Source organism: Tiliqua scincoides, chromosome 4 (assembly GCF_035046505.1).
Source record: "Tiliqua scincoides isolate rTilSci1 chromosome 4, rTilSci1.hap2, whole genome shotgun sequence".
In the NCBI taxonomy this organism is placed as follows: domain Eukaryota; kingdom Metazoa; phylum Chordata; class Lepidosauria; order Squamata; family Scincidae; genus Tiliqua; species Tiliqua scincoides.
The window spans coordinates 121,337,132-121,409,220 of NC_089824.1; the positions used below are offsets into that span (position 1 = coordinate 121,337,132).

The 72,089-nt window shown below is 44.4% G+C and overlaps 1 protein-coding gene across 1 annotated transcript; it reads left to right on the forward strand.

Annotated features, from left to right (window-relative positions):
* Positions 1 to 18,285: 18,285 nt before the first annotated feature.
* On the forward strand, positions 18,286 to 31,598 carry RGS18 (regulator of G protein signaling 18). The gene is made up of 5 exons (XM_066624360.1): positions 18,286 to 18,534; positions 21,734 to 21,832; positions 25,697 to 25,758; positions 27,541 to 27,707; positions 30,358 to 31,598. The coding sequence occupies exons 1-5, from the start codon at positions 18,419 to 18,421 to the stop codon at positions 30,613 to 30,615; spliced, it is 702 nt and encodes a 233-aa protein (XP_066480457.1). The 5' UTR covers positions 18,286 to 18,418; the 3' UTR covers positions 30,616 to 31,598.
* Positions 31,599 to 72,089: the final 40,491 nt, after the last annotated feature.

Genomic DNA, 72,089 nt, shown 5'->3' on the forward strand with positions numbered 1-72,089 from the left:
AGAATGGGTTATGGCATGAAGCCCACAGCAGGATGTTGAGTCAATAGTGGGATGGAGCCCAGCAATTTGGGTGGGTCCAGAGGTGGAGCCCATTGCTAAAGTTTTACAGCCAGAAGACATGGACAAGGGAGAGGGGAATCCAGCATCACCTTCAATGGTAACTGCCCCTCTTAAAAACAAACAAAAAAAAAACCTTGCCAGGCTTTCTGGTCTGTTGGTCAACCTCCACCAAATGGAGTAACTCACCTTTAGGCATACAATAAAATTATTTAGTTTTGCACAGGCATTGCTCTGTGCAAAGAAAAAATGGGTTTCCTCCAAAGTTTGAATAAAACAGCCATATGTTGGTAGTCCATTGCTTATCATATCATTACAAAAATGGCTGCTCCAATTACAGCTCCTTCCAAGAGTAAGCAAACTCATCATACATATTCATCTGCGTTTGATAAATTGTCGAAATGTTTCTTGCAAGCTGCCAAATTAATTTTCACATGCAAATGCATTCAAAATATGCAGTTTTAATTTTCCAACTCTTCAACTCCCACTGCAATAAGATGAGAAAAAGAAATCTCGAAGCCTTCTCCTTCATAGCCTCCCTAAATGAAGCTGCTTGATGAGTTGATGAGAGGTCTGTGTCCTCGCTTAGGCAACTCGACATTTAATGAAATGCATTTGGAACATGCTTCCTTGGGGGCGTCTCCAATATTACACTGCGTTTTGTTAAGTGAGCACGGCAGATTCCTTTTAAGAATAAAGTAGCTGCAGAAAAGGAGGGAGGGAGAGAGAAAGAAAAGAAAATAGTCCTTAAACTATCATTGACAATCTTAACGACTTGCAATTGATATATCTAAGCAGACCTTATTGAAGGGGTCAAAGGTGCCAGCATAATCACATCTGTTCCTAGACTAGGTAAACTCTCTCTCTCTCTCTCTCTCTCTCTCTCTCTCTCTCTCCAGAGCTCATGTGTCAGAAATCAAGCCTACAGCTGAGAACTGAAGTCAGATGGGGCCAGAGCCTTTGTCTGTGCAGATGACAAAGGAGGAGATTCCAAGCAGACCAACCTCAACAACCACAGATGCTTCCTTTCATCACGATACCTCCTAATCTTCTATAAAGAACTGTGTCATGTTTCATTCATTCATTCATTCATTCATTCATTCATTCAACAAATTGTTATGCTGCTTGTCAATAGTTCAGGGGAAATAGTGTATAGTGTGTCGTTATAGAAGAGCATAGTATATAGCATAGAGCAGTATTTCTCAAAGTGTGCTCCTAGGAGCCCTGGGGCTCCCTGAGACCCCTTCAGGCGCTCCATGAGCACACCATAAGTGGCCACCATGTGTCCTATGCCATGCCACTCTGTGCATGCACAGGCACTCTGGGGCTTCCCAAGACTACACATGCACCAGTAGGGTTCTGGCCATTAGTCACTGGATCACATTACTGGCCTGAGTTGTGCATTCCTGAAAAGCACCCAGCACCATATACACAGGTGCACACATCTGTCCCTGTACGCATAAAAAAAAAAACTGGTCACATAACAGCTCATTTGCTCAATTTTTACAGAGGAGCCTGATCTGGAGAAAGGATGGGAGAAAGGAAATTTAACACTTTGCTCCTGCCACAGTTCTAATCCACCTAGCCCTCCATCCGCAGTGCCAATGTTTGGTGCTAACCAGAGCTATCCTCCCAGGGAAAATAGCAACTGCGGGGTAGGGGAACTAATCAGACCCATAGTAGTGAGAAAGAATTAAAGCCCCTTCCATGCTGCCACAAAGCTCCTATTTAGCTCTAACAACATGTAATGAAACATGCAGTTTGGCCTTTGGTTTCCACAGCCTAATCAATTAGCTTAGCTCTGACCTTCTCCAACTTAACTGACCAGCTGGGAAATTCCTGATTTCCCTGTGGGCTCATCCATGCCTAAGTGAGATGAAACTGGAAGACAGAGTCATCCTGCTCTATGTTTAATAGACCCCATTGGTTCCAGGTTTTCTCCGTTGCAATGGACTTTCATGTTCAGGCTAGAGGCAAAGAGTCAAGAGAATTGAAGGTGGTTTCGGAGAGGCATCATTTCCCAGGACGTGCATGCATCCTATCTGTCCCTCGTCAAAAAAGGTTTGCATATTTTTGAAACAATCCCAAAACCTCCAAGACCCATTTGCCAGAAGGGAATGAGGGATGAGTACAAACATCATGACCAGTGATTTCTCTCTCCCCAACTTCCTTCTTTCTCTCTCTCTCCCCAATTTCCTCCAGCTTTCCAGTGCTGATGCAGCCATTCCAATGGGGCATGCACTGCCTACTGAGCTGGGGTGGTGGTGGGGGGGTAGTCATGGAGGCCTCCTCAAGGTAAGGAAACATTTGGTCCCTTACCTTGGGGCTGAATTGCATCTGCATTGGCACTGGAAGGTTGGATAGAATTGGCCCTCAATTATATAAAAAAAATTATGTAACTCCAACCTACATCCAGTGGGCCCTAATGAGGAAATTACATGGCACTCGTAGGCTGAGTTGTCACTTCTGTTTTTTATCACATTTCTCAATAAAAAGAAAAAATTCTTTGCAAAGAATTTGACAATGCAATGACCGTGTGCATAATTGGTATTCCCTTATATCATCTTTCTGCAGCGATGGCAGACTTCAGCAGCAAGAGCAACTTAGTCATCACCGCACAATCGCTGGAACAGGAGTGAAAGATAACACTTGAAAGTAACCCATGGAACACTTGAGAAAGGCAGCCTGAATATGAAGAAAGAGAAAATTCCTTTGCCTGGGCACAGTCCAATGAACACTCGAGACAATACATGTGGGAGAAAGGGCCACTTTATTAGCATTTTAATACAGAAAAGGAGGCTGAGACCTGCAGTTGCAGGGGCAGCAAAACCCCTGCGTGGTGCGGAGGCGGGACCACTGGGCGGCCCCAGAACCAGCTTTGTCCCCCAGGCAGGATGTGCACCCGACTCCAAGCCGCGCCCTGTTCTTGGGCGACGCAGCTCATCCAGGTCTGTCCCATAAGGGGAAGGCAGCCAGACCATGGTCTGTGCCGCCTTGAGCTGTTGAGCCTCTGAGGAGGACCCCCGCGGTCCCGGCCAGGGCCTCAGTCAATGTCCTCGTGCCACTGAGCCCTGAGGACTGCTATTGTGTTCGGCCCTGCCTATGCTGTCTGAAGGTGCACTCCACAGTCCCAAGCACGCCTCAACCACACCACCTGCCAGCATAAAGTGACCGATTATATCATAGGGGCGCAGCCCCATACCCACAGCAGTCTGGGGTAGGTGAAAAAACTGCCCGTCACCGTCCAATCTTGACAGGCAGCAAAAAATTCCTACCCGGCCTCAAATGGCGACCAGTACAACTCAGACTGCGTAATGGGTGGGTGGGTGTCTGCTCGGTGCCCACGAGCAAAGGCCTAGGGACATTATGCCCACTAAGTGGGTCGGCACTGGAACACCCCCCCTTCTCTGAACGGAATAGGGCAGTACTCCTGATATGCACGTTGTTGACAGAACCCCACCTCCCCCGCAGGAGTTGGGTAAGCGCACCCGTTAGGCAGGCTGGCGACATATCACCATTCCCTCCTAAGGAGAAGGTGTAGCATGCCTGTTAATCAGGTTGATAATGGAATGCCCTTCTTCCCTTAAAGGAGTAAGGGGGCGGTGCCCCTGTTAAGCGGGGTGGTACGGAACATATCTCCTCTCTCAAGGGGCAGGGGGAGCATGCCCACTAAGTGAATTGCTAAAATGCCCTGCTGATGCCCAGGGAAAACATAGTATTAAATGCGCCAGAGCATCCCCATCCACTCCTCTCAATGCCATGGGTGCTGTAGGCTGGCCAGGCAGCTTTCGAAGCAGCTCCCATATAGATACAGGCTGTAAGCAATCCGAGATGGCCAGGGGCTCCCTACATGCCTCTAAATATCATCTGAAACTGATGATGTCTTCACAAGGAGGAGGTCAAGTGCCTGCATAACGGGGGGGGAAGGAACCTCCATGGGAGGAGATTGCTGCGGGTGGTTGGACTGGTGTAAGCTGGGCAGATGCGACAGCTAGGGGAGCCACCACCGCACCATCGTCCATGCCCCTTCTGGTCAGTCTTGGCCATCTGCAGGAGTAAGTATGCTGTGTTAGGACTCAACCTGCAACCATCGTGCCACAATGCTTGGTAGGGGGGAAGCAAACCTGGATTTGGCAAGCAAATGGGGGGAATGCGCTCCTGTAAAGATACTGAGATACTAGCCTGCACTGTGAAGCCTCACAAGCCAAAGAGCAACATAAGCAAATTCCATGCTAATCCCCGCATATGATGCTGGGGGTAGTTGGCTTGAGCCCTTCAGCAACTATAAAGGCGGCTCTACTAAAACCCGTCAGTATCTTTTATGTTTTGTAAGTCCTTAGTGTAATCCAGCCATCCGCTCCCAGGCCTGACTGAAAGGCCTCTTTATCTAGCACCAGTAGTGAAGGCATGAGTGACAAAAAGGACCTTCCTTTGGGAAAAGAGCTGAGCTGCCAAATCTGCTGAACCTGCATGTCTTCCTCCGGCAGCTGGATCTGCAAGGTTATGCCCCCCATGCCCAGGTGGCATACTGGTCCATGTTGCGCCAAGGTCTCAGAAGACTGCACTCTTGAGTCCTGGCGTGCCCTTGAGGTGGCTGCCAGGATGCTCTTCCTAAAGGTGGGGAAGAACCTCAGCTCTGACCTTATTTATTCAAGAGACCTGCTGGGCAAAAGTGTCTGCATGCTCATTTCAAAATGCATAGAGCCTGACAAGGCCACCTACCAGGGAGGGGGATGCAAGCCCCCTTGTCCAACCCCGTGGGGGGGTATGGGTGCCCTGTTGCACGCTCCCCCCAGGAGCCCCTTTCCAGCACTCCTCGCCTTCCCTGGGAATGCTCTCAGGCCCTCCTGTACCATCCAGCCCGTCTAACCACCCTGAGGAGGATCCCTCCCTGTTGAGCCTCCGGTGATGGCTGGGTGCAGCCCATGAGCAAAGAAGGACGGGGGGGGGGGGGCTGTTGCTGTGTCCTTAAATGACCTCTGCTGCCCCCAGCCGCAGCCCTCCGCCAATCCCCTCAGGGGAAGGGGCTCGTGTGTTCTGACCAGGTCATACAAACTCCGATCTCCCTGCTGTAATTTGGCCATTGGGATTCTGCCAAGATACAGAGTCCCCTGTGCACACAGCAGTGTCTAGGCTGGCTGGCAACAAAGCATGTAGAACGAAGCTCTCTTGAGAAGAATGGTTTCTCTTGCATTTTGCTCTTCACCTCCTACATTCCACTCCACCTTTTAAATTTGGATGCAATTATCAGGCAGATAATCAAACGGCAATTACCAACTTTAAGGTTTCATTTCTAAATAACACTAATATCTGGCTGATAATTGCGTGCCAATCTAAAGAGTGGAGTGGAATGTAGGAGATGAAGAGCACAAGACAAGGAGAATCGAGAGAGCCTCATTCCACGCTAGTTAACAACAGCCTACACACTGCTGGGTGCACTGGAGATTCTGTAGCTTGACATAAATGTTGCTTTCTTTTACTGAAGGGGGGGAGGAGAAGGGAAAGCAGCTGGTACACTCCGTCTGAATAAAAGCATCTGCAGTTTTCTGCTGTGCATAAATACGTTGTCGGCACAGACAAGGGAATAAAGGAAAAAAGCAGATTATTGACTTGTTGGATATGTGCTCAATAGAAAAAGAAAGCATCCCTGCCAATTATTTCTCCAAAAAGCAAGATTACCCACAATTGGGCTAATGTCCAATGCAATTATATCACCATGTACATATTCGGGAAAAAATGAAAATTTCTCTAGTGGACAAACAGGACCATGAGGCTGGACAAACAGGCATAAGGCTGATAGAAGCAGCCATTTTGAGTGGTGGGTTGCCAGGGGAGAGTTGTACTGACAAGTGTATCCCATGCCCCATGTCTGCTCACTGCCATCCTGCTGCCATTAAACACTTCCCACTTGTCCCCCTTCATCCCATCGGTAAACAAAAGCTCTGATTTTCTTTGAGTAAAAGCAGCAGTGCAGAAAGCGCAGGTCAGTTTCTGATAAACCCCAGCCATGCACCAACTTCCATTCACATCATGATTCCCAATTCCACTCTCAGATGGGACGCTGAGCATGGACGGACATACAGGGAGGGAAGGAGGAGGCGTTCCAGCTCAGCAAGGCGGGAGGGGATGGGTTGGAGTGTATGAGAGTGGGGACAGAAACAGCAGGCCAGATGAGGGCTGGGTGCAGCAGCTAGGAGGCTTATCAGTATAATGCAATCCTTTGCAGCTCTCCTCAGAAGAATCCCATTGAGGCCGGTCAGCCAATGAGCCCACAGGAGCCATGAGTTTCTCTTTGATTGCTAGGAACTACCTCCCACTCCCAGCTTCCCCATCTCCTTGGGTTTCTCCAACCACCCCTAAGGCAAAAACCCCACCCCAACCTTTGGGCTCTTCCTTCCATCCATCCTTCATCCAATGATCAATGGTTCCTTCAGAGATAGACAAGAGAACCTACTCCCGCCTCCCTCCCCTCTGCCTCCTGCTCTTTGCAAAACCAAATATTAAACCTTCCCTTCCTGGCTGGAACTTCCCTGCTGCTTGAATTATGGCCCCACATCAAAAAAAGAAAGCACCAAAAAAAGTGCTTTTTTTTTTTCAACTTGAAGACTTGAGTTGTTCATGTTCATGCCTCAGTTCAAAGTCATTGACCTCAGGCTCAAATCAGTACCGTTGTCATCGACATGGGTGACTCGACTGCACATGAGTCAGCTAAAATATATTTTTCCGCAACTTGGACTCAAGTTACCTGACTCTAGTTCTCATCCCTGCCTAAAGGTAAGATGAGGTAGAGGGGGGAGCTCCCCTCTCCATGCTTGCCCAATTGCTTCTCTAACAGCCCAATTTGGGTTTGAATGCAGATGGAACTAGCATTCCACCAACCTTACAGCAGACTCAAAAGGACTTCTGACAGCACACAGAGTTGCAGAATGCCAGAGCACCAGCGAGGAGGATGCAGCAGCACTTCATGAGGGAACAGCTCCATCAGGACCTGTCAACCCAGATAAGTTGGTGGGGGAGGAAGGACAGGGTGTGGGGAGGGCAGGGCAGAGACGGGGTGGAAGAAGGGTGGATTGGCTCTGGGAAGGGGTGGGTTCAGTAGCGGCAGTGCCCATTGAATCCTAACTCCCTTCCTAGACCCAATCCTGTGGCCTGGGTCCACGTAAACCTGCACCACTGATTTTGGTAGTAAAACTCCGAGGATACCCCTCTGTATCATTCCCTTACACAAGAAACGTTCCCTTACCCAGAGGAAGCAAATGAGATAAGGAAATAAATGTTCTCTTACTCAGAGAAGACCACTGGGACTCCTTCCCCCACAGGATGCAGCGCAAGCTGTCTTGAAGCAGCTGCATCCATGGAGGGAAAAGCATAGGAGCGGGCTGTAAGGCAGGGAGAAGGCAATGGTGGTGGCAGCAATAGTGGTGGTGGGGTTCCTGCTTTAATGCATGGCTAAAATGTAGAGAAATGGGGTGAGTGCAGGGGCAGCAGATCCACTGAGGGCACCCCTGTGGACAACGGCCCAGGAATGGCAACCAAAAGCAGTATTTCAAGAGAGTAGGATTCCCCTCTACACCCCATGTGATTATTCCTGAGAAGCAACTGTATCAATGGACCATGCCTCCATTGCCACCTCCCAGTGCTACAAGGGTGGGAAGGGCAGGACAGGAAGTCCACACCCATCACTATACAGCAGGTATCAGCAGTTTATTCGAGGGCAGTTGTTCTCAAATGTTTAGCACCGGGACCTACTTTTCAGAATGAAAAGTTGTCAGGACCCACCGGAAGTGATGTCATGACCGGAAGTGACGTCATCAAGCAGGAAAAAAAATTTTCGCTCCTAGGCCACAATCCTACCCACACTTACCCAGGAATAAGTCCCATTTACTATCACTGTTAAAAGCATATACAGTTATACACAATAGCCCAGTGTTTCTCAAACTGTGGGTCGGGACCCATGCAAGCCAATTTCAGGTGGGTCCCCATTCATTTCAATATTTTATTTTTAAAATATTAGACTTGATGCTCCCATGGTATGTGACTGCATTTGGAGAAATGTTACAGACGTGTACTTTTAACAAGCCACTATGTATATTCTTTTAACAATGATAGTCAATGGGACTTACTCCTTGGTAAGTGTGGGTGGGATTGTAGCCTAGAATTGTTAAAAATTGTCCTGCTTGATGTCATTTCCAGTCATGACATCACTTCCAGTGGGCCCTGACAGAATCTCATTCTAAAAAGTGGGTCCCAGTGGCTATATATGTGAGAACCACTGCAATAAACTGTTGAAAGTATAGATCTGTAACATTTCCCCAAATGCAGTCACATACTATGGTAGCAACAAGTCTATTATATTAAAAACAAAATATTGAAATGATTGGGGACCCACCTGAAATTGGCTCGTAACCCACTGAATGGGTCCCGACTCACAGTTTGAGAAACACTGCTCTAGGGAACCATCCAAGAGCTGTCACAGATGCTGAAACTCCTAAATGATACAACATCCCAATCACTTTTACATGATTTTTTGAGCATTCCTGAAATAACAGGAGTAGACCACAGCTTGGCTCATTTCTCATAAACCTAAGCCCTAGTAGGAATCTATATCACTCCCCAGTTTTGATGTTCTTTTCCATAGGTACCTTGTTTTATTACATGAGTTTTCAGTGGCAATTTTTTGACCCTATTTGCTGCTGAAAATATGAGAGCAATTATCTGACGCCTCACAAATGAATAAATTCTAGGAACTGTGTACACTTCAGGTCTCCATGGACTAGTATGTAAATTCACCATGTCAACAGATTAACTCAAATCTAAGCATATTTTTGCTGTCTAGTTAGATTGAGGTTTCTTCTAACGGGAAAAGCCCAGGGAAACTTCAGAGGAAGTGACATTTTTAAAAACCCATCAAGCAACTTGCATATGAAAGAAGAATTGCTGGGACAGTGTGTGTGCGTGAGTGTGTGTGTGTGGATTTTCACCATGTGCAGATGTCTAGTCAAGGCACATGAAAAGTAGGATGGGAACAAAAGCAGAATCCACTGGCCTGGCACCAGAGGCAGTGACGTAATTGTATCACATGATGGTGTGATGCCACTTCCAGGTTCACCCCGGAGGAGGGAGTGCTCACTGCAGTGGCTTTGTGCCCCCTGTTCCCTCTCCTGTGGTGGCTCCCCTTTGAAGGAGAAGGGGGTGCAAATCTGACAGCACCTCCTCCATAACTAGTGCAGAGCCTGAAGGGCAGTCATGCACCCCCCTTGGCATAGCACCTGAGGCTCCGCACTAGTTATACCTCTTGACGGGAAGGTTCGAGGGGAACTCACATTTCCCTTACTAACTTCTTAGACCCAGAACAGATGGTCAGTACATTGGTGCCAGACATGCTAAAATCATCATTCCTTTGTGAAAATGGGCCTAAACAATTTATAAGACCTATAGATACAAGATGTCTAGCCCAGTGGTTCCCAACCTTTAGGAACCTGCAGACCACTGAGGCAAACATTGGAATTGTTGGGGACCACATGCAACCCTCTCCATCCCCACCACGCACATACACAGAAATTCAATTTGGTAACCCATGGGGGAGTGCTCAGAGAGACAGTGGAAATGCCAGCTGCAAGGGGTCTATTCTCTGCTCACTCAGGCAGTCCACGGGGAAACATCTCACCAAGTGACTACTCCTCCACAGACTACCAGAAAGCGTGGAGAATTGACCTGCCTGCAGGTGGCACTTCAGCAAGTGCTGGACCACCAGAGAGTGTGGAGAACGGACTACCTACAGCCACAGCCAACACTTCAGTGGTCCATGGGGGAGCATTCACTTGGTGAGACACTGGAAGGGATCAGAGGTTGTCATCTTTTTTCCCAAGACTTTGCGGACCACTTCTCAGGGTCTCATGGACCACCTGTGGTCCCCAGACCACAGGTTGGAAACTACTGGTCTAACCAAATTCATAAGATATGAGGCAGCCATGTTGTTCCCAGGCATTATCCTCAATTGAATGCAGCTCATGAGGCTGCTGTCAGGAATAAAGAAGAATGCCAGAGAGGGCTATGGTTGGAGCTTTTCTCTCCATCACCATATGATTGTTTGGAATAAAATTTGAGAATTTTTGAGGGTCTGAGATGAGGATTCCAAGCACTGGCATACCAGGGGGTCAGGGGACAAATGCCCTTGGCATCACCCTGTGGGGGATGGCAAAGTGACCCTTCCCCCACTGCCATTTTTTTTTATTTTGGGAGGGGCCATTTTGGGACCTGTTTTTGAATACCTTTTATGGTCCGGGAAGGCTGTGGGCAGCCCTGTGAAGGACTTCTGAGGCCTTCAAAATACTGAAAAATGGCACTTCCAATTTTCTGCAAAAACCAAAAGTGACTTTTTTTCAAGTGGGGGGCCCTGGGCGACACCAGGGCCAGGTTCACAATTGATTCCAAATGGCTAATTTGGCAATACTGACTCAGTCAGCATGATTAACTACATCAGTTATGGACAGACTAGGACCAGGAAGGCACAGATTCAAATCTCCACTTAGCCATGAAACTCATTGGATGACTGGGAGTGGGGGAAGAACACTATAAACCACCCTTCTTCTGTCATGTAAATGTTTTAAATTAAATACTTTAGACTGTAGGTGATGGTTACATAATTTATCATGTTAAAAAAAAAATCATTCCACACTCAGAATCCTTCTTAATGTTCAAGTAGGGTTGCTAGATCAAAAGCATATAGGATCTGAATTTGGGGGGAGGGGTGGAAGTGGTGGTCTGGTGATATCACAAGACTGTCAATCTTTAGAAAATGGCAGAAAACCTAGTGCCTGGGCAGAACCAGTAGTATGGGGTGAGGCTCACAAATTAAGGATTGGGACTCAGAACTGGCCTGAGATGAATTCACATCTTTGCTAGTTGCCTGCCTGAGAAAATGATATAATATTTTTGCCAAACTGGCAAACCTACATACAAATTTGTAAAAAGGAGTGTCTAGGTACATATGAACTTTCATATATACTTTTACTTCCTCACCTGTAATAGCAGTAACATATGCTCGCACTTGCTTCCCCAGGTGGTGAGAGATGCTTCAGAGGTGCAGCTCTATTTGGGTTCTTCCTTCCATTGGATCACTACAGAGTTATAGTGTCCGTTTGATATTGGCTTTATTTACACATTTACAGACTGAGTATTTGGAATGGAGTCAGGTCACAGCATTCCTTGCAAGCAATGACACCTGGCAGCTTTGGGGCCTGAGGTGCCCTGGTTCTTGCGCTGCTCTCATCTTCTAGTTTGCCCCTCTCACCGAGACCAAAGAGTGAGTGTCTCATGCAAGGCATACATCCCTAGCCAAAATGCTGCTTTTGTCTTTCAGTGGACACACAAAGCTGGGTCACCTGACACACTCGGCCGCTCCCCTCTGGTGTGATGGTCTTGCAAGCCAAGATGAACTTGCCCATCCCAAAGCACATTGTGGACCATTAGGGATAAGATGGCGCCTCCTGGGTGATTGGCTGAGCAAAAGCAATGGCCAGCCAGAATTCCTGACAGCTGTCCTGTTAACAGGCTAGTCCAGAATCCTTATTTGTGTACTTGACCCTTCAGCAGATGAGGCTGGTTCTAAGATAAGACACGACTTCACAATCCACTCTCCCCGTGCACCGGCTTTAAAAGGCACGCTTTACTTCTCTCTTACCCTCCAAACACTGACAAGAAATCAATGTTAAATCTTATAATTGATGTTGCATATATGAGAAAACAGAGAATTCTTTTTTTTATTTTTTTTAAGTTTTGGTCTGTTTCTCAGTAAAATTGCTCCTCAATTGAGACAAATGAGAATGTGAAATTCTATCACCACCTGGACAAGTGTTTTTTAAAAAAAATTCTCTCTAACCCGAGCTTTAGCTCATTCAAGACCACAAATGGAGAGGGAGCAAAATGAACAGGCAGGCTGCCTGATTCTATCAAGTATTATTAAAGTTGCATGTTCGGGAATGAATTGATTAACATATTCTTCATTTTTTACCCAGTCAGCTCTGGTATTGCTTCTATTAAGCGAAATGATGTGAAGGCATCTTAGTCTACAAATGATCTAAGAGGATACAAGCAGAGGGCAGTTGATAGAATGATTCAAGGATCATAGTTACTCAGAAAAGGTTATTGAAATTAGACTTGCTCCATGCAAGGAAATGAGAGACGGCGACAAGGGAATGCACTGCTGCATACAAATTTATGACACTAATGGGGAAGACAGACAGTATAAGACCATCTTTTGGGAGGGGGAAGAGTAACAGAAGGCTGGAAGGGGTACTTTACTTAAATTGGGGTAAAGGGGGCTGATTGTTCAAGAGAAATTTGCTCACAGTCATCCCTTTTTATCACTCAATTCTAGCTGCTGTTTTGTAATCCTTGTCCCTTCCTTCCCTTTCTGTGCTGTCTTCTTTTTCACTTATTGTATTGGCAACCTTCAGTCTCGAAAGACTATGGTATCGTGCTCTGAAAGGTGGTTCTGGCACAGCGTCTAGTGTGACTGAAAAGGCCAATCCGGGAGTGACAATCCCTTCCACACCGGGAGCAAGTGCAGTCTGTCCCTGGTCTGTCTCCCTGGCTATGGGCCTTCCTTCTTTGCCTCTTAGCCTCAGACTGTTGGCAAAGTGTCTCTTCAAACTGGGAAAGGCCATGCTGCACAGCCTGCCTCCAAGCGGGCCGCTCAGAGGCCAGGGTTTCCCACTTGTTGAGGTCCATCCCTAAGGCCTTCAGATCCCTCTGAAGGGCATGAAGGGCACTGTTGTCTTCGATGGCTCCACATCAGACCCTTTTGACATCCGAAGCGGAGTGAAGCAGGGCTGTGTTCTTGCACCAACCTTGTTTGGGACTTTCTTCGCTGTCCTGCTGAAGCAGGCCTTTGGAACTGCAACAGAAGGCATCTATCTCTGGACCAGATCAGACGGAAAGCTCTTCAACCTCTCCAGACTGAGAGCAAAATCCAAAGTCCAGCTGAAATGTCTGCGTGACTTCCTCTTTGCCGACGATGCAGCTGTCACTACCCACTCTGCCAAAGATCTCCAGCAGCTCATGGATCGTTTTAGCAAGGCCTGCCAAGATTTTGGACTGACAATCAGCCTGAAGAAAACACAGGTCCTTTTCACTATATGCCCTGCATCTATCATCATGGTCTCTATACTTAAACTGTAAGTTCCCCAGGGCAAGGGCCTTATAGTGTGTGTGTGTGTGTGTGTGTGTGTGTGTGTGTGTGGTGCCTGTAACTGAAGAAATAATATAATAATAATAATATACAGTATTTATATACCGCCTTTCTTGGTCTTTATTCGAGACTTTATTCAAGGCGGTTTACATAGGCAGGCTTATTAAATCCACGCAGGGATTTTTACAAATTGAAAGAAGGTTCTTTCTTTCAAGAACCACTACATATTCAAGGTGTTACACTCCGATCTGGTTTAACATTCTGGCCTCCATCCTCCCACGCTCCGAGCAGATGGAACAGCTCAGCTGCAGCTTGCCAGCTGCTTCAAGGTCGCACAGTGCCGGTGGCCTCGAACTGGCGACCTTGTGGATGTTAATCTTCAGGCAAATGGAGGCTCTACCCTCTAGACCAGACCTCCTGCCCATGTGAAGAGCATGGTAAGTAGCTGCTTTTTTTTTTTTTTTTTTAATAACTGTACTGACTTGGTGGACTCAAGGTGGGATTGGTCAGCATTGCCACTGAACATAAATGTGAGTTTGGAGTCAGACTAGGACCATGGTTTCCAAACTGTGTGCTGTGGTACCACAGCGAATTTAAAGGGGCGTTGCAGCACTGTGGGATAGCCAAGATCCAGAAGGTCTGGTCTACAGCATAGAGCCATCCTTAAGCCCAAAGATAACATCTGAAGGTCGCCAGTTCAAGAACACCGGAAGCTTCCGTGTGCAGCTAGACTTCAAAGCTGATGAGTTGAACTAAGCTCTTGAGTGGGAGACAAGAAGCTGGCTGCAGCTGTTTTGCAGTGTGAGAGGTGACATGGCCAGAATGAAGACCAGACAGAAAAAGATCCACGTAGAAAGTAGTGTGTTCTTGAAAGCCAGAACTTTGTTTATTGTAAAAACCCTCTTGGGGGTTTAGAGAAAGCCTGCCCATGTAAATCTTCTTGAATAAAGTCAAAGGAGCAATCCAATGGTCAAAAAGACTAATAATAATAATAATAATAATAATAATAATAATAATAATAATAATAATAATAATAGTTGGCAACCTTCAGTCTCGAAAGACTATTGTATCGCGCTCTGAAAGGTGGTTCTGGAACAGCGTCTAGTGTGGCTGAAAAGGCCAATCCGGGAGTGACAATCCCTTCCACAACGGGAACAAGTGCAGTCTGTCCCTGGTCTGTCTCCCTGGCTATGGGCCTTCCTTCTTTGCCTCTTAGCCTCAGACTGTTGGCCAAGTGTTTCTTCAAACTGGGAAAGGCCATGCTGCACAGCCTGCCTCCAAGCGGGCCGCTCAGAGGCCAGGGTTTCCCACCTGTTGAGGTCCACTCCTAAGGCCTTCAGATCCCTCTTGCAGATGTCCTTGTATCGCAGCTGTGGTCTACCTGTAGGGCGCTTTCCTTGCACGAGTTCTCCATAGAGGAGATCCTTTGGGATCCGGCCATCATCCATTCTCACGACATGACCAAGCCAACGCAGGCGTCTCTGTTTCAGCAGTGCATACATGCTAGGGATTCCAGCTCATTCCAGGACTGTGTTGTTTGGAACTTTGTCCTGCCAGGTGATGCCGAGGATGCATCGGAGGTAGCGCATGTGGAAAGCGTTCAGTTTCCTCTCCTGTTGTGAGTGAAGAGTCCATGACTCGCTGCAGTACAGAAGTGTACTCAGGACGCAAAGCTGTGTAGACCTGGATCTTGGTATGTTCCGTCAGCTTCTTGTTGGACCAGACTCTTTTTGTGAGTCTGGAAAACGTGGTAGCTGCTTTACCGATGCGTTTGTTTAGCTCGGTATCAAGAGAAAGAATGTCAGAGATCATTGAGCCAAGGTACACAAAGTCATGGACAACCTCCAGTTCATGCGCAGAGATTGTAATGCAGGGAGGTGAGTCCACATCCTGAACCATGACCTGTGTTTTCTTCAGGCTGATCGTCACTCCAAAATCTTGGCAGGCCTTGCTAAAACGATCCATGAGCTGCTGGAGATCTTTGGCAGAGTGGGTAGTGACAGCTGCATCGTCGGCAAAGAGGAAGTCATGCAGACATTTCAGCTGAACTTTGGACTTTGCTCTCAGTCTGGAGAGGTTGAAGAGCTTTCCATCTGATCTGGTCCAGAGATAGATGCCTTCCGTTGCAGTTCCAAAGGCATGCTTCAGCAGGACAGCGAAGAAAATCCCAAACAAGGTTGGCGCAAGAACACAGCCCTGCTTCACTCCACTTCGGATGTCAAAGGGGTCTGATGTGGAGCCATCGAAGACAACAGTGCCCTTCATGTCCTTGTGGAAAGATCTGATGATGCTAAGGAGCCTGGGTGGACATCCAATCTTGGGGAGAATCTTGAAGAGGCCGTCCCTACTGACCAGGTCCAAAGCCTTCATGAAATCTATGAAGGCTATAAAGAGTGGCTGTTGTTCCCTGCATTTCTCCTGCAGTTGTCTAAGGGAGAATACCATGTCAGTGGTGGACCTGTTGGCTTGGAATCCGCACTGTGATTCTGGATAGACGATCTCTGCAAGTACCTGGAGCCTCTTTAGTGCAACTCGGGCAAACAGCTTTCTTACAACGCTAAGGAGAGAGATGCCGCGTTAGTTGTTGCAGTCACCCGTCACCTTTGTTCTTGTACAGCGTGATGATGTTTGCATCCCTCATGTCTTGAGGTACTCCACCTTCTCTCCAGCAGAGACAGAGGATTTCATGCAGCTCAGTGACGATGATCTCTTTGCAGCACTTTAGGACTTCAGCAGGGATGCTGTCTTTTCCTGGTGCCTTGCCAAAGGCAAGGGAGTCCAGGGCCACGTGAAGTTCTTCTAGGGTTGGTTCACTGTCAAGCTCCTCCAGCACAGGCAGGCACTCAATGTTGTTCAGCGCTTCTTTGGTGACTACATTTTCTCTGGAATATAGCTCAGAGTAGTGCTGCACCCAGCGTTCCATCTGCTGAGCCCGATCCTGGATGACCTTGCCTGTGGCAGACTTCAGAGAGGCAATTTTCTTCTGTGTTGGACCTAGGGCCTGCTTGATACCATCATACATCCCCTTGATGTTGCCCGTGTCAGCTGCTATCTGTACCTGGGAACAGAGCTGGAGCCAGTAGTCGTTAGCACATCTCCTGGCAGTCTGCTGGACTTTGCTGCGAGCAGCTCGGAGGACCTGCAGGTTGCACTCACTGGGACAGGCCTTGTCCCCTGGGCCTGGGGACTTCCCCTGGGGGCTGGGGATAGGGGGCTGGGGATAAGAATATGCTGTCAGTTTGGCTGTACTTGTCGTAAGAGGTTACTAAACAGCCACCGGGTAGATGGGACGCCTTAGCCTGGGAAGACAGCTCATCTGAGAGAAGGAAAACTCTGATCCCAAACCTCCACTGCCTTGTGGCTACATCCAGTTATGGAAAAGGCTTCAGGAGTCAACCTCGAGGCAAAATCCAGAGCCGGAGTCCCTGAGGCAGTTCATGGCTGAACACAGTCACGTTCTGGCAACTCCTGCGATGCTGCTAGAACCAGCCTTATGGGCTTCTGCCTTTCCATTGGACCATTCCAGTGACATGGAGAGGAGGGATCTGCTGCATGGGAAACAATCTATCCTCCATATCTACTTTACCCAGGCTTCGCGCACTGGAGAGGACTCTGTTTCAGAACCACCATTCAGAGCGCGATACCATAGTCTTCCGAGACTGAAGGATGCCAACAACCATTATTATTATTATTATTATTATTATTATTATTATTATTATTAAGATGCTATGGGATATTTAAAGGAAAACATTGCAAAGGGTGTTGTTAAAAATTACAATTAGCCTAGGGGCACTGTGAAAAGAGAATGTTTGGGACCTGGACTAGGAATGTAAACAAGAGCAAAAGGAGAATGTACACAGGTTCTGTCATAGAACATTTAAATGTATTACTAAGCATCAGAAGTGTGCAAGAGATGTATGTGTAAGAACTGTAATAGGATGTAATATATAGAAGGCAACTGACAAATGAAATGAGAAGGGAGCTGGGACACGGTGGGGGGAAGGAGCTGACCTTTTCTGTAATATGCAGAAGTTATTACCAAACATAACTGTGGTTAGATCCAAGCTGCAGGATGTGAAACCGACATGAACACAAAGATGAAAACTCAGGTTACACGCACAGTATTTTTTCTCACAGATGCACTTCTCCATATTGGCTGGAAAACCCTCCAATATAAAACCAGTCTCATTTGGGGCTTATTAAAAATATGAATAAATGTTAACTATCCAGGAGGTCCATACAGAAGCAATTGCTCCTCACCTCCACTCCTCTGTGCATGTTGTTCTTTGAGAGGAACGGGAGACTGAGTTGCTGGGGAGGGGCTTCTGAGATGGATTTTTAGCTATAAAGCAGGGGCTTGGAGCAAATAGTGAAACCTGACATGGTACAATAAAGAGAGAGCTGAACTTGGAACAAAGAAATGTGAGTCAAAAGTTCATGTCAGCCATGAACCTCACTGATCTTGGGCCAGACATTCTCTCTTGGGTTGCCTATTTATTTGAAAAATTTACATCCTACCTTTCCCATGCCAAAGTAGATGCCTACCTTATAGGGTTGCTGTAGTAGAAAATGCCATAGCCCCAACCACATTGCCTTGAGCTACTTGGAGAAAGGATTCTATGCAATGGTATAATGAACTGTCAGGGATAACAGACAGCCTGCTGTCTTAGCATTCTCAAAGTTAAGAAGGTGTAGTCCTGAACAGTGCCTGGATGGAGGTATTTATAACCCACTCTGCATTTGGTAAAGAAAGAGCTGGGTATCATTAACTAAAATGCAAGGTGGTTTTTCTCTCTGCCAGTTCTGCGACTTTTGTGATGTGTACGTTTCATGCGTATTATGCTGAGTGCCACTCTGTGTCTAACAAAAGATCATGTTCCCCTTACAGTAACCACAAGCTACATCAGTGGGAAGGGCTATGTTTATCTATGACTTTCAAAATGCTAGCCTATTAGTAATCTCCCCTAAAAAAGAAACGGCAGATGAAGAAAGCTTATTCGGAAAGATCTGCAGTTCTTAGCTAGGCCAGTGGGAAAAAAAAAAAGCCCCTTTCTTCCCACAAACTGAATAAGCCTCAAACCAAGTGAGAAACGGCATAAAAGGGAGCCTGACTTGCTGCTGAAGAAAGAGGAAAGTCAAATACAACCAGACGGGGCTGTCAAAAGAAATATGGAGAATCCTTTGCTTCTATCTCCACAGCTAAATACTTGTTCGAAGGTGAAATCACTTTGCAAAATCATGAAATCCATGAATAAAGAGGGGGCAAAGCCAGAAACCAAAACCAGGTAAGAAATTGTTTGGATGTTGGCCTGGAATGGGTGTGGGGTGGTAGAGGGAGAGACAGACTTCCTGGTGAGGCTGGGAGATTTAACATTAAAAGCATGGGTTTTAAAAAAAACTTGCTTGCTAAATTATAAAAAATACCAAGATACTCGTAGTTTGCTTCTATGCACACCTGCTCAGAGAACAAATAACGTGTTGGTCTGGGCTCTGAAGAGGAGAGAGAGGCTGCCAGCATATGTGGGAGAGGTGCAGAGATCTTCTGATCGAAGTTATCGCTGACAGATAGAGTGGGAAGAGAAGGTTTGGTGTTTTTTTTTTCCTTATTCTTGGGCTTCCCAGAGGCAGCGGGTGGGTTACTCCAGGAATCAGAATGCTGGACTAGATGGGCCTTTGGCCTGAAGCAGAGGATTTTTCTTAAGGTAGCATGTTCCTGTGTGAGCCCTATATGGAACAACAACCCTACCAGCACCTCCAAATCTGGGGCAATACACCCTTAGTTTTTGGGTTTTTTTTCTCCTAGTCCTCACTGAGTCCAAGAACAATACTGCCATTTTGCTAATGAATTATGAATAAGTACTCAAGTAATTTGACTTAATGGTCCGCTGTAGAATATCCTGCAAGAATATATGGAGAAATATTTAGCTCCTGCTTACCATAGGACTAGCTCTCACATTCTGTGTTGGCAACCTTCAGTCTCGAAAGACTATGGTATCGCACTTTGAAAGGTGGTTCTGGAAAAGCGTCTAGTGTGGCTGAAAAGGCCAATTCGGGAGTGACAATCCCTTCCACGCTGGGAGCAAGTGCAGTCTGCCCCTGGTCTGTCTCCCTGGCTATGGGCCTTCCTTCTTTGCCTCTTTGCCTCAGACTGTTGGCCAAGTGTCTCTTCAAACTGGGAAAGGCCATGCTGCACAGCCTGCCTCCAAGCGGGCCGCTTAGAGGCCAGGCTTTCCCACTTGTTGAGGTCCACTCCCAAGGCCTTCAGGAATGTGAAGGGCTTCACATTCTAGGAAGCTTTATATAAAGTTAACAACTTTGGGCACAATCCTAACCAGGTCTACTCAGAAGTCCTATTTTGTTCAATGGGGCTTACTCTCAGGAAAGTGTGGTTAGGATTGCAGCCATTCTTGTATTAAAGTGTTAAATTCTTTTCCCAGTTTGAATCAATGCACAGCAACAGGTCACCTGAAGTAGATTTTCAAGCACGTAGGCCCAACCCATTACTATGTGTGCATTCTGTGGCACACTTATGTGCATTCCACTACTAAGTGTGCATTCCTTGGCACACTTATGTGCTGGTCTGAGGCCCTTCAGGAAATTCCAACCATGCCTTGGATTCAGAGGTTGTAATGTTCTGCTGTCCCCTATTCACTCCAGCAATGCTGCTGTGTTTAGGGGTGCTGTTTCATGTTTTTCCAGCCAAAAATTTTAGGACCCCTGGTACCCTATGACTTTGGCCGGGGGCTGTTGCTACTGGTCCAACCAGCCAGGAAGGGATAAACACTAGCAGAAGTTCCTTTATTGTAATAGTCGCTGACTCCCAGGTATCCCTTGAGGTTCACTAGGCCTTGGCTGCCTGCACTAGAAAGGCATGCTTGCAAAACATGTAGAACAATATTGAAGATCATGCCTACAGGATGCCCGTAACCAATTAAAGGCCTACATAAGAATGCCATGAGGTTATAGTATCCAGCATTATTTCAGTGCGGTCTGGAAACCTTTAAGAGCTGCCAGATTGCGTAGTGACTGTTCTGACTTAATAGTATTGATTTAAAAAAATAATAACAATAAATAATAAATCAGGTAATTACAATAGGCAGCAATTCTGCATCTCCCTGAAAATTCCATGATACGAAACATATGAAGTTATTCTACCAGAACCAATATTTTAGAATACTGACAAATAATAGCCAATGAACTGCAGAAGGGATAGAGAACTAGAATTAACAAGCTTCCAGGATAGGCCTGCACTCAGAGCTAGCCTAAGATCTCTTGACACCTAAGACAGCATGCCAAATGCTGCTCCCATGATCTGGGCATGTGCCAGCCTCTGCTCCTCCAACTCCCTGGATTGGAAAAGGAAAAGGAGAACAGAGCAGAAGGGTGGAGAAGAGGTTGTGGCACTCTAGCCCACCACTCTCATTTCTCTTCCACTCTGTCTTCCCCTTTCTTTTCCATTCCATGGAGTTGGAGGAGTAGTCCTGGAGGTGAGAGAGTGGATGGAGGTGGATCCCCCCCACTCCATTCTGCTCATGGATGGGCCAACCTTGACTTTCCAAGAATAGCATTACTCTGCAGGGGATCACTGAAAGCAATTCTGGTGATTTTGACAAGGCCTCCCCAGCTCAACAATGTCACATCACAGTGAGAAGACACCTTTAGAACTAGATTTGGTCAGAGAAGGCAACACTTTAGAGAAACATGGAGCATGATGATATCACATCACACATTTTGTATTACTAGACATTACAAGGGAGAAGGCAGAGGGATACATCCCCTAGTTAACAAGGCTAAGAGGAACCTTTAAAGTAAAAGTTCTTGTCTATTTAGCAAGGCGGAACAACTGTCCTACTGACAGTATATTTTCCAGTGGTTGTTACTAGTAACTCCTTTGTGTATATATATTTTTAAGATTGTGAGTCCTTTGGGAGTTAGGACTCTTCTCATTTACTTTTGATAAGTAATCCTCTTTGTGAATTTTTTGATGAAAATTGAAATATTATTGTTGCAAATAATGATAACAATTACACAGGGGGCTGTGTTTTGGTGGTAACAACATATCTGCTAAGCCTAAGAATCAAGAATATTTTCTTTCTGCAATTGAAGCTGCTTGGATTCACAGCACATTTTCCTTAACTTAAAAAACATTAAACAGTATTAGCCCTTGACCCCACCCCCATCCACCCTTGGGCTTTCTAAGATCAACTTCCTCCTCCTGCCTACAAGCTAAATGCAAAGGGAAAAAAAAAGTTTAGAGATGAAAAGACTTTCATTTACCCTTTGCAGGTGATTCAGTATGTAAATGTATGCAAAGGTGTAAGTGAGAAATTCATTATTCTCTATAGCGAACGTGGGAGAAATAACATCCACGTTAGTGCAATCACATGCGAGAGGAACTTTTCAGAAACACTGTATGCTGGCGAAAGGCAAGCCTTTGACAATCTTTCGCAATGGTGATATCGAGTGGCTTGAACTCTTCCGTAGGGCTCAAGAAAAGAAGAACCGGCTGAGTCTCCTGCAGAAGGCTGAGCTGCATCCAAATGTTGACCTGGACAAATTTGAGAAGCTGGCAAAGGCTTCGAGGTAAGTGCTGTAAAAAAGAGAACTGTTTTCAGGAAGTAGCCATATTTAATTCATAGCCTTGCTAGTGGCTCTTGGATACTGTTCTGCATTCCCCACTTCTGTGAATGATGAGAAGCTCCAGAGTTTTGTCTTGGAACCAATTTCCCTGTAAGACAGTTGCCAGAGATGCCCAATATTTTTTGGAATATCTGTTTACAAGTGTACAAGTGTACACGCTGAGCAGTTGGGGAGCTAAGATTCATCGTCCTAAATAAGCATAATTTCTGAGAACCACAGCATAGCCTTTTAGCTGCCAAGGGTCATGCTTGCCAGCAAGCGATACAACTCAGTCTGTTCCTCCTTTTTTGATGTCTTTCAAAATTGTCTTTTAATCTTCAGGGCATAAAGTTTCTTTCCTCAATGAGCTAACTAGATGGGTGTGACATCCTCAACAGGCCATGATTGCTGAGAGTCATTTTGATATAAGGACAAGAGCTTCAGAACCAATATGGAAAATGCTTTGTGTGAAAATGTTCACCAATACAAAAAGCTCCCCTTTACAAAAGCCTCAAAAGGAGCCTCAAAGGCGTGTGAAAATATTCACCTATTCAGAAGGAGGGTGATGTGATAAATGAAGTATGCCCTCACTCTGAATTGTCTTCCATCATCCTCAGTGATGCCCTCATGTAACCAACTAAACTGAATTGGCTACATGGTGACATCACTGTTCCCAGCAGGAGGATGAAAAGAAAAGGAGGAAATGGTGCTAAAGGAGCAGCCAACCGGGGAGCAAAAAAGCTACCAACAAGTTGAGGAAGAGGCATTTGGAGTGTACTTGCCAAGGCCCTGAAAAGCACTGTCCACTTCCCAAAATATTTATGAGCAGATATTCAGTGCAGTGCTTTTCAGAACAATGCACTTCATTGTTTTGGGATCCACTATCTGATATTGTTTGATCTGCAAGAAACAGCACATTTTCTTAAATTTCTGCCTCCATATGGTATTCCTATTGAAATGTTTCCAAATTAAAACTCAAGCTGTGTTTGATGACACTACAGCTAAAACTAGGTGCATACAAATTGCAGCAGGCAAACACTGAGATACCTGCACATGCTCCAGATCACGCAGATTTGTCAGTCAGGACACTCCTATTCAAAGCCAATGTTCATGACTCCCATCATGAGGGAGGCAGCATGGAAAGTGTGACATCCTTTGAAACTTCTATCAGCCATTAGATCTCAGGCAAGTTAATAAATATCTGTTCTAATAAAATATACAAGTAATACACATTCATAACAGCATAAAAACAGCCCCACTCGATCATGCCATAGGCCCATCTAGTCCAGCTTCCTGTATCTCACAGTGGCCCACCACTGAATCACATTCATCTCAGCCCTGATCACATATACTATTTCATAAGTCCCATAATGCCAAAAGTCTCCCCTGGGGGCTGGGGATAAGAATAGGCCCTCAGTTTGGCTGTACTTGTCATAAGAGGCGACTAAACAGCCACCGGGTAGATGGGACTCGTCAGCCTGGGAAGGCAGCTCATCTGAGAGAAGGAAAACTCTGATCCCAAACCTCCACTGCCTTGTGGCTACATCCAGTTATGGAAAAGGCTTCAGGAGTCAACCTCGAGGCAAAATCAGGAGCCGGAGTCCCTGAGGCAGTTCATGGCTGAACACAGTCACGTTCTGGCAACTCCTGCGATGCCGCTGGAACCAACCGTATTGGCCTCTGCCTTTCCATTGGACCATTTCAGCGACGTGGAGAGGGGGGATTTGCTGCATGGGTAACAGCCTGTCCTCCATATCTACTTTACCCTGGCTTCGCGCACTGGAGAGGACACTCTGTTCCAGAGCCACCATTCAGAGCGCGAGAACCATAGTCTTCCGAGACTAAAGGATGCCAACAAGAAGAATGCCAAAATGTATTTTCAAATGTTCCTCACATATGTTTCCAATAATTATGAAACTTCATAGATAGTTAAAGATTAAGCACATTAGAGACCATCACTCTTTCTCTCTCTTCTTTCAAATTTGACTTCAGAAAGCATCTCTTTCATAAAGACTTTTGACTTAGGGCCCAATCCTATCCAAGTTTCCAGTGCAGTTGCAATGCAGCTCTGAGGAAAGGAAACAAACATTCCCTTATGTGGAGGAGGCCTCTTTAACGGCCCCCCACCACAGGATTCAGCGCATGCCCTGTTGGCATGGCTGCATCAGCACTGGAAACTTGGATAGGATTGGGCCCAAAGTTCTTGAATTCTCCTTCCCAGTACAGCCACAGGCAGTGAGGCTTAAATATACGTCACTGCATTCACTTAACAGTCATCCTGGTTAGACTTCCCTCTATCTAACAAGGACTGCACAGGTGGATGGCATTAATATAAGTTTAGCTTTTAATGTATTCATTTATGTAAATTTATATAAATTTATTCAAATCTGAAATGTAAATAATCCTTTTTTCCCAGCCCCCAACACAGTGTCAGAAAGGTGATGTGGGCCTCCTGCCAAAATGTTTGTCCACCCCTGCCTTAGATGAACAGAGAAATTTCTGTGTGTTCTGAAACTGCCTGGGGGCACAATCCAAGGTCCGGCTTCCCAGTTCCTTGCAGCGGCCCAGGAGCATCATGAACATGCCATAAAGCTCGTTCACAACTACTCTGGAAGAGGTTAGGCCAGTGAATGGACATACACTGGCCCACAGATAAATATCTCCATACTTTCCTTACTCCGAGTTGCACTACAGCCACCTCTTCACCTGCTCTGGATATAGCACAAGCCAGTTGGCCTGCCTGTTCCAGTGCAGGTTAGGATTGGGCTGCCCATATCACAAATAAGATTGCCCCTATGAAGCCACCTATCAACACCTGGTCTGTCCACTGTCCTTCTATTATCCCTTCTTCCATTCCTTTTATTCCCTCCCCATATTGTCTCGCTCCTCAGGGACACACCAGCTGTCTACATATTGTATGTTCCTTGGGGCAGCAACCTGTATTTTGCTTATACTGCTCTGTGAAGCACTATATCATAACCTAAAAAACTTTGTAATTTATCTCATTGTTCCACAAATACTCAGCAGCAGTCAAGCAAATATTGTAAAAATTGTTATTCCCCCATCTTTATTGACCTGAAAAGCAAATGATGTTTCTCCTACCTTTCTGTGAAGTGCAAGGCTAAGGAACAATAAACTGTACAGTATTCACAGTTTGACATATCTGATAAAAATGCACTATTCTTTAGCAAAGGGAGAGAGGGGGAGAAATTCAGTGCTTCAAAAATGGCATGGCATTTGAAAACTGTGCTTTTGCCATAAACAAAATGACAGGCGACATGCGTTCGTACCATTTCGGGCCCCTTGCTTTCACATCTTTGTTTCCGTATACCATAGAGCTTCCTGTGCGCTGTTAAAAATAGCCTGTGGTCACCGAATGTGAGACAGGCTGCATTCGAAACCACATCCCTGCACCAGCGTTTCTCTTGAGCTCCTCAAGCTTTTATGTTTTGCACCATTTCAAAAAGGCAGTTGACCCCATTGTCTTATGATCTTTCCAGTCCTGAATGGTTTAATTTTTTCTTGAAAGATAAGGAGCACAACACAAAATCCCCATGGGACAATACTTCCTTTGATGATAGGTGTCTGTATTTGGGGGGCGGGGGAGGGAGCAAATAACTGTATAATTCAATAGGAAAAATGTCAGCAAAACTAGACCAGCTGTTTTGGAAGGCTCCAGGGAAAGCACTTCGTTTTGTAGAGTAATCTAATTCAACACCTTGTGAAATATGACAAACTGCAAGCAATAGGAGGTAACATATGTTAGGAAAAGTCTCAGAATGCACCCAATGCATGACTCTGTTTTCCTTTTTTCTTGTTTTTATGCAGTGAGTCCCCTCAAACAGTGAAGAAGTGGGGTGAATCTTTTGAGAAGCTGATTTCCCAGAAAGGTTCGTTATTGGGGTTTTTGTTGGAGTTAGGCTTAATGAGCATTCTGTATTGTTTCTTCCATATTACAAGGAGACGCTGAACCATTTTTCATGCTCAAATGTCTCATTGTGATCATCCTTCTATGGAGGAGAACTAACCATGTGTAAAGTGTAGAAGTCTATTAAGTTCAACTTCCAACGACAAATGGATTGCTAGGGAAAACTGTCCCGAATTTTGATCAGAAAACAGACCTGAGAAAACTCCGAAGTGACTGAATTTCTCCAGGAGGGAAAGTTATTCACTATGCCACATTGCTCAAGGACTAAGTGGAGATCTTACATACAGTTTAGAGTTTAGTAAATCATACAGCAGATATATTACAAATATTGCATTAGACTGAAAATAATACTGGCATCTACAGCTTTTACGTAGGAGAAAGCCTTCAAAAGGACAATAGACCCCTAAGAACAAGAGTGACAAAGGCTCTTTTCAGAGGACCATTGTCACATCAACAGCCAATAGACCAATTCTCTCCCTATGCTATCTCAATTACTAGAAAATAATGAGTCTTAAAGGCAAAGTTGGGCTCTTCTGCAGATTTCAGACATTTGCACTATTTACTAACAGTGAACTTAGTGCCAGTATGAAAGGAAAACAAGACTACTGCAAAATATGGTTGTGGTAAATTCTTGGAGAATGGCACAGATATGCAGAAGTAGAAAGTTTGTTAATTAAATGAAAAATACAATAAGCACCTTTATGAGTGCTTTATAGCACCTTTACACAAACAATATAATTTCACTGTTCATTCTGAAAGAGAACAAAAATCATGACTAATCTAGACACATGTTCCACCATCTAAAAAATCTAGACTCATGTTCCACCATCAGAAGTTCCTTCGATGAATGGAAAGAGCATTCTGATTATGCATGAGGTTCTTGCATGAACATAAGAACATAAGAACATGATTGGAAGGGGCCTTCCACAACTGGAATGATCTTTCCCTTCACAGAGGCGGCTTCTCACAACAGAGTGCTAGTTCAGATGCTGCTCAATGAGAGGATTTTTCTTCCAATTTCCCACAAAATTTCCCATTTTTCTGCACTGCATCTCAGAAATAGAGGGAACCCTCTCATTTTATTTTATTATTTTATCTTTTATTTTCCTCCATCCCTCTGACCCTGGATCTTAATAGCCATAGCCATTAGCCTAGGTCTCCCTGTGTGTTTGTTGTACTACTTCAGACTGCTGGTGGAGGAGCATGTGACTGAACACTCCTCCAGACAGATGTATCCCCTACAACAATAATACCAAAAAAAACCACATGTGAGGGAGAAGGCTCCAGCCTACCCTTCCCCCATGCACTGATGGTTGATTTATATGAGTGTTCTCCTTCCCCCCAGAACATTCCATTATGTTAACTCTCAGTTGCAAGATGATGTGCTCAGCCCAGACACACATTCACCACTCCTGTGAGTTAAGAGAAAAATATTTGGAAGGATGTCAAGCACACATTATTTCCTTTAAACCAACCTGTGAGTTTTTGGCTTGTCGTTTCTGGATGGCTGTTCAAAATGAAGAGCCCAGTTTGAAAGTTGGAACCACAACTGTCGTCTGTCCCCTTAAACTACTTGAAGTGCCACTGTTGTTACTAAAACACATGTAATTTAAGAAGAACTGGTTCAACTCAATTGTTGCTGAACTGAAGTCTGAACACAGATCCTTGCATTAAATACAATCTGGATAAAGTGTGCGTGTGTGTCTGTCTAGCACGCCTCCATCAAGATGTTTTTCTTTTCTAGCTGGATTGGATGTATTCACGAGGTTCCTCAAAACAGAGTTTAGCGAAGAGAACATAGAGTTTTGGCTGGCATGTGAAGATTACAAGAAGAGTGAAGACCTTTCCCAACTTTCACTGAAAGCAAATGACATCTATGAGACATTCATTAAAAAAGAGGCTTCAAAAGAGGTACCCTCAAAATGGTCTTATCGGCATGGCTAGTTTTACATACATTGCTGCACAAAATATCACATACCTGAACTCCAGAGACTCTATTTTCTGGAGTTGCTCAATTAATTAAGAAATGTTAATGCCATCTTACATGCTGTCCTGGAAATGTATACCCTGGGCATTTGAACTCTACAGAAAAACAAAGGGTGAAAATATCATGCATTAATGTTAGCGGAGTGTTAAGCATATGCTGAAATCTTTCCTATTGGTATCAGTGGGTCCTGAGTCTGGATCATGAATAGTGTTCAGTGTTCTTCACTGGAGTATAGTCAATCCAAAATATACAATGGAATCCTATTTGCCGGCCGCTGCGCCAGCATAGGGTGTTGCAAACATGCAGCAAAGAACATTTGGGGCACCCTGTGAGTAAGCAGTGTGGGTGGGAAGACCTGCACCATCCTGAAGGAGCTGAATCCTGGAGTGGTACCCATCAGTGTAGGAAAACTTCCACCAGGCAGTGCAGGGGCAGGAGGAGGACAGAACGGGAGCAGAGAGGGGTGTAATGGGGCAGGGAATAGATCAGGCTCAGGAGGGGGGTGGATGTGGCAGTGCTGGCCTACACTGAATCCTATTCTGTGCCTGAAAGCTTAGCACAGGGCTTCTCTGACTAGTAGTCCCATTGTACAGGTTGGAGCTCTATATGAGGTAAGGAAACAGAACCTTACCAAGTAGGAGACCTCCAACCTGCTCCTTTCCAGCAACAGATACATTGGGGGTTGTGCAGCCCCACTGCATCTGCGCTGCTTTGGATTGGGCTGTTAAGCATCTTTAAACCTCATTCACTCTGTGGGAGTGTTAATCAAATATGTAACTTTGAGCCCAATCCTATCCAATTTTCCAGTGCTGGTGCAGTCGTGTCAGTGGGGCATGCACTACATCCTGTGGTGGGGAGGCAGTCACAAAGGCCTCCTCAAGGTATGGGAACATTGGTTCCCTTACTTTACAGCTGCATTGTGGCTACACTGGTGCTGGAAAGTTGGATAGGTTTGGGCCCTTTCTCTCTCGGAAGTCAGTGGTACTTTAACCTTACCTGGATCATGCCCACAGTTTGAGAGCATGTTTGAAAAATTACAACATGTGTTACCACAACAGTATTATTGATAAGTACTAATATTTATCTGCCCAAGAACTTTATATGCCTGGATTTGATGCCAGGAGAGAATTATTCTTCATCAGTTTTGCTAAGCCAGTAATTACAGATGCAATTACTATTACAAAGTATTGCATTGCCAAGATTTCCAATGATAAAGCCAAATGAATAAAACAAATTGCTAGTTTAAACACAGCCTTCATTGTAATAATTATAATACTTTGAGCAGCTAAAAAGATTGATCACAGATTTGTTCCAGAAGGCAGTACTAATGATGACATATAAGCAACCCATAACATGTTAAAAAAAAAAAAAAAAAAAAAAAAGCATACACAGTTTTGAGATATTGGTCCAGGTGCTCATTTTTGTTTCACTAGTAAAATGCCCATCATTTTGTCAGATGGCTGTGTGGAGAGGGAGGGTGTGTATTTTAGCATATATTAACAGACCAAAGAGTCTGCCTCCAGCCCTGTGGACAGTTCCATCACTGCCAGTATACATCATTGACCAGGTTATTTTTCAGCAGTAGTCAAGAAAGTCATATGATTGGTCCAAAGCCCCAAATTTAACCTGACAGTTTCCTCTCCCCCTGCACATTGAGCAGGGAAGGGTGTGTCTAACCTACAAGGGCATTTTTTAAAAACTCACCCATGTGAATATAATCATATTCCTAGCACCTTTTTAAATAGAGACTGGATTTAAAAAAATTATGAGCAATGGTGCGTGTTACATGCATACCCCCACGGCATACGGGAAATCCCATAAAATCTGTGATGCTGTTGCTACAGGTATCTTTATTATTTAAAATTTCTGCACACTATCCTGAGGGCCCAGCCCAGGTTAGCATACCCACAACACATTTTAAGCTCAAATATCCCAGGTGTGATGTAATCGGTAGAGGTACAGTGATGGTCCCAAGTTTGCCAAATGCTTTTTATGGTGGGAAGGGGCCTTGAACCTCAGCGGCCTTGATCAAATCCCATTCCACAGAGCCCTGTGTAGCCTATTGTCTAAAGCAGTGGTTCTCACACATTTAGCACAGGGACCCACTTTTTATCTGTCAGAATCTGCCAGGACCCACCAGAAGTGATGTCATGACCGGAAGTGACATCATCAAGCAGGAAAATTTTTAACAATCCTAGGCTGCAATCTTTCCCACACTTACCCAGGAATAAGTCCCATTCACTATCATTGTTAAAATAAAATATATAGTAGCTTGTTAAAAGCAGGTCTGTAACATTTCCCCAAATGCAGTCATATACCATGGTAGCATCAAGTCTAATATATTAAAAATACAATATTGAAATGAATGGGGACCCACCTGAAATTGACTCGCGACCCACAGTTTGAGAAACACTGGTCTAAAGGTTTAAACATGACAACCTGGTTTAAAGGTTTAAACATGACAAACAGTACTTGTTGAGTGAGAACCATTAATTTGATCCCTCTCCGCTGAGTGTGAAACATGCAAAAATAGTATTGGCTTTAGACTGAGAATTCTTTCCTTTACATCTCTAGGTCAACCTTGACTTCAACACCAAAGAACTTACCAGCAAGAACATCAGTCATCCTACACACAACACTTTTGATGCTGCTCAGATGAAAATCTATACCCTGATGGAGCAAGACAGCTACCCACGCTTCCTGAGATCCAACCTTTACTTAGACTTGGTCAATGGCAGACCCCAAGGCTGTACTGCTCTTAGGAGGAGATCACGCTCTTTTACCTTCAACGAGTTCAGAGATGAACAGCCAGATTTTGCTATCTGGCTGTAAAGAAACAATCCCTTCAACATGATGTGTTTCAGAACACCTTGGCACATTGCCTTGGAGGCTTACATCAGTGTTGCTTCACTTAAAAATTGTGCCTTCTTTCACCTGTGAACGATCAGCTCCAGAAGACTTCAGTGCTTCATTTCATGCATTGGATGGAAGGCCACAGGGCTGGCCCATACGTGAGGCCAGCTGGTCACCTCAGGTAGCAGCTCGGGGGGCTCACCCATCTCTATCTGCCTCAACTGCTCCTCCTTCTCCTTCGACTCCCTGGATGGGAAATGGAAGATGGGTACAGAGAGGAGGAGGAAATGGGAAGGGGGATGAGTGCTAAGCTTAAACATTGGGGAGACAAAAGGAGAGAGGCTGGCACATAATTGGATAAGGGGGACAGCATTTGGCATGCCACCCACAGGCGTCAGTTGGTCTTTGGTTAGCCCTGGGTGGCCAATAGCTGCCACTTCCTCAAGCGTCTGTCTACTGTCCAGACAATTATTGGGAGCCAAGTGTAGCCAGATACATTATAAAGTTGGTGGGGTCGTTTATCAAAAAGGTTCCTCACAGATCTTGAGCACGTACATCTGACACAATGGATTCAGTACAAAAATATATATACTTGCATGTTGTGTACAAAATTGAGAAATGTGATATTTTTTGGTAACAGCACCAGATAAAATTGCTTTAGAGGCCACATCTAGCCTCTGAGCCCTTCTTTATTGTACAAAGAAATCTGCTAAGTATGTTTGAAGACCATTGGCAACCTTCAGTCTCGAAAGACTATGGTATCACGCTCTGAAAGGATGTTTGAAGTATGCTATATGTAAAAGTGTTCATGCTCAACATTACACCCTTTCTAAATTCAAAAGAGAGGATGCATAAACGCAGCACAAGCAGTTCTGATAAAATGAGCACCCACATGTGACCTGGAACAGATTTTAGTACATAAAAATTATGGGGCAATAATATTATAGAGTACATTTTTTTCCCCAGCCTCTTTTGCAGTAGAGACATATCCTTTATCAGGATACAAACTCTACACCAGTGTTGAAGGCAGTGGTGTAGCTAATGATCATGTAGCCTGGTGCCAAGTTTAAAATGATGCCCCAGAAGTGACATCACAACCAGAAGTGATGTCACACCCGGGCTTTTTAAAAAAATGAAAATTGAGGGAAACCCACCTCCTCCCCCCAGCACTTGCCACCCACTTGCTCTGCCGCCTCCCCCCCAGACAGTGGCATAGCCAAGGTATCTATTTGCTACCTGGGGTCAAAGTAGATTTGCAGCCCCGTCCCCCCCAAGACAAAATCAAATTTAAATAATATTTAAATAAATAAATAACAAATGTGCCCCTGATTGATTTGAGATATTGACCTAGGGTGAAGAGGGATGGTTATTCTCCCCCTGCTAAATATAAGAGTAGCATCACTTGAAAAAGTGCCTTTTTACCCAGTTAGCAGGGGTAACTGTATTATGATACATGGAAATGAAAGCTGACTCATATTAACACCTTATTGGCTCCATGCTGTATCATACTAGCATGTCATTGCGACATGTCAATAACATAATAACATGTTATTGGCTCTCAGAACTATCACTCTCATAGGTCAGTTTTGAGTTATGGAAATTCGGTTTTTGAGGCTGTTTTGTTTTCATTTTCTGGTTAATTGGCCATAACGTTTGATAGAATACAAATATTCCAATGCAGTTTGTTTCATTGCATTCTGCATTAAATTACCTTTCTAGTGATATATAACATGATGGTATTATTCATACATACCAAGATTTTCACAGTATTGGTTACTAGTGTCAAGCTCAGCATGTTGCCCCCTTAAAGCTTGATGCCCGGTGCAACTGCTACCCTCTGCACCCCCTTAGCTACGCCACTGAGGGCCTTCATCCCTTAGTGACATAGTACATATTGTTACATCTTTGGACATTATGCCTGAATATGTGTGGGGGCAAACAGGAGTGCACCAGCTGGCCATTTGCAGCTCTCTGCAAACAAAGGCCAGGGCTGTGGCTAATGAGCATGCGGGCACAAGGTGTGACCAGAAAGCATGCTGGCACAACCAGCACACTCTCAGAGCTGCCCACAAATGTAGGGCTTTATATTCTTCCATGGGGTGGATGCCAGCCATCCACTAGTATGGGGAAAATAAGGAGGTGCATTCAGTTCTGTCTTTAAAGTGGGAGCTAGAATTTCCTCTTGCCTCTGGGTAACACCACCATCTGGGGAAAGGGGAAAGTTGAGGTTTCTCTTAACTGTGGCCAGTGTTGACATCTTGTCCCATTATACATAATAAGAACTCTGAGAACTGTACCATTCATTACAAAATTAGCGGAATTCATTAGAATATTGCCATCTTGATAATTCTTGGTCATACTGGCTTGTGACACTGAAGTGTCTCTGAGTGATGGAATGCAAGATCCACCTTTCAGATACATGAAAGGTACATGAATTGAAAATGCTTACAGTTCACACACAGCCTGATCTTAAGCATGTTGACATGGGAGACATTTCCACTGACTTTGATGCCACTTACTCTCAAGGAAAAGTAGCCAAACAGGAATTCGATTGGCTTATAAGGGCAAGTACAGAGTTGGTTCCATGCTCTAAATTCTAATGAAGAAATTGGGAAAGAGGGAACGGAGATGACAAACGTACATAGTGGATGATCCTTTTGGGAGAGAGAAGAAGGAATGAGACTTAATGCTATACAATCTGCACAGAGCTTTTATTTAAAATTCCTTGAGAAGACATTCTTGTGTTGTTCTGAGGTACAATCAGTGCCAGGAAATGTTCACGCACTGTCCTTGTGAATGGGAGGACTGCTGATGTGGGGAGGTGGCAGAAGGGATCTTCTGCATATAGAACAGTACGAGTGGGAAGTGGAAGACTGAACTTGATAGGGAAGTTGATCATCCCCTTGATAAGTGATTTGTATTTCTGTAAAAGGAATGATACAATAATTGTACTAATGATGTTATCTAGGTTACAGTTCTGTAGTAAATCACTTTCCATACACATGATGTATAGGAATGAAAACGATCTTTTGATCACAAACTTGATGGAGTTATACATTTGAAAATAAAGTTTAAAGTGTCAAAAGCAAGAGGGAGGGAGGAAGAGAGAGAGGAAATTCGTCAAGCATTGAGACCACAGGAAGGCTGCCATTCTAGTTTTCAAATTAAGCTGTTTGCGGAATATACTGTCTACCGAGAATTAGCAGCAGGGAGGGAGAGTTCCCTCTTTAAATATTTACCACTCAAGTCATGCTTCCAGCCCAGGAGTCAGCATGTGTCAATTACTCAGCCTTTTTGCTGCAGGGAGTCTGGTAGGGATATCTTGTAGCACAAGGCAATTCTTAAAATATTAAACATGGGTTTCACTCAATAATTCAGCAACAACAGGATTTAATATTAAGTATAACTGGTATAAAAAAAACTACATAGCAAAGGCATTCTCTCTCTCTCTCTCTCTCTCTCTCTCTCTCTCTCTCTCTCTCTCTCTCTCTCTCTCTCTCTCTCAAAACACCATCAAAGTGAAAAGAAGCAATTCATGAGGTTGTGGATTTGTGTATATCAGTGGTTCCCAACATTTTTTCCTTTTGTGTGCCCCTTGGCTGCCCATTTCTATAAATTGCACCCCCATATTAATTCCACAAGGTATTCTAATGGCAGCCATGCAAGGTAAACTAATATAGACCTGCCTTTATTCAATTCTTTTTCAAATATCCCTAAAGATCCCGGCAAGTACCCCTGGGGGTACATGTACCCCAGATTGAGAATCACTGGTTTATTATCCATGCAACCAGTAAACAGGGTTCTATTGCCAAAAAAGATGTGGGCCCCAATCCTAGGGCCTTATGCTGCCAGAATTAGCATTCTGGCAGTGCAAGGTCCTTTACAGAGGAGTGAAAGCAGGGCCACTGTTATGCATTGCTGGAACACTGCAGCAAACAGTGAGAGGCATGGCGCATGCAGCAATGACTTCAGGAGACTCTGAAGGAGTCTCTGCACCACCCCACTGGTGGGGGTGGGCAGTGTGAGGTTCAGGGGCATTCCAGTACATGGAATGGGAAGAGGCAAGGAATGGATCAAACGGGAGGATCTCAGTAGCATCTCAGCATCCCCAATTTTTTGACCTGCCCTCCCCCTTTTTCTCCTTGGAATTACCCCAATTGTTTTACTTACCTCTGGCAAGCTTCCTAATGGTCCCCCAACACTAGATGCAGCACATGCTCCACCAGCGCAGCTGTATCAACACCAATGGTAAGGGATAGGATTAGGCACTTAGAGTACCTTTCTGTGGGGGTGGGGAAAAAAAACAACAACCCTGAGTAGCTGAGGAGCTCTCAGGTGGAACTTCTTTAAATTTGTTCTGCAAACATAGTAACCAGTGCTCAGGTTGCCACAACTCCTTTAGTCAAGCTAGATATTACAATAACATGATTATCATCCAAAATGGCAGCAGCCATCTACTGCAGACACACTGCTGGATAACATCCAGTATCAATTAACTGTATCCCACATTTCTTCCTCTCCACCATTCTACCCCCATCAGTGGGCATCCAGTGATACGGAGTGGGAATGAAGAGGCAGAGCATTGTGACAGTCCATTTTCGGCATGAGTCACCATTTTACACTTGACTTGGTTCTGTCATGCTCTACTGTCTAGGGCCCCTTCATTTGTTATCACAGTGGTGCAGCAGCTGCTTCCTGCAACTTCTTCCTACATTGCCACAAGAAGATTTGCAAGCTGGGTGAAGCCGCAGATCCTCTCAGCTTTTCCTAATAGAGTGGATTCCTCTTGCAGGAACTGTCCTTTAGAGAGAAAGACTGGCATTCCTCTATGCAGCACCTTTCTTGAAGCAAAGCAATGGATCTATCTGCTGCCATTACATGCGTGTCTGTGTCTGTGTGTGACAGTAAAAACAGGAAATGCATCAGAACTACTTTCAGTTAGGAAGAATGCAAATCTCCCAAGGCTGTTGAGAGTGTTTGGTTTCAACTAGAGCAAACATGAAGGTCCAGAGTGTCTTCAGAGATTCTAGTTCTGATTAGTAAAAAAAACTAGAATGCGCTATAGCAAAATGCCAAGTGCTTTCATGTTATGGCTAGTCAAGACTAGAATCTCTGAAGGCACTTTGGAGCCTCACATTCTGACAGGTTAGAATCCAAATCTCTCAAGACACTTAGACGTTTCTGGTTAGTTGGAACACATACAGACAGATTCAAGGTTTTGATTATACAGGTTGAGCCTAGTTACCAATGGAATTTTTATCATGGATTTGACTCAATGCAGGTCCACTGGACACGTGTTTAGCCTGATTTGGCCCAGCAACAACAGGATTTGCTGGGCCACACAGCACACAGCAAGGCCACACACGGCTTTTATGGGTCTCAGAATGGCCTCCGGAGGACCTAGAAGGGCAAAGGCACCTCAGCTTTGGCTAAAAACTGGAAGTGCTCTTCTAGGACTTCCAGAGGCCATTCTGAGGCCTATAGAGGCCATTGGAGGCCTCCATGGGCTTCAGAAAGACCCCTGGAGGTGTCAGAAGGTCACTTCTAGGTTTGCTGGAAACCAGAAGTGGCATTTCAATGCCTTCGGGGGCCTTTTGGTAGATGCTGCACCTCCAGAGGTCCTAGAAGGGCACTTTCAGTTTTTGGTTAAAAAATGGTCACGTTCAGAGCCCCAGTGGACTGGAAAATCAAGAATTTCAATATCTGCAATTTTTGGTTTCCATGGGGGGGTCCAGAAATAGATCCCCCATGGATATAGACTCTTAGTGGGATCCTGTATGCACAGGGGGTGTAAATGGCTGCCATGACAACAGACATTCAGGTACAGAACAAGAGCCACCAGAAAAAGGCTCTTTGAACAAGAGAAATGCCTTTATTGTTTGTAAAGCAAAAAGCTTCCTTTAAGCAAAGTGATCCATCAAGCAAAATCTCTTTGGTTGATCAAAGCGCCCTCTTCACTCTCTTCAAATGCAAACATTAAACTCCAACAGAAAAACAGCTGGGCAATATGTTTCATGGAGAGTGTGTAAACATATCCAGAGAATGGGAGACTGCTGTATCCATCTTTGTGAAAACAGAGACCGGTTCACTTTCTCAACAGGTAACAACCTCAAGAGACCTTGGTCACCCACATTCAGAAGGCAAAAGAGATCCAGCTGGCTGCCTTCCATAAATCACAGAGAAAGTTGCTGGCCAGCTTTAAGTTCAAATGTAAGTTAAATGAAAGTTCTAGAATGAGACCTCCATAGTCCAAGGATCTAAGAATGTCTCAACACTGCATGAATATGGGGTTACATTTCTCCCTGTTCCTCCAACTCTCCAACTCCAACTCCAGCTCTCAAAAGTCACCTTTTTTTGTGGCTTAACTCCAAATTTTCATTTGTTCATTGTCCCTTCTGAACCTTGCTTCTTTCTCCTCCCATCAGCGGAAAGTCTGGATAGAATTCAGTTGTTAGTTTTCTAACAAAAACATCATCTCCAAAGTAAAAGTCAGATTTGATTTTCTGGTGGGTTCATTTTCACATTCACACCCTTTTCTTGTAGTATGCTTGGCAAAGATTTGGTAAAATAATTCAAATCATGATTCTTCCACCAAAAGGCCACATTCACAAAAACTAAGTATGCTTAATAGCCTGATCCAACAGCTAGGCAACACAAGTGGCCTGCGTAATGCCCCAGTGGACAACTGTCATGAAAATGCCATAAGACATTTCACCACTGGTGGGCAACGCCTGGCACCAGTGGAGAAACCAGTGCCAATTGGTGCTGGGCCTCCATGTCAGTGGGTTGCAGAAGAGAAGCACGTGGTGGTAAGTTTCCCCACTGCTCGGCAGGAAGGCTTTTGGGGGCTGCAAAGGCGAGGAGGGGGCAAAACTGGGCAGAAGAAGGACAGGCTGGAGGAAAGTTCAGACCTGGGAGGGGGACAGAGATGGTGGAAGAGGTTGCCACCGAATCCTATCCCCCCTTCTGAGCCTCAGAGTCCAACACAGGTCTCCTTAGTTTATACCAGCTAAGTAGCTGGCGCAGATCCGAGTAGATCCATCAGGGCCGCTGGAGTTCTACACAGGGCAAGCACAGGATTGGGCATTTAGACCATCAAAATCAACACGCTTATGTGTTCCTTATAGCGTGGTCTTGTGTGTATTAATTGAATATTCCACTTGCAAAACACAAACAATGGCAATCATGGGAAGACCAAGTTCTTTGAACCCCTGGCTTTTTGCTAGAATTGCTTGACTGCTTAATGAATAACAAAGTGAGGAGAAACTCAGGTGAAATATATGATGTAAGGATGAAGTTAGATTAAATTTTTAATCTGAGGAAACTACACTGCTGGCTGCCTTTCTGACACAAGCACTGAGAAACCGTCATGTAAAATGTATGAACTTTAGTAAGCGGCGGAAGATTTTGAGAATACAAGATTAAAAAAAAATAAAAAGCAAGCCAGACTCCTTTCTGTTCCCAGGAGAATCCACCATGGAGTGTGAAATGATGAGATAATGAAAAGAAGAAGAAACTAGAAGTACTGCTCAACTGAATAAAGCCAGGATAGATATATTATTAATAGTTAACGGAATGAACATAACTGCCACGCAGGGGTCAGAAAAGTGAACTATCAACAGCAAGTAGCAGATGTGGCCAAAACAGTAAGCAAGGCTTTCTACCCACAAAACACTGGACTTCCTGGTTCAGAGAGACCCTCAGAATGTGGTAACATTCTCCAAGACACGTGACCAGTCTCCAGTTGCTATTGATATTGTACTGTAGGCCTAGCCCTGAAGATTTTCCTTGAAGATGAAGTTCATGCAAAACACAGCCTCTAACTATTGGTGGGTAGCTCCTGAGAACATCCATTTAAACTCATCTGCCCTGGTTACCTGTATGTTCAGCTTAGAGCTTCAAAGCTTATCACTAACATGAAGCCCAAAACAGCCTGGGTCTGGCAGCGGCAGAGAGACCCAGAATGCCACCATGGCCTGTCCCCACTGTCATCTTACCTGCTCCGGTGCAGCTTGGATAGGTCGTTGGCACACATCGGAAGCCTCTGGCTACTTCCATTGGTGGCTCCTTTGCTCTCGGCAATGGCACACCAATTCTGGCAGTGCTGCACTATTTACGACAGCACGCTGCAAGTTCCACCATCGTAAACACTGGATAGGATTCGGCCATGAATTAAAAGGTTTTGCCCCTTGTCTTCACTTGACAAACCAGAAAGGTATATATAACTCAATAAACCCAGCAAATTGCAGAGGGGCTATAGCAAAATGGTACAGTATATGCTTTGCATGCAGAAGGTCCCAGGTTCAGACCCTGGCATCCCCAGTGGGGTGGAGAAAAATGCTAAAGCAGAAGTGGAGCGGGATCACTCCACTTTCACTTCTGAAGCTGCGGGGAGCCCTGCAGAAGGTCGCGCAGGGCTCTCCTCACCCCCGGAAGGCTGCAGGAGGCTCAGATAAGTGCACCCAAGCCCCTGCAGCCCCCCTGAGTGGCGCGATCCTGGGGATCGAGCCACTGCCTTCCCCCACCCCCGCTGGCTCCCACCCCCACCCCCCGCAAGAACTTAGAGTGGCTCAAACTCTCCCTGAGAGTTTGAAAACCGCTGGATTAATCAGACAGAGGCTTGGATTCACCATCAAAACAAGTAGCTGAAGCTGAGAAAGCACAGGAAATTTCAAGTGAAACCTCATTGGCCCCCTTTATCACATGACAAATTGTCAGCTACATTGAGGTGTTACGACACAATGGATTGTAGGTTACTCTTCCAGCATACTGTCATGCTGGTCCAGAGATAAGGTTCTTTGGTTTATTCCCAGCCAGTTATGAGGAAAAAAGTCAAAACCAAGTCATTTTCCTGCTTTCAAAATACATGTTGAACTCTGTACTCTCTCTCTCTCTCTCTCTCTCTCTGTCTCTCTCTCTCTCTCTCTCTCTCTCTGTGTGTGTGTGTGTGTGTCTCTCTCTCTCTCTCTTTTAGCTCACTATGTATGGTAATGTGTTGTTAATTGCTTGTCATATAGTGGCTGGTTGGAATACATGAATATAATTAATTCCCACTCATTTTAATTTTGAATCTATAATTATATTTATTGTTTCACTTGATTGGGTATACCTAGATTAACTTAAGTAGAGACACAGTATTAGAAATTGTGAATAAGATTAAACTATATTAAGAAGTGACACGTGGTCATGTTTAATGGGTTCATCGCTGAATAACTTGTTATTGTAAAACATGAAAATGCTGCTTTTCTATAATAGTGATATCCAGAAAAACTGGAGTCATGATATTCAGAAAAATTGTTTTCATAGGGCATTGCTACATTTCTAATAAAAAGGAGAAGACAGGAAACAAAACTTTGCAGAGATAAATATATACATTTTCACAAGCGATTTGGAAACTCCTTTAATTCTCATCCATGCATCTTTGATGCCACTTCTATTCACTCTGTCAATGTGAGGCTTCTCTTCTTTTAAAAATTGCCACAATAGTGCAGGAAGGGAATGTCTCCATGTGACAGCTTTGTGGTAAGAAGAGAAGTACAGGATCCATCAGGGATTGTGCAGAGCACAAAAATGAAACTGAAACGTGAAAATGTGATTGTCGAAATACCACTGCAGCTCTTCTTCCTTCAAAAGAAAAACAGGACATTTGGGCAGTCAAAATACTTCTGTTCCAGTCCATGTATAATAGCCAGGGCCAGCCTTAGGAGCTGCAGGGCCTAATGCAAAACATTTTTTGCCGAGAGAGCCACTCACTAGAAGGAGTGGCAGTAGCAAGGCACCCGACACCAATGTCACCACCAACTACTTCATGGGGGGGGGGGATTTCAAGCCAATTGGACCCAGGGGTGGGCAGGAGGAAGGACCATCCAGTGGCCGTGCTCCGTTTGCTGCGCTCTCTTCGCAAAGCCTTGGCATGTCAGATTCCATGCCAGAGCGTCAGCTACAGAACGAGGTGCCAGCTGCAGGTGCTCCACTCACTGTCCCAGTGCAGGTACCGTCCAGGTAGGGGTCCAATTTGGCCAGATAGATCAAATTGTCCTAAAGCTAGCTAGCCCTGATAATGATAGTAGCTTTTAACTAAAGTGACTTCTGTAATACATTTGAAAATGCCGGCTGTTCTTTCTGTGCATACGGACTTGAGGGTAGGATTGCAATTCATGTGTCATTTCTGAAAATGTTCTCCTTCCTTTCTTTCTTTGTGTGTGTGACACTCAAAGCCACTGTGAACCTTAAACTATGCCAAAGTGCCCTGAGACTAGCCCACAAATTTGCCTAACTTCAGGTCCATTGCAGTCTATAAGTAATTGGCATACTCTTCACTGTACCATTCACAAGCTGAAGGTACTTCATTGGGGTTAAAAGTTTAGATTATAATTCATCAGCGCACAGCATGCCAGAGTCACCTAACAGGTATTTGCCAGACCATTCAATCCCTGAGCTGAGAAGTTAAGCTGAGTGGCCAGCATAACCAGCATTTCAAAAAAATGTTAAAATCTGGGGCTATGGTTCTGTTGGTATTAACACATTTTGCTTCCCTTACAAGCCCATTACTCTGATACAAGCCCAATAATTAACTTGCAGCATCTTTAATTTTGGCAACCTTCAGTCTCAAAAGACTATGGTATCGCGCTCTGAGAGGTGGTTCTGGAACAGCGTCTAGTGTGGCTGAAAAGGCCAATTCGGGAGTGACAATCCCTTCCACACTGGGAGCAAATGCAGTCTGTCCCTGGTCTGTCTCCCTGGCTATGGGCCTTCCTTCTTTGCCTCTTAGCCTCAGACTGTTGGCCAAGTGTCTCTTCAAACTGGGAAAGGCCATGCTGCACAGCCTGCCTCCAAGCGGGCCGCTCAGAGGCCAGGGTTTCCCACTTGTTGAGGTCCACTCCTAAGGCCTTCAGATCCCTCTTGCAGATGTCCTTGTATCGCAGCTGTGGTCTACCTGTAGGGCGCTTTCCTTGCGCGAGTTCTCCATAGAGGAGATCCTTTGGGATCCGGCCATCATCCATTCTCACGACATGACTGAGCCAACGCAGGCGTCTCTGTTTCAGCAGTGCATACATGCTAGGGATTCCAGCACGTTCCAGCATCTTTAATTATTATTTTATTATTTTATTAATTTATACCCTGCCTTTTTGCCCAAAGGGCACACAACCCTTGTGCCAGTGACTATCCTCCCAGCTATGCTGCCCTGAAAAAAAATACTGTTTTGTTGTTGGTCGTGGATCTACAAGGCAGGCACCATTTGAGCAGTGGCCTCCCAGTACCAGTTCTCCGGCTTTGCATCTTACTGAACCACAGGGACATGCTGCCATTCAATGCAATGCAGGTCTCCAGCCTGGGAGGCCCATTCTTATGCAGATCTCATCCTAGTATTGTATAGAAACTCTAAAGAAACAGATTTGTTCAGTCTTGGCTTGTGGCAGAGGAAAAGTCGCTGAAGCTACAATCCTATGCACTCTTACCTGGAAGTAAGTCCCATTGAACTCTACTTACTTCTAAGTAGACATGGGTAGGACTGTGCTGTGTGTCAACGATTATAAAAAAATCAGTTAAAAAAAAACAAATTTTTTTGGCTCCATTTGGAGCAAAAAAATCTGGAGTCCCTTCCAGATACAGGGGACTGGGAGGGAGATGTTGCAAGGGGAAGTAGCAAAGTAATCAGCGAAAGGCACCCTTCCTATGGTAAAGATATATCCCACCACCCAGGCTAGTTGCTGTCAATAAAAACATACAAACAGAAACAGAGGCTTGGTTAAGGTTTCATACTTTACTTACAGTTCATAGTTGATTACATACACCTGATTGGGATCAGAGGCCCTGGTATTTCAGGAACAAGAAACCCTAGAGCTGTTTCCTTTGTGTGAAAGTCTCATGAGGATGGACCTGTAGGCACAGAACCTTGACAAGAGCCATCCTCCTCCTTTGGTGTCTGGAAAGAGAGAATGTGAGAAAGAGGGGAGGAAGGAAATAGTTTTAAGAACCATATCTCCTGCAAGAACCACAGAGAGCACAGGTAGATGGTCTCAGGTGACTGGATAGTACACTGTCCTCTAGAGCAGGGGTGCCCAAACCCCGGCCCGGGGGCCACTTGTGGCCCTTGAGGCCTCTCTATGTGGCCCTCAGGGAGCCCCTAGCCTCCAATGAGCCCCTGGCCCTCCAGAGATTTGTTGGAGCCCACACTGGCCCGATGCAACTTCTCTCAGTGTGAGGGCAACTGTTTGGCCTCTTGAGTGAGCTGTGGGATGAGGGCTCCCTCCACTGCTTGTTGTTTCACGTCTGTGATGCAGTAGCAGCAAGAAAGGAAAGGCCAGCCTTGCTTTGTGCAAGGCCTTTTATAGGCCTTGAACTACTGCATGACCTTCATTCATTCATATAAGTTCATCTTTAATATATTCATTTATGTAAACTTATTCAAATTTGAAATGTAAATTTTCCCCGGGCCCCCGACACAGTGTCAGAGAGATGATGTGGCCCTCCTGCCAAAAACTTTGGACACCCCTGCTCTAGAGTCCTGCAGTGGACATTGCATCCAAATTCCAACAGGGCAGACATAAGCTATCCATGTGAAACCAAGAAAACCTATTGGGCATCTGTGAGTACAGTCTACATTTAGAGCACCAGCATCACCTGTTACATTTGGTTAGTGAAGGGGGTGTGCATACCCTCTCCATCACCACAGTGATTCAACCACATCCTGGTTAAGGGAATGTACTAAGTCATATTGTTATTATTAGAAGAACAGGCACTACTTTCAGCAGCTCAGGGGGAGAATAAACTAGAAATGTATGCAATAAATAAACCATATACAAATACATTCCTAAGATCCAAAGCAATTACCAGAAGTTCTGTTCAGATTACATTTTCCATGTCTGAAACTGCCAACACAATAACTGTTAATTACAAGACCAAAGGTTAGCAATTTGTGGGATGTCATCTTTATGTACTTTTCATGATGATGTGCTATACTGTCTGAAGGGCTATTGAAAATCCCTGTGGCGTAAAATTTCCAATGCACAAAGGCCACAGGTTCACAGAGCGAAGTCAGCCACTCTCACTTGTTCCTCTTCAGAGTGAGACTAGGCAAAGGAGAGAAAATCTCATTTACAATCAAAAGGGTCTATTAGCAGAATAAAAATCCTGCAGCAACAGGAGAGGGAAAGAAATCCTAATGAATATTCACCATTAACATTTGAACTGCATAATGTATACACTCAGTGTTGGAATTAGTAAATTACCCAAATGGCGCATGCAGTTTGCAAAGAGCTCATTAATAAAAGTGTGTTGCCTGAGGGTAGAGGCTGGCCCAGCACAAGCCAACTCAGTGCCCAAAGCAGTGCCAAGTTCCTCTGCTCATTTTTTTTCCTCTTCCTGTGTGTGCTCTAGCACATACCCTCCATCATCTCCAGTGCCACCACCTCGCCTGCTGCCATGGCTTCTTCTAAATTGGCAAGGCAGGGAGGATCCTGGGAGCAGAACTCAATTTCCTGCATCCTCCTTTCCCAACCAGTTAAGACAGTGGTTCTCAAACTCTCTGGGAGAGTTTGAGAGCCACTAATTTCTTGCGTGGGCGGGAGGGGGGAGGCAGCAGGGGCGGGGGAAGGCAGCGGCGCAGGGGCCAGGGCCCGCAGGAAAGCCCTGAGTTAAGAAGAAGTGGAGAGGAGGAGCAGAGATGCTGCCCCTTTTCCTGATCATTTCCACAATCAAGAACAGTATATCACAGTTATGGCTGCCTTTTCCTCCAGTTTTGCTACCATGCTCTTTGCCCGCACCACTAGAAGAGTTGCGTCTCTGTTCTCCTCTCACCTACTCCCCATGGAAAATGCATGAGAAGAGGATAAGACAATGGGAGCGAACAGGGTGGTGGTGAGGCAAGCAGAGGGCTTGAGGAGGCGATAGGCATGTGGGAGGTGTCATTCAATGCAGCTATTTCGTCCAGCCGCATGGCTGAGCTGTCCCTGTGTAGAGGTCCCTGTGTTCAAATCATTGCCTAGGAAGACTCCTCAAGTCAGTTAATAAGTAGTGAAGGGCAAGCTCCCATCCTGACTTAATTCACAATGGACTCAATTATTTCCAAATAATTTAAAATTAATATTTTTTTTCCCAAGTCCATTCCAAGTTCATGTACTTTCATGCTTCTGAATATCTCTAGTGACCCTTAAACTTCAGGCAGTATGAGATCAGAGGACCAAATGCTTCTATAATAACAAAAAATAAAATGATCCCTGAGAAAGGTGGATACATCAGAGAAGAGTCTTGCCTAGCCTTTCCCCTTATATTCAGGTTTTCTACATGCGGGGAAATTTTGACAAGAAGGCACATTCAGATATGATCTTCCACCTACAGAAGATCATACAGAAGCTGCTTCAGAAGACATCATGCAAGCCTGCCATAAGTTTGAGTCAGCATAAATTTCAACTGATTTTTCCTCTCGTTCAATTGGTAATGGAATTGTGACTGCACATATGTACATCCCTGCAAAGTTGGAGCAAAACCATAATTTGTGGTAAGGCCGTGACTATAGTTCATCTAGCTTTTTTCTAACTCTTAATTTGCCAGCGTCAAATTAAAAAATCAGCGTCACGTCAAAAATCAGCTCAGTTCCAAGTACTTTGGCTTAAACCTTAAGTTGTGAGTTGGTTTGTTCCTCCATTAGTTCATGCTGCTTGCCAGCTGTTTAGAAAACTCCTTCCTTCTTTCTGCCATTGACATTTCCAAGGTTGCCTTGTCACAATCAATAAACCGCCCTTCTCTCAAAGACACATTTTCAGCTGGCAAAGTTATTGAATTCTTTTGGCATATGTTTATCAACAGGTTCATTTAAATCAGGGTGGTCAAAGAATGCTATGAATATTGAGATCATACAATATCCAAATTGAAGGATTTGGATACGCCACACAAGGCCTATATTTAGACACGTGTTTACATTGCATTTGCCTAATGGCAAATCATTGTGAAGTTGTTTCTTTGGAACACCTGGCTCCACTTAGAATGTGACCTTTTTTGATCCAGCATAGCCCATGTGTAATTATTATCACCATAAATCTTTTCTCATTCATTCAGACAGTATGCCTGGTTGAAACAGATGTACAATTTTTTTGGAAATAAATCTGCATTGGGTTTCTCACGGTGCACTAATAATATTATCGAGGCTTGCTCTCATTTGGATCTTTTATTTACAGTTCAGTTAATGATTCCCAGGGAATATGGAACATGATAAGGCAGCAATTCTCAAACTGCGGGTCAGGACCCTCAGGGTGGATTGCAAGCCAGTTTCACCATTGAAAATACAGAGCTGAAAGTACAGGGTACAGAGCTGCTGGGCAGGGCAGGCACCCAGTGGGAGGGACGCATGCCTTGAATAGGTGGAAAGATGGGGCACTAAAAAGGGGAGAGGGCTGTGTGGGTGGAGAAGGAGCCAAGTCTGCATTCTGCTTTGACTTTCGAGCTGGAATGTTTGAATTATGAGCTATGCAAAATAACAGCATGAGCACACTTAGTAATAGGATGGACCTTTGGCCGATTGTGGCTTTGGTTTGAAGCCTAATTTGATAATGTCACTCCTGGCCATCACATCACTTCCAGGTTAAGGACACCACTTCTGGCGGATCCTGACAGGCTGTCATTCTAAAAAGTGGGTCCCAGTACTAAAACATTTGAGAACCATTATGCTAAACTATAACACGCAGATTCATACAATGATCATTAAAAGAGGGACATACCTAAGTGAGTGGCTAATTATAGATCACAATGTCAGAGATCAACATGGAGGGTGCCCTCTTAGAGCCCAATCCTGGGCTCAGCGCACCGGTTCACCGCTGGCCTAAACAGTCACAAACATACCATAAGACATGTTTGCGGGTCCTACCACCGGGTAGGCGCCTGACCTCCACCACTCAGCTGCCGCGCAGACTGCTGAGCAGCAAAGAGGTAAGCAGGGGTGTGCGGGAGGTGACGAGGAGGCGTCCGAGGAAGGGGAGGTGGGCCAAGGGCGGGGGGGGAGGGAGGGAGAGAGGCAGGACCAGTGGAGCAATGCTCCACCAGATCCAAAGCCTCCGTGTTGGGCTCACCACGCAACATGGAGGCACTTGATTCACGAAAGTCCCCTTCTCCTGAGGAGCCGCCTGAAGTGTGCAGGATGCGGCGGCAGCCATTTTCGGCGCCACCGCAGCCACACGCCCCAGGCAGCTCAGGATTGGGCTGCCCACCTTTCTAGCCATTTTCAGGGGTGTCGCTGAGTGGGGGCAAAGGAAGGCAAAACTCTGGGACCTCCGACAGCAACAGCAGGGATGTCATCCGCTTGGATGCTGCCTTTATGTTTTGAAAAGTTTAGCCAAGAAGAAGAAGCAGCAGCAAGCAAACTAAGAAATTTACCTGGGGCATATATAAATATCTAGGACATCTTCTTTCCCAAAGACTACTTTGGAATCAGTGTAGCATGAGTATGTAGCTCATGTTACATTCAGGCTACAATGCTATGCAAATGTATCTGGGAGTGTGTCGTACTGAACGCAGTGGGGCTTTCTTCTGAATAAATATCCAAAGGATAGTACTGTAAAATTCCTTTTATATTTATCTGGAATATTTTAAATTCTGTTTTTCCATTTCTATACATTGTTTTAAAACTGCAACCAACTCCAAGAGTTGACTCCAATGTACTAGATCAGGGGTGTCAAATTCATTTCATACAGAGGGCCAAAGTTAGCATTAAGGGTGCCTGCTGAGGGCCGGAAGTGACATCATTAACCAGAAAGTGACATTAAGCAGCTGATGGCCAGAAATCAGCACTTTGTTCTCATTAACTGCAAATGACAGAAGAGAAAATACACAAATCTTGATCATATTTCAAGATATGGGAAAGTCCAATTTTCATGTGAGCTGCTCTTTCAGCAGTAACACCTCAGCACTGCTCAGCAGCTGAAAGCCTGAGGACCACATCAAAAGCTTCCTGCGGCCGCATCTGCCCCCCAGGCCTTATGCTTGACACCCCTGTGCTAGATCTGTAAATGAGCTTGTAAAGGAGGAGAAAAAAACACTTCAATGAAATGTAAAGTTGATTTTTTTTCTTTTAAAAAAACCTTTATTAGCATAAATAACAAAGAGAAAATACAACAATATTTTTGATGTATGGTCTTCATAGAGTTTGGTTTTTGCGGGCCATGGCTATGGGTGTCATGACAAGCTCCTGCCCTTCAAAATTGACTTCTACCACCACCCATTTGTCATTTTTAGAGACCATCTTTAGTGTCATTGCTAGGGGTCTGAAAACAAAGCAAGCATTGAGCAGACAGGTGTGTCCACTCTGAAAGGCATTTAAGTCTTCATTCAAGTAACAAGTTGCTCAGGCTGAGAAGTGTGACCAAGGGCAGTTCCTCTGTGTCACCTAACAACTGCTAAACCAATAAGTGCAGTACTGTCTCCTAGCAGGACCAATTAAAGTTGAAAGTCTGGACCTTGGCTTTTTCCCTATCTGATATCCCCACAGTCCCATCACATCAGGAACGTTTCTTCTCAGGCCAGATCTTGTATCAGAGCAAGCTGGAGGAAAAGTGCTTGAGGTGACACAGCTATGGGTGAGAAAGAAGGTGAGAGGAGAGTTAGATCCCCTTATTTCTGGGCTCCTCTGAGGAGTAGATACCTCCGCACATCCCACTTAACATATGAACAGGGCACAACTGTGAATTTAAAAAAAATGGCTGCCCCATCCTCTAGCCCTAAAGTCCCCTGATTCAAAACCCCTGGCACTTTACAGATATGGAGAGAAGTGCCCCAGAACTATTGCAACTCCTCACCATGAATATTTAAAAACTTTGAACATCATCATCTCGTCTTAACTTGTTTCTCTCTTGACTGTTCATTCAACTCAGTCAGGCTGCTGCTTCAACAGCTACAATGGCTGACAGTTCGTTTCCAGGCTCGTTTCAAAGTGCTATAGTTCTGACTTTTAAAGCCCATTATGGTTTGGGCTCAGGGTATCTAAGGGACCACCTTCGTCCATATAATCCTACCCCTCCTCTCAGGTCATCTGAGGGGCCCCTTCTGATGGTGCCACCACCAGTAGAGGTGAGGGTGATGGAGTCTAGAAATAGGGTGTCCTTGCTGGTGGTGCCTTGCTTATGGAATTCCCCTGGAATTAAGAACAGCTCCCTTTCTGGAAATCTTTCCACAGAGCTTCAAGACCTCATTTAGGAAAGTTTTTAACTGATACTGTGGGCTGCACTTTTACTAAGATAATATAATAGTTTTGATCCTGGGTGTTCGCTCTGTTTTAGTGTTTTAATCATTTTTAAGCTGCATGTTTTTAGTATTGTTTTAACTGAACTGTGCTGATTTTATGTGCTCTTAGCCGCCTTGAATCCCTTTCAGTGTGGGGGAAAGTCAGGATAAAAATCCTGCAAATAAATAAAAGAAATTTAGTTCTGAGGGACCATGATTAGGTTGGGAGAGGCCTGGAAGGTGGGATAACCATGAAGAGTTATCTTTTCAAATCCTATGCTCACTTCAGGGGTTAACATTGTTGGGTAACTGTTGGCTTCACTGCTGATCCCCAAGACTGCCACAGTTTCATATAGTGGCGTCAAGCAACTCTGTTGGGGTCTGTAACAACTGTATACATATGTACTTCAGGACGCAAGCCTAAACCACTTTCCAGCACTGACATAAGGGCAATGCAGCTCTGAGGTGAGGGAATAAACACTCCCTTACTTTGAGGAGGCCTCTGTGAGTGACACCCAACTGCAGGATGCAGCACATGCCCCATTGGCACTACTATGCCAGTGCTGGAAAGTTGGTTAGAATTTGGGCCTCAGCGGATTAGGAGGTCCAGTCTAGTAGTAGGTGGGGCCATAGAGGGCAGTTTGCCAAGGGCCCTCTGAAACCTAGGGCTGGTCCTGGGACATTTCCTAGGAAGCAAATCTTTTTTGAGAGCAATGGAACTTACTTCTGGGTGAAGCATAGGAGCAGGTAGCAAAATTGCATTTTCATGTGATGTGTTTTTAACTACGATGAATAATATGCACATTTCTTTCTACTTAAGATGCAGCAACAGATTTTAGGGGTATGCGTGCTGAAGTAATAAGACCCCATTGTCTTCATTTTTCTGTAACTCTGCACTCCGTGGTTGTAATAGTACCCCAGTGGGGGGACCATCCTTAAAGCACTGTTTGAATCATCCTGATACAAGTAAACATGTTAATGATTTCTGTGAGACGTTAATGGGTAGCATAACTGAACAGATGCAGGAAAATGTCAGCCACTAAAGGGCTTTTAGAATGCAAAAAGGCTTGTTTAGAAAGTGGCAGAAACACCATCACTAAGCGAAAGCTATTAAGCAACGAGAAGTAGATTCACCTTTCTAGTAGGCTGAAGGAACGTGACGGAATCCCAAAATAGGTCAGGAGAAACAAAGAAATATTTGAGTGCACCAAATTAGCATTAGCATTCCTCCATATTTTTTAAAACAGTACTTCAAAAACAACACCAGTGTGCCAAATTTTTAAAATGAAAAAGATTCATTTTACCAATTGTTTGCGGGCTGCAATTTTTATCTTCAGAAGTTGCACTTTAAACTCATTCATTGTTTTATTGTGGGCGTCTGCAAAGTAAGAACTTTTCTTCTCTAGAGTTAGGGCAAATGTAAGCATGGTAGCTGTTATACAAATGACACCTTTGCATCTCACCTTCCATCCCTCACAGTAATGCCTACTAGCTGGCCATATCTGCTGCCATATCCTGACCCTCTTCCTACCTGGGAAACCCAACATGGGTCTCCTCAATTCTGCGCCCGTTCCATAGCGTGCACAGTTCCAAGAAGACCCATTGGGGCCACCTGGGTCTTACACTGGGTAAAGGAATGTAAGCTCCCTTATCCTGAGGAGACCAGACGCTGCTTCCCAGCCCCACTGGATGCAGCGGTTGCCATTTTGGCACAGCTGCAACCCTGGGCGTTGGGAAGCATTGAATTGGGCTGTAAACTCCATTGAACAAAGTAGGACTGAATTGTAAATAAAGATTCATAGGACTGCAGTATTGGACAAGTGTTTGGGTTCCTTATCTATTTTATTTTCTGTCTTCAGACACAATTCAACCACAATTATTTTCCTTAGTTATAATCAGCAAACTGATCAAACTGACAAATTCAGCACTTTTAAGGTTGCAATCTTATACTATCTTGGGAACAAGCCACTCAACACAGTGGGTTTCAGGGCCAGTCCATCTATGAGGTCAGCTGAGGTGGTTCCTTCAGAAAGCAGATGGATGAAAGATGCCCACCTCCATTGCTCCTTCTCCATTCTTCTCTTCCTTTTTTCAAATCAGGAAGTGTGAGGCAAAGAGGTTGATACATCACCAGATAAGGAGGAGGCAGCATTTGGCATCAGGAAGCTTAAGGGTCAACCCTGAAGGGGTTATTTTCTGAGAAACATGCACAGTTTGGCTGAAAGTCCTACTTTTTCTGTAACTCTGTAAGGGTGATGCTCAAAAATACTTGGAAAGCAGGATGGGATGGGAAACTAAGGGAATGAGAATAGTTTTTGTGCTGACTCTGGGAGTATGGCAGTGAATTCTGTGTGCCAAGCTGCCTGGGATCAGGCACATCGTCTGTTTCATCTGTTTAAATCAAAGTGCAACTATGGTCTAGATCAGGGGTGCTCACACTTTTTTGGCTCGAGAGCTATTTTGAAACCCAGCAAGGCCCGGAGATCTACCAGGGGGGAAGGAAGCATCTGACAGACACCCCCTTTAATGTATGGAGCCCCTGCTGGAGTCTAGTCAGTTTCGTCAGTTTTGTTGCTGCATGCCTGAAGAACAGCTAAAGTGTCAGTTTCAGTGTCAGTTTAGTGTCAGCTAAATATGTCAGTTTCGTCTAGTGACTAGACGAAACTGACATATTAACAGTTTGGAGAGACAGGGCTCCGCGATCTACTCATTTTGCCTCGCGATCTACCGGTAGATCGCGATCCACCTATTGAACACCCCTGGTCTAGATCAGTGGTTCTCAAACTTTTTAGCATTGGGATCAAACTTTTTAGCACTTAATAGAATGACAGTCTCTCAGGACCCACCGGATGTGATGGCATTAAACTGGAAGTGATGTCATGGCTGGAAGTGACATCATCAAGCAGGAAAATTTTTAATTCTCCATATGACACAATTAAATTTAGTTAAGTAAATTAGCATCCATAGGGGCTCATCCTTAGGCAGGCCTAGCATTAAGGCCTATAATCTACAAGAATAAATTAACAAGCATTATTTTTAAGGAACTGTTTGTTCTCCAAAAAAAAAGAAAGAAATGATTTTAACCACTCAACCATAGTGTTCTTTGTGATTTTCCCTAAAATGCAGAAAAATCTGAACATTGTGTAAGTTTCAGTTGTTAACTCACAGAAGATGCACACAACCCAATCTCAAATTCTGGCATTTTGACAGTTTCTTTTTGAGCATGTATCTGATGACAGCCGAGATCTATTTGTTAGTGATTACATTTCTTTTTGACCTGGCATGACAGAAGGATGTCCTTTTTGCCACATAAAAACAACTCTTGTGAAGAAGCTTTCAGCTCACCATCTGGCTGAGACAGTATTTGAAAACTGTGCTGTGCTGATCTTTTTGGGCCAGCATTTCCAAGTTTCAGTACCTATTTCCAGTTGTAGAAGCAGCCTAATAACTGAAAATACACCTGAACCTTTGTCAGGTGACTTGACTCAAAGTCTCAAAAATACATGTTTTTTGCTGACTCGTGTGCACTTCAGTCATCTGTGTTGATGACTCCAGCACTCAGGTCTGAGACCACCGACTCTGAGTACCCATGTGTGCAGGTTCGAGTTTGTCTGTATCTGGGTGTGCTTGCTTGCTTTTCTCACCTTGTGGGGCCATAATTCAGACCAAGCAAGTAGAAGCAGGAAAGTTCCAGCCAGGATGCAAAGAACAAGAGGTGAGGAAGAGGGAAGCAGTAGCAGGCTCTCTTGTCCATCTCTGAAGGCCATTGAATGAAGGATGGATGGTCTTTTTTTTCCTCTGGAGAGCAGGACGAGGAGGAGCCCAAGGGGGTTCTTGCTAAGAATAGGCCCTCAGTTTGGCTGTAATTGTCGTAAGAGGTGACTAAACAGCCACCGGGTAGATGGAACTTGTCAGCCTGGGAAGGCAGCTTATCTGAGAGAAGGAAAACTCTGATCCCAAACCTCCACTGCCTTGTGGCTACATCCAGTTATGGAAAAGGCTTCAGGAGTCAACCTCAAAGCAAAATCCGGAGCCGGAGTTCATGGCTGAACGCAGTCATGTTCTGGCAACTCCTGCGACGCCGCTGGAACCAACCATATTGGCCTCTGCCTTTCCATTGGACCATTTCAGCGACGTGGAGAGGGGGGATATGCTGCATGGGTAACAGCCTATCCTCCATACCTACTTTACCCAGGCTTTGCTTACTGGAGAGGACACTCTGTTTCAGAACCACCATTCAGAGCGTGACACCATAGTCTTCCGAGACTGAAGGATGCCAACAAACAAGGCTAGAGGAGGGAAAAGGAGGTGGGGAAGCAAGGAAGCAGTTTCTCATGGCTCCAGTCAATGTTATCTGGAAGTGTAAAAACATTTCCAGCTGTCAAAAGCAATATCTCATTTGGGTACATATATATCTACCATCTTCCCTGCAGGAAGCTAAAGTTAAAGTTAAAGAAAGTTAAAGCAGGGAAAACTCATCTTGATTGTGGGTCAAGTTGAAGTCTCACTATGTCTTTCTGTCCCTGTGTTTTTATTTCATTCACAATGCCCCTACCCTGGGCCAGTTTGGTCTTTTCTTGCTGACAATGGACATGGTAAGTTCCTCTTGTTCCCCCTTCCCAATCAAAGACTTGATCTGCAGGAGTTTAACCATTTTCAGAGGGCTTCATGAATGCTGCTTTGGATCAAAGCAAAAAAATCTTATATTAGTTCTGAAACTGACCTTAGCCCCCTATTTTTTGAACTGTTTAAATGCAAAGTCAGAATGGTAACACACATTATATATCATAAAACCCATCATTTCTATTGGTACATTTTGATTATAATGTCCATTCCAAAAGTACAGGCAACTATTCCAGTTCTCATAAAACAACTTAAATATATTGGCATTCTCCCTGCCAATGCCACATGGCAACCTGCCTGAGTTTCCGAACTCAGGACCAGCCTTAGGAGCTTGGGATCCCAATTGGAAACATGTTTTGTGAGAGCCCAAGTTCACAGGAAGGGTCTGTAGAATCTTAAAGATATATTGACCTTTTTAACTTTTTAAGGGCGCAATCCTAACCCCTTATGTCAGTGCTTTTCGGCACTGACATAAGGGCAATGCAGCTCCTATACAAGGGAACAAACATTCCCTGACTTTGAGGAGGCCTCCCTGAGTGACACCCAACTGCAGGATGCAGCACACGTCCCACTGGCACCGCTAGGCCAGTGCTGGAAAGCACTGACATAAGGGGTTAGGATTGCGCCCTAAGCGTCCAACCCTATCCAGCACTGGTTCAGTCATGCCAGTGGGGTGTGTGCTGCCTCCCGAGGTGGGGAGGCAGTCATGAAGGTCTCCTCAATGTAAGGGAATATTTGTTCTCTTATCTCAGGGCTGCATTGGTACTGGAAAGTTGGATAAGATTGAGCCCTAAGAGAAATAAATGCTAATGCTGTTCTATAATTAACATATTATGTAATTTAAATATGGTAAAAAGTTCAAAACATGAACAGTATAAACAAACACTACTGACTTTTTTTTAATAATTCAGAAGAAAATTAAAATATTGCTGTTTTTATAAAACCTGCAATGTGGTGTTACGTATCCATTGTAATGTGTTGTTTGTGTTTGATAAGACTAGACTAGATTACCCTAGTGTAGGACCCCCTTAGGCACAGGGGCCAATTGGGAGCAGTTGGTCCAACTGGCTTAAAGCCGACCCTGTCCAAACTTGTTTGTGTGATGATACTGTTGGGGGAATCACTTAGGCTAGAAAGGATTGAAAAAGGAACATTTTCTACAGTGCTAGTATGAGCCCCTTGTTTGACCATACACAACTGTTTTGTTCCTGACCTGTAACTCTGTGTGTGTGAAGCTGTGTGTGGATGTATTACTTCAATACAAGGACTTCAGTGCAGTGGGTGGGGAGACAGGTGAGGCAGAGGCCACCGGAGGCTCTGCCTCACCTGCCTCCCCACCGGAGTCCTTCAAACCGCTTGTAAGGTGTATACTCACAACGCATGCCCTTCACACGTGGTTGTGTGTGCTTGCACACCTCACACATGGCGGTGCTTTTTGAAGGACTCTGGTGGAGAGGCTCTGCCTCAGCTGCCTCCCCACCCGCCGCACGTCCCAGCTTCAACAGGGGTCTTTTATTTTAAAGACGCGGCTTCCCAGGAAACCTTACTGACAACACTCCTTTTGTCTTATTGACATCATCAGTACATAGAATGAAGGCAAGCAAACAACATTTCACTCATAACCATTTGTGACTGTATGTTTTCCAGAGATAACCATTAAGGGTAACCGAGTCCACAGCAGGTCAATGCCTTGGGTACTACTGCAGGAACAAAGTTAAGATAAAAGGAAAGGCAGGAAACCAAATACGATATGATAGCACTGAGTGGCATCATCTATTTTGGCAATGAATTTGTTCACAGACTATCTAATTGTGTCTTTGATGTCCCTTGGAAAACTCTCTTTGATCTCCTTTCTTTTACTGCCAGAATTAAGGAATTTGGGTTTACTTTACATATGTGGCTAACGGTTAGCAAAGGATATTTAAATATAACATATTAACCTTAGCCTAGTTGGGAGCAGGGCAAGTCCAGCTCAATCAGCAGTACAGGCAGCTGTCTGGAGCAGCAGACTTCTAGGGCTTCAGTAACCTGGGACCAGTTCAAATGATACTGGCACCATTTTACCAGCCACGCACAAAACTACCAACATACACACTCACAGCATGGGCACATCCTCACCCTCCCCTCACTTCCTGGTTACCTTTGTTAATCACAAAAGGGGGCTCATCCAAAGCATCCTTTTCCATGCACTGCTAAACCTGCTTTAACAGTAGGTTGAAAAATAGCCAGAACCTAACTGGGAAGCAAGGACATTTGGAAGTATCATCTCAGATTGGTCTCTGGAAAACCCTTCATGGGAGGCAGGGCTATATAGGCTGACTAGGCTGAAGCTTAGGGGCCCCACAGTGACTGGGGACTTTTTTTCTTTTTTGCTGATGCCCTGTTACCTGTACCCTAGGGCTCCAGTGGTTAAAGACTCTTTGCACTCTGTGCTGTAGCAATATGTGTATATACCTATATATTTCTCCATATTGTGAATATAATTCATCAGGAGACCCTCAAAATTGATATAGAGCTATGATATAGAGCTATGTAAAGTACCTACTTTACCAGTCAGGCTGTCAGCTGTAGTGGGATGAAAGACTGAAGTGCCAGAGGGGGCTTGAAGTGCCTGAAAGCCCAGGGACCCAACCGTACAGCCCTGATGGGAGGGACAATCTCCCCACCACAGACCCATGAGACAATGTTGTCTGATGTTTGAAGGTCATATCCCCTTTATAGTCCCTTCTCCCCATTTAATATAAGAGAATGGAGCAAAACTCCTTCCTTCATTCCAATCATGTATGAAACATGAACAACGGGTTGCCATCAGGAAAACATTTGAAGAGGCAACCCCCTTCCCACCCTTTGCCCTGCAACCAGAGGGTAATTTTCACCTAGGGCAACAAAAGCACATGAGCTGTTCCTGTATGGGAAAGGACACCTAATCCTATTGCAAAGGGGAAGTTGAGAGAGAGGAGACCTGTTTGGGTTATCAGCTGAAGACCACTGGGAGCCCCATGTAAGCCACTTTGAACTTTTTAAATAAAAAGTTCAAGCATAATACACTGACTGATAACTAAAAATATTCATCATTGTTTTCATCCAGAGTGTCTTCTTGAAGGAACAAATGTTAGAAACAGACCTATCTATGAAAGTGCAGATCATGGGTATAAAATGTGTATTATGAAAGAATGAATATGGAGATTTTTGGGACCACATTAGCATGCCACACGTGTCCATTTTCTCTACACATAATACAAGTGTCCGGAGGTAATATGCTTAAAATTAAGTGCCATTAAAAATAGGTCACACACTTAGTAGTTAATTGTTTTAACTACTAGGAGAGTCACTTTTTGTGTAGTGGAGATCACTACACATACCAGCAAGAAACCATGATTCCACTATGACAAAAATACGAGCAGATTGTTTTCTGTTTTTGCAAAATTAATTCTGCAATTTTTACTAGTTTGCATAATTTCTGTCCTGTATTCTACTTCTGCTACTCATCCACTTCCAAATAATCATGGCAGAGGTTGCTCCCACATTATCCCCTTTCTCTGGAACTGCTACCCTTGTTCACTCTCTTATGGCGAATGCAGATAATATTATTGCTAGCCTGTTGCACTCCTTTGTCTTCTTCGAACCTCCACACTTTCCTTCTCCTTTTTTTTCTGCACCCGAAAGCCTCTGCTTTTCCAGCCCCAGGTTCATCTGGGAACACACCTAAACTCTCCTCCTATTTTCTCATCTGCCACTTTTCTGTCTGAAAAGCTCCTCTCCTTTTCTTCTTCTCCTTCTGTTTTCTCCAGGGCTCCATTGTGTAGGAATGTTAACTACAGAATTCCCTCTGTCTAAAGTGTAAAGTATTTCAGATAGGACCAGTTTGAACCCCTTTTTGGTTTTTGAGCACTAAAGTTTTTCACCTTCACCCCATTTCTGGTTTCCTTTCCTGCTGAATTATACAGCCATGCCATTGGCCACTACATATTGTCCCTGAACATGACTGCTTTTTCCCTTGTGTATCCATGTTATCTATGTTTTAAAAAGCACCACCGGTAACACACCTGAGCTGTGTGAACTCACTAGCTGGTCTTAGGCAAAAGATTTATATGATCTGAAGAGAAACCAAAACCCTGTGAGTCATGCTCACACCCAATCCTGAAGGAACCGACGTTGGGTTCCCCAGGACCCAGCAGAGCGCCCATAGCTGCTATGGGGGCATCTGCAGTAGTTCCAGAAGGAACCACTTGGAGGTTGCCCCTCCTGTGGCATGGGAGTATGGTGTGGCCTCGGTGCCTTTTGGCACCTGGCAGGACATACAACATGACTCTTTCAGGTCTGTGCTATGGTCCTGTACCACAAGGGCAACCGGGGCCAGGCCTGGCCCAGCCCAGGCCTTGCTTGCCCGCATGGTAGTGCCCTCCCTGGAGGGCTGGTCTTAGGCAAGTCCCTTCTTCTCAGCCACAACTCTCCAGCTGCAATATGGGGATAATAATACTTAGCTTGCAGGGTTGTTGTAACAGCAACATCAAGATAAGGCTATACACTCAAAAAGGCTATACAAATGTTAACTACAATTATCAGTAGAATGAGAGACTTTTTGCTAGTATACAGTGTAGAAGACTATCAGGAAAAGAAAGTTGAAATGGTTCTGCTTGAAATGTGGAAAAAAATTGAACCAAGAACTTGTCTGAAGCTTCTTCTAATGTTATTTCTATATAACATAATTACCTTCACTGATGTTTCTGAGATTTTTATCCTTCTCAGGTTTTTTGGATATGCAACTTAAGCTGAAAGATATTATTTTACAAAGCTGTTAACTCCCTAAGAATATGTTTATATAATGAAAGCGGTAGCTTAACCTTAACTACACCATCCATTAGACGGTCTTGCTGTATGTTGACCTTGACAGATCTGTGCATAATGCCTTCAGACAGTGATTCACAATGTTCACATCTGGCCATGAACTTTATTCTAGTCTGTGTGCTCTGTATACCAATTGAGTCTGCAGGCTCTCCACACTGAAATGCTACCTTTGAAAGCTGGAATCCTGTATTGGCCCTGGAAAATAAGCACTGAATCACAACAGAGCCACTCATACAATGAATTGGATTTCATTGCTTTTGTGAAGCAATTAGCTGATTGTAGGGGTGTGTTCAAGTCTGAAGCTTCAATCCTATAGACACTTTCCTGAGAGTAAGTCCCATTGAACACAATGGGGCTTACTTCTGAATAGACCCACATGGGATTTGGGGGTAAGGCTGCAATATGCACTTACGTGGGAGTAAGTTCCATTGAATACAATGAGACTTATTTCTGAGTTAGCATGCATAGAATTGTACTATATTTAGGGCACGAGCCTAAGCATGTCTATGTCAGTGGAGTTTACTCCCAGGTAAGCGTGGACAAGATTACAGCCTTAGTTACAATTTTTACTTCCCTTATTTACACAACTGTATTTTTTATATGTGAATAAACCCACATACACACACACACACACACACATTGTTGGAGTAGCCTCAGTGCTAACTCGTTGGGTTCAGTTGGGGTCATCACACAAACTGGATCACACTGAAAGGCCACTGAGACATGTAGGTATATGTTTTGTATTGCTTTGAAAGCAAAAATAGGAGCCATGCGATCAGCAGCACAACTGATTACCTTCATTTCTCTCCTCCAGTTAGAGATAACCATATCCCTTCAGGCAGCAGGTTTTGATCATACTGCGGGTGGTGGAATGGGCAACCGAAAATCTATCCCTTGGGCACAATCCATTGAAATGAATGAGAACTGGGCAGGAGCACTGCTGCATCAGCAGAATTTCCCAGTGAATTGTCCCCCTTTAGAAGTGTTTCTAAAGTGTTTCTAAAGTGTCCCCCTTTAGGTAGAAGTGTTATTTGAATTTTCTGCCTCTGGCAACAAAGTATCATTGGCCAGCCCTGATCTGAATGGACACAGGGAGAGGAGAATTAGCCAGCCTCCGTGAAAAGTCATGATGAATGTCACAAATCTGGCTGAATCTTGCACCATAAGCAGTATGGGAGGCTTTTGCTTCTTGCTCCTCCCCTCATACAGCCTTCACTGCCATCACTAAGGGGAATCCCTTTGGGGGGTGCCTCAAACTTCAAAGGGGTTTGGTGGTTTGCCTCCACCAAGCAGATTACTTCAGCATTTGAGATCACTTTTTTGATTTCTTTTCTCTATGCTTGTACTGAAGACAGGGGACGGCACTTAGACACAGGGAAGCAAAGAAGGTTTTAGAGACAAAAAGGGAATAAACAAGTGTACTTCTGAGTAGGCAGGCATAGGACTGGAATCTTAAAAGCTCAACATTCCACCTATGAAAGAAGCGGGGCAGCTGGCAACTGGGGAGGGCCAAGTATGAGGAGGGGAGGGGATTGATAACAGCTGCCTTAGTTTCCTTCCATCCGGAAGTGTCAGGCTGCAGCGTATTTGTGTAACTTTATGGAATTTAGCACAACGCGTTTTTTGTTAATCGCGCCAAATCACGGAATGGAACTAATGTGGATAAATAGGCTCCACCTGTATTTTTTCCAGTTCATACACACTCATTTTACTTTGATGCTAACCCTTCATCGGCAGACTCTTCTTCAGAGACCTTCCTGATTCTCCTTTTCCTTTCTTTTTCTCTCTTTTTATGTCCCTTCTGTCTACACCTCATTCTTTCTTAAATAATTTGCTTCTTTCTCCCCCTTAAAGATTTTGACCAATCAGAAAGGTAGTGCATTGAGTTTTTGTTCCCCGGCTGACTTTTTCAACCTTCAAAAGGCAATTACACATTGAACTTCCAAGAAGATATGAACCTTCAAATCTTGTACAGGAACTGACCTTTTTCTCACCTTCCTTGTGCTGAGCCACAAATGACCCTTTGGGGGGCAAAACAACAACAACAACAACAACAAAAACAGACTGAAACAAATATTACTCTCCCATGGGCAACCATTTCGCAACCACTATGACTATAACCCAACCAATTACAAAATAGTGGAAACATCAATTCTTTTGCAAGAGATTAGAACCATTTCTTTCTATCCAAATTATCTGTTCTTAAATATTCTGGCCCTTGTACCATCTCTGGCCGAAGATAGCTATGAATGAACAGACTTGGTTGCAATTCTTAGTTATAGATACTATTAGAACAGACATAGAATCACCAAGAGTGGAATCTTCAGCCTTCAGCAATATAATTAATAGCAAGACTCATTTTTTCCCCAGAGAATACACACAGTAAGAGCACAAAAAATAAAAACAAAGTCCGTAACAGAGCAGAAAAATGAACACTTTCAGCATTCGTTTTAGGGCAATTCAGCTACAGTTGCGTCTTATAATCCAGGAACACAATCTCAATAACCTTCCATGCTCCCCTTTTCTAAATTAATGTTGTCAAACAGAGAGAAGCAGCAGAGTTGAAATGCAAATTGAAATTAGGTCACTGAGCTGAAGTGATTGGCTAATCCCCTTTCAGGTGTACTATTGATTTCCTTGATAAAGACAGGCTTGGAAAGATTCAATAAGAAAATTCTGCAAATAGGTTTTATGCACAACCTATGCTAGGATAAGAAGTTATCTACAGGGTTCATTTAATATAAAAATGAATTGCAAGCATGGGCACATCAGGGTATAAGATCTGGTTGAATTCCTTCAATATGCTGAGAAAGCCAAGCCCTGAAAAATAACCCTCATAAGGCAGATTTTTTTTTTTAATGCTGAGATTCATCTACATCTTATTTTAAAATGCATTTTCTCTTTCCGCCGTTTAAAAAAAAATCAGCCACAGGTAGAGAGATTATCAGGACCATTGAATGAGATAGGGTTTTTTTTTTTTTAAACACTTTCTTCATGTGTCAGGGTCCTGATTATTTATTATTATTACTATTATCACTATTATTATTGATACAGTAGCCCCATATCTCTGGGGGGCATGTTCCAAGATCTACTGTGGACCAAACCCACAGATAGTAGCAAACCCCATATCTAGAGCAGTATTTGCAGTTGGCATGCTTTAAGACCCACAGACATCCTGCCTGAGTGCTATGCTGGTTGGCAGCTTCCATGTTTGTTGCTGCCAAAGCAAGCCCTGGCTGGAGGGAGCCATTAAGTGAGGCGCTATGATCTACTTTGGAGGAGGAAGGAAGGAAGGAAGGAAGGAAGGAAGGAAGGAAGGAAGGAAGGAAGGAAGGAAGGAAGGAAGGAAGGACTAGTTTTAGTTTTTTTTAGTTTTTTTAAAAATATTTTCAACCATGAATAACTGAAACTGTGAATACAGGACCTGCAGATATGGGGGTGGGCCCGCTGTATACTGCTTTTCAACAATAACAGTTGATCCCCTGAAGCTGCTAATTCCATCAAGAGAGAAATAACTATTGGCAAATATTTCCTAGTTTCAAACAGGGTATATTCATTGGGATCACAAGGAGGGAGGGAAGGATAAAAGCTCCATCCTTCAAACCACTGCTCCAACCCTGATCCTCTCCATTCCACCACCATGGTAATCATAGTATTTTTTTAAAGATGTAAAGTGGAATGAGTTATGGTTTTAATGATTCTTGAAATTTGTCTTGAGTCCCCTGGTGGGAGCAAGGCAAATATACCATTTTAAAAATAAATTAATAAGAAATATTGTTTAACATTAGTAGAGTTTCACTCTCAGTTTGTCCAAGTCTGGAATGAGGAAATGAATACACAGCCGCATACTCTGACTCTGTTTTCAAAACCATGAGATAGACTTTTTAAAGGAAGCGGGTACCATTGTTAAGAAAAGGACATTGAGTTAGGGTCAGGACCATGAACAGCCCTGACATGGAAGGCTTCTTGGCCAATCCAGACATTTCATGCTTGGCAGTCCCAATGTACAAGAGGTCTCAGCACCCACATTCCCAGACAGCTTACTGCATTAGTCCCAGTTTTATCCCATGTTGTTCCTACTTCAGACTCAGAAACACTTAAGACATGCTTCTAAACCTTATCTCCCACCAAATCAGTGGGTAAAGGTGAGGAACAAAGGTTTGGTGAGGAGTGGGTGAGGTGACATGGTGCAAGCAGAGCCCCTTTTCTGCTCAGGTCATCATACAGCAATCATGACTTAGACCAGTGGTTCCCAAAGTGTGGGTCACAACCCACCATAGGGAACAAAAATTGGGCCATTCCCGCTTAAGGGGAATGGCCCAGTAATAGGGGCCCCGATGGCGCCACAGCAATCATGGCACCATGGAAATCACAGGGCTTTCCCCCTGCCCACAGTCTCCTCTGCGGCCCTCCCCATGCTCAAAATCGCTCCGTTTGGTGATCGGAGCACACTTCCAGTTTTCCAGAAATGTGCTCTGATTGCCAAATGGAGTGATTTTGAGCATGGGGAGGGCCGCAGAGGAGGCTGTGAGCCTCCCAATCATCTCTCAGGCCAGCATGACCCCCCCAGGTAAAGGAAAAAGCCCCTTGGTTCCCATGATGCCATGATCGCTGTGGAGTCATTGGAGCCTCCCTCACTCTGCCCCCACCAAGACTTCGAGCAGGAGCTTCTGGTTTAGACACTTTTATCTGGCGTGATGTAATCTGGTCCTATGACCTGCTCGGGGCTACCAATGGACTGTCATCCTGCAGTTCCTTCCTTTAGTCAGCATTCAGTCATGGTACATGAATTAAGTTCCTTCCCAGTAGCCCCCACTTTCTCAACCACTGTGCATTCAAGTTACATTTATGAAATCCCAAAACACTGCAAGCATTTCTCCTGTCAAAAATGCAAATTGTGACTATAGAATCACAATTCTAGTGATAGACTATAGTCTAGACTAGAGACTATAGAGCATTTGGCTCAACCCTAGTTCAGCCTTGTCTCAAGAACCATCTTTTTTATTTCTAGATGCTCACATTTTTCAACAGAGAGCAGGGACAGGCAGGGATGGGAACTCGAGTCAGGTGACTCGAGTTCAAGTTGCAAAAATCAGCGTTTTTCGCTGACTCATGTACACCCGAGTCAGCTGCACCATTGACTTGGGAACCAACTCGAGTCTGAGGCCACTGATTCAGCACTCAGTCCTCACACCTACAGACTTGAGACTGCCTGTGCCTGGGTGTGCTTGCTTACTTTTTTCGCTGCATGAAAGACTTCAAAGGACCGTCAGTCAGACCAGGCAAGCAGCAGGGTGGTTCCAGCCAGGAGGCAGGGAAGAGTTAATGTTTGCTTTTGCATCTGAGCAGGAAGGGGGGGGGGAAGGCGGGAATGGGTTTTCTTGTCTGTCTCTAATAGGAAGGAACTGATGATCATAGGATGAAGGATGAGTGGTTTGATTTGTTTCTTTAGATGAGAGAGGGCAGGAGATGAGCCCAAGGGGATTCTTGCTTTGGAATTGACTGGAGAAGCCCACAGAAAAAAGAGGCAGGGAAGCAGGGAGGTGGTTCATAGCAATCATGCTTTCCAAAATGCATGGCTACTGTGAGGTCTGTTGTTACCTGGGAGGGAAGAAGCCCCATTGAAGGACCAGCTACAGTGGGATGGGGGGAGGGGTAGAGGCTTGACTCCAGTCAAGCCATGCTGGATTTGCCCATCCCTGGGGATAGGTAACATATAGGAGGCATGCACAAGCCTTCCATTTCCCATAATACCCAGTGCACACCAAACTGAGGGGATGGGGGCAACAAGTCTCCATTTTGTGATCTATATATGCAAAGGTGCCATACCCAAGGTTGCCCAGATTGAACCCACAGTATGCTTGCATATAGCTAGATGTATGATTTGTCAGTGATAGCAAAATAAAACATATAACACCACTTTCTGCACTTTTTCTCCTTGGGAAATAAATGGAATCTGCAAAAAAAGAAAAAAGGGAAAAAAAGTTTTAACACCTCTATGTATAACCTTTCCAGGAAACGCAAGATGGTTCTTGTTCAACACATAAAGTACATGAAAAACCAACAAATAATAAAGAAAACTATAAGTAGCAGCAATTCATTAGCAGTTCCTAAATTACTATAAACTCAATAAGACTCCACAGCTGACAACAATTCACAGACTCCAAATGCTTTTTATATCAGGTGGGCCTCACACTTCTGTCTTGAGGCAGCAAGGAAGAGCTCAATGACGCTGAGAAGAGTTGTTCTCTAGAGCAGCGTTTTTCAAACTGTGGGTGGCAACCCACTTGGTGGGTCGCGACCTGATTGCTGGTGGGTCGCAAAGCTGAAACAGACAAGCTGATAGGTGAGAAGGAAAATGCATGGAGCCCTATGGAAAATGAAACTGAGACATATTGTGCGTTTACTCAGGAACAGGTGAACATGCCATGATTCGTTGCAAAGGGCAGGCTGAGAGGAATCCAACACCACCAGAATGGTCCCAATCCGATGGATGCAGCCCCCCAAAAAAATCTGAGAAGGAAATTCCTTCCTCCAAGCTAATGATGTATTGAGCCCCATGCAAAATAACGCAACAAAAGTATGCAACACGGTCATGTTTATTCACAGGTAAACAAATATGCCTTGGGTTGTATTGAAGGTCAGGCAAAGGGTCCTGATCTGATGAAAGTGGAGCTTCAACAAATACTCCAGAAGGCAGTCCCTCCCTATTAAAAAGGATAAAAGCAGAGGCTTGAGCTGGTAAGGTGAATTTCTTCTTCTTCTTTAGACTTGTAAAGATAGGTGGGTCCTGATTTTTAAGCTATGACTCCTTGGGAGAGCATGTGCTTTGCATGGAGAAAGTCCCAGTTTCAAAAACTGCCACCTTCAGTTAGGACAGAGAAAAATTCTTCTCTGACACCCTGCAGAGCCACTGCCAGTCTGTGTTGACAAACACTGGCCTTAATGGACCAATAGCCTAGCTCACCCTCCTATGATCGGGGGGTGCAAGTCTTGAAATCAGTGGGATTCACTTCTGAGTGAATCTGTTTAGGGATAACCAGTCTATTGACCTTCAGAACCCATTGATATGCTCCGATCTCATTGACTGTGCTTTTAAATACAGGGCAAAACCCATACCACACTGTGCAGACTCTTTCCTGATGGATGAAATGAAAATTCAAAGCCTAAAGAAAGCACAGCAGGTGTCAAAAATTTCTGAGCATTGTCTAATTCCTGGGCACGCTCAGAAGATGATGAAGCCCTACCCTAGCGAATAAATTAATCACAGCATGTGGCATCTGCATTTGTAACGTTAGCTTTCTTTCCAAAAGGAAACTGTTTTCCCCAAGCACAAATGGGCAAGTTTTTAAACCTAGTCTTGAGACACCAGGAATCAGGGATGATTTTCCTTTTCTTAAGTTCTTCACTACTCACTTAGGGCTGGGAGATTCTCATAACAATAGTTTACTGGCGCACTAGTTGCTTTCATTCTGAATATTCATTAGACCTATTTGAATAATTCATAGGAACCCACAATTAGCATCCGTTTCCTTACTTGTTCTGAAAGATTTGGCTGTAAATTAGGCCTGGTGGAGTTATTTGCCTTTGAATCTGTTATTAGGTTTCAGAACCTTTCTGCTCTGAAATGTCGATGAAAAGCTCTTCTCTCGCAAAACGACGACTCTTTCCAGCTTGGGATTTGGGTAGCACTCTGCACTGTTCCATCTTGCTGATGATTTTGGCATCCTCAAGTAGTAACATAAAAGTGAAGAGAGTTTTCTTTTCTTTCCTTCCCATACAGATAATCAAAATCAGAACTCCTAGAGAAACCAGGAGGGAAGAAGAGAGAAAGACAATTGCTCTGTTCAAATGATTCAAGATATAGTGGACGGATAAAAGGCAAGAAGCACTGTACTCCTCTCGAGTGATCTGAATTCTCACATCCCAATCAAAATGCAATGCCCTTGTATCCGGTTTGCTTGAATGATGGGCTTTGAAAACTTGTTTACTTTCCAGGGTTGCCTGGCAGAGCATGCTGCGGAGATAAACATGAGTCATGGAGTTTGCACCGATGCAGAATGCAAAGAAGCTTGCAGCAAAAACAACACTGGAGGACTCGCAGTAGTTTACAATGTTGGCTCCTCCAATACAATGCTCTAGCTGAGCTACAGACAGGACCTAGCTACAGCTTACAGACCTACAGCTAATAGGAAGGTCTGCAACACTGCAGTCTGGAAAAGTATGCAAGGCTGACCACACTGATGGAAACAGAGTTAAAAGCACCCGTTTTAAGCATGGAATAGAGCCCATATTGCCATTTGCATTTGAAGGAGACATTTTACATTCTGAATGTGGAATTTTACTGCAGAATTCAAAATTTATTTTTTTTTTTTAAATCTGTTGGTATATTTTCATTGTTTTGGCTAACATCAACTATGAAATATCATAAGCTGACAATTGTAAAGCCATGAAATGATAAGCACCATTGCGTTTCAAATGTGGTCAAGTACTGGTACCATTGCATGCCAACTATTAACTACTGTCCAGTAGTAATACCACTGCATGTTATCTGTCAAATGCTGTCACTTGCTAGATGCTATTGCATGTCAGTTTTTAAAATACTATCAGACTAAACAACATGATAAGCTCCTGTGAATCAGACTATTGAATATGCAAAGCTGAAATCAAACAACATAGAATGTCAAATAAGTCAAATGCCAGCAAAGATCTTGCATTCTAAAAATAGTTGAAGGATGTTCAACATCAACATTTAAAGATAATTTGTGAGTGCAAATTTCAATTCCACTGTATTCACACTGATTGCAACAATACTTATTTCCACATAATTGTACTTAGAATTGTACTTTTAATTGTCATTGTCATATTCTTTTCAGACATTTAGGGCGCATTCCTAACCCCTTATGTCAGTGCTTTCCAGCACTGGCATAGCGGTGCCAGAGGGATGTGTGCTGCATCCTGCAGTTGGGTGGCACTCACAGAGGCCTCCTCAAAGTAAGGGAATGTTTGTTTCCTTACCTCAGAGCTGCATTGCCCTTATGTCAGTGCTGGAAAGCACTGTCATAAGGGGTTAGGATTGCGCCCTTAGAAGTTTCCATTTCACCTTATCACACACAGATACTACACAACTTTTTCAGTTTGCTTGCAACTCTAGTTGTTTAGTCATTATAGTGCAGAAAGGGTTTTGATACGCAACATCAGAAGAGAAGGGATGAGTGACTCACTTGGACAATTTTGCACAAATGTAGCCCCTAGAGTCAAAATGCCAGATGGGTTTACCTCAAGCACTTCTGTGCCGGCACTGGGGTTCTACAAATATTCTCTTACAGTTATATCCTTCATGCTGCATTGGATGTTTCTCTGAACTGTTCTCTGTACTTCAGATTGGGGGCGGGTGGGCTATAGGCAGCATGTGTGAGCATGAACACATGTGCACTGAAGAGTAACAGCATCGGTAAAATTTATGCTGCCCTTCTGTGAATTGCTATCTATATTATTTAGCAATAGTATCGAAAATGCACCTCAGAACATGGCTTCATCCATATGATTGAAAATAATACACCAAAGTGAGGGTTTAATGAGGGATCTATGGCAAGATACTGAGTTAACTGAATTACTAGTGAAAGTTGAAGTTGAAACTAAACAGTTGCAGTGGCCACGCAGAAGATTTGAACATTATATTGCCAGATCTGGAAGAGGAAAGCTTGTGTCTTTCATTTATGCTTTTGAATACATTTCAGATACACAGGCCTAGGGCCAATTCTCTCAAACGGACAAGAAGGTAAACCTGTTTGTAGGCAGATCCACTTCAGTTTGTAGGTGGGAGTTCACATAACTGAATACTCCTCCATTCAAAGGAAATTCCTTGCAGCAAGAAGACTAGCATTAACTCTTCTCCCTGAAATCTAGTTTCTTTGTTCAGGGAATCTATTTATTAATTTAGGGGATGATGGAATATATGAGACTTCAGCTACAATCTGTGATTATTCCAGTTCAGGTTTAGGTTTTGGTGACACAAAAGCCCAAGAGCCAATAATCATTTTACCACAACTGAAGTGATTTGGTCATTGGTATCTACTGACTGAATAATAAGAGCTCTGTCTCTCTCTCTGTCTCTCTCTGTCTCTCTCATTTCAAGATCATTTCAATCCTAAATCACCATAAATGACTGACTGAGTCTGAAGAGTCTGAGGTAGCGGAGAAGGGTGCAGCCATTAAACAACATCGGTTCTGGTAGAATCAGTGGCGTCCAACCGTTGCCATCTGGTTTATAGCTTACTGCTGACATCTATTGGCAAAAATAGTGAATTAGGAAATTGCTGGCCTGTTCAAGACTGCAGTAAGTGAAATCCAAAGTGTATATAGTTAGTTGGTGCAGACAGACATAGTTCACTTGGCTGACATCAGTGAGAGTACAACAGGCACGACCCTGTCAGAGAGAGGTATTTTTTTCAAGTTCTATTGATTTCAAAGAGACAGTTCAGTCCCTGCTTAAATCCACCTTCGCCAAGCAACTGCACAGCAAAAGGAATAACAACTCTTTCTGTTGAAAAGCAGTATATAAAATTACTCCACGTCCACATAATAACAACATCCCCTTCTAACTGGGTAAGAGGCACTTTTTCAAGTGGGTGTTCCTTTTTTATTTAGCAGAAGGAGAGTAACTGGCCCACCTCACCCCAGCAGTGTCTTTTCTAGTGGTCTGACTGCTCTTTTGCATCTTTTCAGATTGTGAGCCCTTTTGGGACAGGGAGGTGTTTAATTTTTTTTATTTTCTCTGTAAACCACTCTGAGACATTTCCATCGAAAAGCGGTATATAAATTCTGTTAATAATAATTCCATCTTTTCTTTCCTCGGCTCCAGAGTGGAGAGGAAGCAGAAAATGTCTCCAACTGTTCTTCCCCACCACCCCCTGTAACAGAAGTCAGGTTTGAGAGGAAGGTAAAATAGCTTCTAGGCTGAGACAGGAGCAAGTATTCCTCATCTCCTTTTCAGGACCTAAAGGCAGGGTTCAGTTTGGGGGACCAGGAAAAAAAAAGCCATTTGTTGAAAAGCAGATCTAGCCCCTGCCTCTGCCCATGGCAATTGCATTTTCATCCCCCTTCCCACCTTCTGCTTGTGCGTAATGTAAAGTACAATTTGCACAAAGCACTCATAGTGTAAATAGTTCCTTGTCCCCCTTTATCCTCGCAACAACCTGGTGAGGCTGAGAGAGAGTGACTGGCCCTAAGTCTCTCAGGAAGCTTCATGACTGAGCATGGATTTGAACCTGGATTTTCCAGGTCTAAGTCCAGCTCCAGAAGCACTCCACCATCCTTGTTGAGTGACACAAGTCTTGGAAGGACAGAGCCTCCTCATGAAGTATAAGGGCTGTGGAGCAGGTCCTGACCAGTCAAGTTAGTAAATAGGTGGGCAGTCCAGGCAGTAAACCAATGAAGCAGATTCATAAGCTGGGCCAGGCAGCCTGAGAGCTGTTCAGTGTTGATCTTGTTGCTCAGGCTGAGGAGCAATAATGGATTCACAGACAACCAGATGGGACTTCATTGACCCCTTCTGTCCCCATGTGATCTGTAGCTGCCCCATATGATCTGTAGCTGCAGTAGCACTCTCTAGCCATCTGCAAAGATGGCACCAAAACATTGTCGTTGACAGGGCAACAGCTCCATCCTCTGGCAAGCCACTGTACCGACACAGAAATTAAGGTCATCAGGTCTGGCTGCCAGAGTCTTCCATTCAGAATCCACCAACTCATTCCCTCTTTCTTACCAAGTACATTCAATTTAATCAATTCAGCAATGTTCCAGTTTGCCACTGTTCAGTTATTAATTAATTCAAGGTATCTATTTCACCCAAGGGTCCAGTCACAGAGAGTCCATTGAGAGTAAGTAGCCTGTTACTTCTGAAATTAGTTTTAAAATCTTCCTCCAAAATTCTGTAATTTTTTTCAGTCATGACCATAATTTTTTTTTTTAAGTACGCATTTAATTAGCCATATTTCCAGCCTCTGGTATTGGGGCTACCTTTGGGGATAATCAAATATGAATAAGAGAGAAGTTTGTTCACTGTTTATGATGCAGACACATGTCTTTCACCCAGCCACTTGAGTCTTTTCCTTGCACCCTCATCCTTTGATTCTGCATCATAATCAAAATGTTTTATGTAACCTTCCAAACGTTGCCTGATCTCTCGGGGTTCAAAATGACCCCCTACACCTGTGCTTTGATTTTCAAAATGAGTGAGTAAATGGACAGAAACATTACTTTATCTTTCTTTTTACACTGCCTTCTCTCAAATCCCTCTCTCCATATCTTTTTCTGCACCCTTCTCTCTAACCAGTGTCTTCTTTCTCCCCCATTAGCTCCAGTTTTGCCATTTCCTCATCCCCAATCATTGAGCTTTGCTTCCCCCGCAATCTGCTTTTTAAAGAATCTGGTTTTTCAGGTTTGTACCGGAGACTAGACTGAATTAACCTACAGAGTTTACATCTGTCCTGGAACGAGCTGTAATCCCTAGCATGTATGCACTGCTGAAACAGAGACGCCTGCGTTGGCTCGGTCATGTTGTGAGAATGGATGATAGCTGGATCCCAAAGGATCTCCTCTATGGAGAACTCGTGCAAGGAAAGCGCCCTACAGGTAGACCACAGCTGCGATACAAGGACATCTGCAAGAGGGATCTGAAGGCCTTAGGAGTGGACCTCACCTCAACAGGTGGGAAACCCTGGCCTCTGAGCGGCCCACTTGGAGGCAGGCTGTGCAGCATGGCCTTTCCCAGTTTGAAGAGACACTTGGCCAACAGACTGAGGCAAAGAGGCAAAGAAGGAAGGCCCATAGCCAGGGAGACAGACCAGGGACGGACTGCACTTGCTCCCAGTGTGGAAGGGATTGTCACTCCCGAATCGGCCTTTTCAGCCACACTAGACGCTGTTCCAGAACCACCATTCAGAGCGCGATACAATAGTCTTTCGAGACTGAAGGTTGCCAACAACGAGTGGGAGAAGGGTTTAACCATTTCTGGCTTCCTTCCTTTGTCTACTCTAAGCAGTCCTGTGTGTGTATTAAAACCATTTAATACCATTCAAGGCTGCTCCATGTCTGCTAGTAAAGTCCTTTATATTTTACAAACTTCAGAGTGTTCTACTGGGGTGCCATCGCATGCTCTTCTCCATCCTTTTACTGACTACCTGCTTGATGAAAAGTTCTGCAGCATTCAATACTTAACTTAGAGCAAATGGACAGCCCAATCCTAAACTTTGCTGATGCAGCCAGATCTCATGGTTTACACTTATTCTTACATTTCCCCTTACCACAGGAAAAGCCCCAGCTACCCTACCCCTATGGGACGCCTCAGATCTGCGTCAGCTATATCGCTGGTGCAAATTCAGGAAGCCCTTGTAGAGCTGCCTGGCCCAAAAGGGGTTTTTATGTCACATGTGATGCTGCCACCAATCCCATCCCCTCCGGGCCCCAATCCTCCCCTCATTCTGCCCTATCCCACCCAAAAATGCCCCCTCCTTGCCTTCAACATGTCCTCCTGACACGCCCAGCCCCTGTGCCACTTGACACAATCCTACCTTTGCCGGCTGGTGCAGGGATAGGATGCAGTGCTGCTGAGATGGCATGGGCCTTCGCGCCAGCCCAGCCGGCTCTTGAGTAGCCACAAACATGTCATAAGGCACATTTGCAACTACCTGAGTCAGTGCGAGGATGGCTGTGCTGGCTCAGTGGAGCCTTAGGATAGCAAGGTATTACCCTACTTTTAATTGTGGGTA

Bases quoted from the DNA above. Each gene is read 5' to 3' on its own strand.
- RGS18 (XM_066624360.1), top strand. From the start codon at position 18,419: ATGGAGAATCCTTTGCTTCTATCTCCACAGCTAAATACTTGTTCGAAG. The intron at 18,535-21,733 runs GTAAGAAATTGT...ACTCTTCCGTAG, and splicing joins AAGCCAGAAACCAAAACCAG to GGCTCAAGAAAAGAAGAACC. The intron at 21,833-25,696 runs GTAAGTGCTGTA...GTTTTTATGCAG, and splicing joins AAGCTGGCAAAGGCTTCGAG to TGAGTCCCCTCAAACAGTGA.